This window comes from Tribolium castaneum, chromosome 2 (assembly GCF_031307605.1).
Source record: "Tribolium castaneum strain GA2 chromosome 2, icTriCast1.1, whole genome shotgun sequence".
Taxonomy (NCBI): Eukaryota; Metazoa; Arthropoda; class Insecta; order Coleoptera; family Tenebrionidae; genus Tribolium; species Tribolium castaneum.
The window spans coordinates 4,269,082-4,341,170 of record NC_087395.1 but is presented as its reverse complement, the minus strand read 5'-3'; the positions used below and the strand labels follow the sequence as shown (position 1 = coordinate 4,341,170).

General features: G+C 35.2%; 3 protein-coding genes and 2 long non-coding RNA genes across 7 annotated transcripts; 4 read left to right on the top strand and 1 right to left on the bottom strand.

Moving 5' to 3' along the window:
- The first annotated feature begins 5,328 nt into the window (after positions 1-5,328).
- On the top strand, positions 5,329-6,189 carry LOC135265384 (uncharacterized). Its single transcript, XR_010333025.1, has 3 exons — positions 5,329-5,417; positions 5,477-5,771; positions 5,829-6,189. It is a non-coding gene; the product is annotated as an uncharacterized LOC135265384 (long non-coding RNA).
- Positions 6,190-32,099: 25,910 nt separating this feature from the next.
- LOC135265438 (piggyBac transposable element-derived protein 4-like) lies at positions 32,100-34,329 on the top strand. Of its 2 annotated transcripts, XM_064354942.1 has the most exons (3): positions 32,100-32,310; positions 32,463-32,667; positions 32,726-34,329. In XM_064354942.1, exons 2-3 carry the CDS (start codon positions 32,472-32,474, stop codon positions 34,312-34,314), a joined length of 1,785 nt encoding a protein of 594 aa, XP_064211012.1. In that variant the 5' UTR covers positions 32,100-32,310; positions 32,463-32,471; the 3' UTR covers positions 34,315-34,329. The 2 variants fall into 2 exon arrangements, with proteins under 2 accessions (XP_064211012.1, XP_064211011.1); XM_064354941.1 differs by having other exon boundaries at positions 32,100-32,667.
- Positions 34,330-48,008: 13,679 nt separating this feature from the next.
- On the top strand, positions 48,009-50,384 carry LOC135265272 (uncharacterized). The gene is made up of 6 exons (XM_064354828.1): positions 48,009-48,237; positions 48,296-48,673; positions 48,726-48,858; positions 48,920-49,111; positions 49,165-49,808; positions 49,872-50,384. The coding sequence occupies exons 2-6, from the start codon at positions 48,334-48,336 to the stop codon at positions 50,303-50,305; spliced, it is 1,743 nt and encodes a 580-aa protein (XP_064210898.1). The 5' UTR covers positions 48,009-48,237; positions 48,296-48,333; the 3' UTR covers positions 50,306-50,384.
- Positions 50,329-52,056, bottom strand: LOC107397501 (uncharacterized). Of its 2 annotated transcripts, XM_015977823.2 has the most exons (5): positions 51,780-52,056; positions 51,711-51,727; positions 51,534-51,658; positions 50,774-51,483; positions 50,329-50,709 (listed from the first exon to the last, which is right to left on the bottom strand). In XM_015977823.2, the coding sequence occupies exons 3-5, from the start codon at positions 51,588-51,590 to the stop codon at positions 50,346-50,348; spliced, it is 1,131 nt and encodes a 376-aa protein (XP_015833309.1). In that variant the 5' UTR covers positions 51,591-51,658; positions 51,711-51,727; positions 51,780-52,056; the 3' UTR covers positions 50,329-50,345. The 2 variants fall into 2 exon arrangements, with proteins under 2 accessions (XP_015833309.1, XP_015833308.1); XM_015977822.2 differs by having other exon boundaries at positions 51,534-51,727.
- A 9,892-nt stretch (positions 52,057-61,948) lies between these two features.
- Positions 61,949-63,096, top strand: LOC135265484 (uncharacterized). The gene is made up of 3 exons (XR_010333174.1): positions 61,949-62,243; positions 62,303-62,401; positions 62,467-63,096. It is a non-coding gene; the product is annotated as an uncharacterized LOC135265484 (long non-coding RNA).
- The last annotated feature ends 8,993 nt before the right edge of the window (positions 63,097-72,089 follow it).

Sequence of the window (72,089 nt, the reverse complement as noted above, 5' to 3'; positions counted from 1 at the left end):
ACTAGAGGGCACCAGTATAAATTGCAAAAGCCTAATTTTAAAACAAGTGTCAGGCAGAATTTTATAACTAATAGGATTTTTAATTCCTGGAACGCCCTCCCCTACAGTGTTGTCACAAGCCCTTCTTCCATGGTCTTCAAAATTCGCTACGACGCTTATTATGCCTCATAACACTAGTATTTTCGTGCACCGAAGTTCTCGTTAGGGAAAAAGTAAGACGTTTGAATTTGTTTTCTTAGTTATAACCCCTTAATTGGCGCGGGCACAACAGGTTTCGACCTCTGCCCGATCGCAGAGCCATAATAATAATAATAATAATAATAATATTTTGTCATATGTGAACAACATGATATTTTTAATATGTTTTTGGAAAACACTGTTCACATGCATTGTTTTACATGGGTCAAAAATGTTAATAGAATTTTAAAAGGAAATATGTCGCTTGTTACTAACGACCCAATTAAAACAACAGGCAAAGAGTATTTTTTTCAAATATAGAAAAAAATACGATAAGGTTAAACGAACAAAGTGTTTACAGTAATTGTTTACTTTTATCGTTTAATATGATCAAATATTGTAATATAGACTGGTTGCAGCAACTTTATTTTATGGGCGATTTAAATAAATGGGTGGAATTGATAAAAATAAGTAAATGCTTATACTCGTACATCCTCTTTTTTTACACAATACGAAGTATTTAATTTTATCCCTTTTTATTATTATTATTAAGTATAAGCATTTACTACACGTTTATTAATACTTGACTTGTCAAATGGAAGAAGTTTCAAAGGGGTATTAATTCTCGTCTGATAATTTTTTTTAATGAAATTAGTGTATTCTGTGTGACATTACACTTTTTTATTTTAAATGGCAAGGTTTGTTTTTTTACATAGGTATTTTTAAAGGCACCATTTTTTAGAATATTATTCTGTAAATTTTTTTGAATTCGTAATTTTTTTAATAATTTGCAAAATGTTGGCAAGTTTTAAATTTGATATGTCATTTTTTAAAATCGGACAAAAAATGAAGATGCTACAGTGTTTTATGTATATATTATCTATATGTATATTATTATCTCGTATTTGTTGTGTACAAGTGTTTAAATATATTTTTTTCAAGCTAATAGTTGCATTTTACTTTTCAACAGCTTTAAATATGAAATCAGAGTCAATATTATTTTAAATTTCCCTCCACTGCTCGCTGCGTGTTAACAGCGCCACGCGCGACGTTAGGTTGACTCAAAACGAGTGAAACAAAATATTTGAGAGTCCCATCTATATAGTGTATAGTATCTTTTATCTATGTCTGTCACCATCAGCTGTTTTCTTTACACATTTATCTAATTATCTACTTGAAATCTGTGACTTGATACTTCATCTAGGTTCACGTAGACAGCGAGAAAAATCATGGTAAATTTTTCAATAGTTTATGAATTATACATACAAATGATATAATCCATTTTCAGGCGAAACATTTTGAAGACATTCTAGAGGCATTGACATTAGATGCTAAGAATCGTAAGAAATATGTCTGGATTGTTAATTTAAAACACATGAGCTATGATAATAAATCAAAATTAATTACAGATTATTTAACTTTTTTACCAGATAATCTATCACAAGTTTGGGTGTTCCTAATGGAAAGAAATGCAATATTTAGTACTTATTCTGGTCAAACTTATGTATTTTATGACAACACAATGTTTATACAATTTGATGAATCTCTATTTAGACCTAAGAAACATGGTATGATAGCTGAATTGTTTTCTAGTATTCCTTCTAATGTTGACAAAGCTTTTAGATATATTAATGGAAAAATTTATTTATTTATTTATTTAAAGACAATAATTACTACGAGTACCATGAATTTTTGCAAATGACAAAATCGTATAAATTTGATTTATCTATTTTTGGAATTAAATGTAGTATTATAGATAAAATTATGATTTTACTAAATAAACTTAAATAATTTTCAATATAAATGGATAACAAAATAACTTTAATTTTAAAAGAGAATAGCAAACCTTATCATTGTTGTCAAGTAAACGGAAAAGAAACTAAAACTACATCTAAAAATGATATTATACTCACAAAATTAGCTCCAGAAGTAGCATGTATGAATTCTTAAAATTTGTTTAAAGTAGGTATTGACCGATTTGGTCAACACCTCATTTTGATTTCATTTATTTGTAGCAACCGCTCAAGTCCACATGTATAAGAAGAATCATGAAGGATCATATAATAAAAAATCATTATAAATTACAAAATTAAAGTAAATTGAAAATAAAATCATTTGCATTAATTGACAAATATATATTTTCCAACACTTAATCAAAAGGATGGAACCCAAGCAGGACAAAATGACGAATTTTAAAGTGTTTTCAAAGGTGAATCAGTTTCGCCGAAATCGTATTCATGTGTACTGAAACGGCCCAATAAAAAAATAAAGTCAAAATGCTTAAAAAAACACAGTCTGGAGGTGCCTTATAAAGGATTATTTTTATCAAAATTTTGTTCAATGGGTGGATTTCCTGAATCATTAATTTTGAACTGTTGTGTTGAATAGACCCATCTACATGAGTTTGTGTTGCATGCTTTCTACCTTATGGAAACAGGGCAAATGTTCTCAGGGGGGCATTATAAATTTTGCACTTTTCGAAAATCAGGTTGTTTTCCTTAAAAAGAGAGATTTTCCAGATGCCCTAAAACAAAGCGTCAAGAAAATTGATGTCAAAACAGTATTTCTTAACGGACCGGGTTTGTATTTATTAATTATGAAATAACTAAATTACCACAAGCCACCGAGCTTCAAAAATGAATTTACGCTGGCTTAAAAACAGGAGTGTTTTCACGATTTTTTCTGCTTTTCTATTTACCATTGACAATCGGGGGTGTTTTACTTAAAAATGTTAACTTTAAAATATACCTTTAAAATGGGAAGTGATTTCACGATTTTTTCTGCTTTTCTGTTTACCACTGAAAATCGGGGTGTTTTACCTTAAAAAGTGCTGTGTGCTGAAGGGGCCCACTGCTTTTTAGTTTACCTTTGAAAATCGGGGTGTTTTACCTTAAAAAGTGCTGTGTGCTGAAGGGGCTCTTATAGTAGTAACGTTGTCCGTTATAGGTATGTATATTATGTAATTTATGTTAATTATGTCAAAAACAGATAGAATAAAAAATTACCAGAGAATAAAAAAATCACCAAAAGGCCACTTTATTCTATCGAGTAAGATAGTTAGTTATTAATTGTATAACTATTACGTCATAATCTAAAATCAGCCATGACAACATGGTCCAGAAAAATGGCAATGCCAGCAGGGTATTCCCATAATTTCCAATGTGGGATTCCCTAGGGTATTATCATCCTGATGTCATGTTCCAAAAATAACCATGACATCATTCTATAAAAATAGCACTGACATCAGGGGAATCACATAGTTTTCAATGTGGAATTCCCCAGAGTGACGCAAGCGCAGACAAAGACAAGCCACTTCACAAAAAACTACCAATGAAATTGGAGAAATGTATTTGACTGAAAATAAACAAAACGCCGAAAATCAAGAAGAAAGTTGGGATAACGAAACTTATCTATCTGAAATAAACAAATCGTTGTAGATCAATAAGAAAGTTGGGACAACGAAAGTTATCTGACTGAAAATAAAGGAAATGCCGAAGACTAAAGCCGGCTACAGACGGGCAGACTTGTATTAAGACATGTACGCGCGTTCGTGAATGTGCATACATGTAGGCTCGTGTGGATGCGAACAATATGTCCGCGCGGTGAAAAAAGTCCGTCGCTCAAGTCTTTCAACGTTCCTGAATATTTTAATGCGCGGAGACGACCGTACGATGATGAATCAGCGTCTGGAGGCAAATCTCAGCATGTACGTGCGCATTTTTGCAGTGGTGTAGAGCGAACAACGAAAACCAATGGTAATTTGTAGCGTCTGATGTGACTGGTAGTGATACAAAATGTGCGATTTGCGAAGTTATAACCGGGAATTTGTCCTAGAATTTATAGAATTATATAGAAGTTATCCATCCCTATGGAAAATAAAAAGCAAGGAGTATATGGACCGGCAAAAGAAAAACGATGCTTATGGAGTGCTAGTTAAAAAATTGCAAGAGGTAAAAGAAGGTGCAACAAAAGACACCGTTATTAAGAAGATAAATACACTACGGGGAGGGTTCCGCAGAGAATTTAAAAAGATGCGGGTGAAGATGAGGTGTACGTGCCACACTTGTGGTACTATGAAAATTTATTATTTCTGAAAGACCAAGATGAAGCACGTCCTTCTGTGTCCAACATTTGCCAAGATGAGTCTCAGGATGAATTACAGGAAGTACCATCTGATGATGAGGTAGGTACTGATTAGAAAAGGTTTGAATTAAAGCAACTTGCATTTTAATTGTAAAAACGGTTTAATAACATAATAACAGCATCTGTGATAAAAATGAAATAGAAATGACAGAAGTCTTACTTTCTCTTAAAAGTGTCAAAATTAAAAAAGACACAGAAGCAACAAAAACCTTTAAAGATAAAGGCGTCCAAGTCAACGTGGAAGATTTCAAACCGCTTCAAAAGTTTGATGTTTTTGACATCGTTATTGCTAAAAGGACCGCTACTATATGTTTACATTTTCGTCCAAGACCAGCTTTGCAGGAACAACCACAATTCCAATTATTGTATTTATTGACTGCGTCTAAATAATAGCTATTTATGTAATAAGTACATAATGCAGGTCTTTATTGGACGAGCCCTAAGTTTATGGACGAGCGAGCTTGCGAACGAGTCTCATAAATAGGACAAGTCCAAAAAGCCTAATTATGTACGAATTGCATACAAAGCTTTATGTTCGACTGCCGAAATTGGTTTATTAATGAATTTAATAAACTTCAATAAATTAATAAATTTTAAAGAAACGCACCAAGTGTGCTTTTTCGGTTGTTTGGTTACGGAATTGTTTATTATTTTTGTGATGTGAAAATTGTGTTTATAAGCAAAATGCAAACGTGCAGTTCAAATAAAGAAGAAACTTGCAGCGAAATATCAAATATTGCTGCTGATGCGAAAGATTCTCTGTTACCATCAAAATCCAAGCATTTGTACGAAGAAACATATAATGCGTATCGGAAATGGCGTTCTAATAAGAAAATTGATACAACTTGCGAAGATACCATTCTAGCGTACTTCAGCAGCGAGCTGTCCCGGTATAAAAGTTCATCATTATGGAGCAAATATTCTATGCTAAGATCAATCTACGAGAGGGAATTGACATTAGTAAATTTCCAAGCGTCATACCTTATTTGAAACGAAAAGGTGAAGGATACAAACCAAAAAAATCTCTTATATTGAGTAAAGACCATATAGACGAATTTTTGAGAAAAGCTGACACCAAGGAACATTTATTTAATAAGGTAAGACGTTTTTAAGGTTTTGTTTCGAGTATTTATTTTAAAAACATAATTTCTCGTAGGTTGTTCTCATATTTGGAGTAGCCGGTGCATGTAGACGTCAAGAGCTAGTGACATTAACGACAACATGTGTTCAAGACTGCAAAACCCATTTTTTAATTAAGCTGGAAGACACCAAAACCAAAGTGGATCGATGTTTTATAATAACAGCAGGTAAACTCGAAAATGTTAATCTACTTGAACTTGTCAGAAGATATATGGAAATTCGACCCACCAAGACACCGCACAACAGATTTTTTATCAACTACACCAAGGAAAAATGTACCATTCAACCAGTTGGAATCCACAAAATTGGGGGTGTGCCTGCTACAGTGGCCAAGTATTTGGGTCTTGAAAATGCTTCTTCATATACAGGTCACTGCTTCAGACGTAGCTCAGCTTCTCTTCTGGCAAATGCAGGGGCCACTATGGAAAGGACAAAAAGACACGGAGGTTGGCGTTCAACTACAGTGGCAGAAGGTTATATCGAAGAATGTGAAAATACTAAAATTAAGGTTGCAAACTTGATCTTGGGTGAAGAACCATTGGCCTGCAATAGCATCTCTTCGGAAAATCACGAAAAATTTACAAGTTTGCGTGGAACCGAGAGTGAAGCAAAAAACAACGAAGTTGTAGGAATGAATATTTGTGGCAACAATAATAGTGTTATAAATGTAAATCATTATTACAACAAGCAATAGTATGTTTATATGGTTACAATGTTACAAAGTTGATATGTATGTAATATATTATTATAACTTCAAATAAATTTTGACATTTCTGAAAATAAAGCTACTTTATTCTACTAGTACCATAAAGAAGTACTTTATGGCCGCATAATTATATTATAAACATTACTTTATAACTCAGTCGTACATAAAGTTACTTATATAATTTATGTATTAAACAACTTACCATTGGTGTCGTCACCAAACAATTACAAGTTTATGTGGGGGGCCGGACAATTTTGAGGACTGTAAACACTGTGCCTGAACCCGAAGTTTTTTAATATCACTTTGCACATTAGTCAAATTAACATGTCCCGCTTAAAACACTTCTTCCCCTTCTTTCAGGGGACGAACACCCTCGCCAATATAGGAAACAATATCAAACAATGATATTTCCATTATATATATATATATATATATATATATATATATATATATTTTTTTTTAACGAACTAGTGGTACCGACTTTTGACAACATTCAAACGTCATCCCGGCGTTATCGGCCATATTGGTTTTTTCGCAGCGCCCTCATCGGCGCTTTTCATTCGAAATTCCAAACGCATTTTCAGCCCTACACCTTCCCCGCGAAAGTCTGTAATTAAAAATTTTCTTATGGTGATTCAATTCTTTCTGGCTAAAGGGCTTCAAAAAAATCAGGCCTTAACGCAAAGGCTTCGTCTGCTATAAAAACATACGGCAATATTTGTTCACCATCATCTGGTGCTGAAGCTCGCGGTAAAGCTAATTTACCATTTTCAGTTTATCGTAGAATTGAGTATATTCAAGTACCCCTCCGTCTGATATTCTACCATTTACACACATAATAAATTCGTAATTGGCCATTCACTATAGCCATTAGTACTAAACTGTGTTTTCCTTTATAATTATAATAATAAGAACCACTACCAGGTGGAGGTACAATATTGATGTGTTTACCATCTACTGCGCCAACACAGTTAGGAAAATTGCAGTGCTTCTTAAAACCTTCCGCAATTTGCTTCCATTCGGCCTGTTAACGGAAACTGTAATAACAAAGATTATCCTTAATTCTTTTGCAGGATACCGAAAAACAAACAGATAGTCAGCAGGATGTTTCTTCCCCATATATATCTGCACCAAGCCCTTCAACAACGCGTACATATGGAGAGAAAAAAGCTACTGCGGCGCCAAAATTTCCCAAAGGCAAATCAAAATTAAAAAAAAAACACAACCAGCGTGGCGGATGACGTTCTGACTTTAATAGGGCGGAAGCTCCAGTGTAGTGAAGAAAATCGTTTCACTCTTTTTGGAAAACATGTAGCGCTAAAGATGATTCGATTTGGATTGGATTTTTTATCATTGGATTTTGGATAGTTGATGAGTGACATTGTTCAAGTGTACAGTAGTGAATTCCGTGCATAAGTGACAGATACACTCAAAAAATGACTGAAGACGAGGAAAATCGTCTTGTCATCAAACTCGACACGTTCAGTCCGGATCAACTCAGAAACATCATTGTAAAGGCATCGTTAGCCCTCAAACAAAAACAATCCGGCGAACTCAACCCAGATTCAGAAATGGACGACGTAAACGAAGCTCACTTTTTCAACAATTACGACAACTGCGACAATAACGAATTCACTCAGGTAAATAAGAACAAATCCAACAAGCGCAGAAGCTCAAGTCAATCTGAACCTTATCTAACCATATCAAATAAATACCAAATACTGGACACTATTGAGAACACACAAACCAGAGAAAATACGACCCAATTGCCGTCTCCCCAGTATCGCACTGTCCCAGCTCGTCGTAATAGCCTCTCTAGTAACCACTCTAATACAAGTCAAACTGACCCTAATCTCCTTAAAATTCCCCCAATTGTCCTAAGACAAAAGGACAAATGGTCTAAGGTTAGTGCAAAAATCAAAGAACTTCGTATTAACTACAATAAAGCCACTTCCTCCTCTGAAGGAATTAAAATCATGACAAACACTATTGACGATTTTCGTGCTCTCACAAGATACCTAGATACGAAGCAGTATGAATACCATACTTTTTCTCTACCCAGCGATCTCAATCTCAAAATAGTAATAAGAGGTGTAGATGAAAATATCCCCAACGAAGAAATTGAACATGACCTCATCGAACAAAAATTCGACCCCATAAAAATTACACGAATGATACGTCATGACAAAACCAAGATGCCCCTTGTTTTAGTTGAACTCCCGAAAAGCCAGTCATCAATTTATAATATCACACAATGCTGCGGTCTCTCGATAAGAATAGAACCACTTCGCAAAAACAACCTAATATCACAATGTTATAACTGCCAGAAATACGGACACACTCAACGCAACTGTCATGCCAAACCAAAATGTGTTAAGTGTGGACTCAACCACGCTTCCTATGAATGCACAAAGCCTCGTTGTACCGACGCCACATGTGCTAACTGCCAAGGCACCCATACTGCTAACTACAGAGGATGCCCTACTTATCAAAAAATTCAAAAGGCCAGCCCACAACCCTCTCCAAAAACCAACTCGTGGAACAGCTCTACGCAATCGACCTCTCCTACCACCCTCAATAATAATAACAACTTCCCTCCTCTCAAACCTAAACAACCAACCCAATTCTCACCAATAGCACCGGAAATAAAAACAGAAATTACCTCTGCTCTCTGCGACCTAATTTTGCAATTCAACACAAATGCCGCTGACGTAACGGAAATTAACAAATTTATCGCTAAAGTACAACATATCAAATTAATTAATGCCAATAATTAATTACAAATCCACTCCGGAACACCTAAAGATTGCCGCTTGGAACGCCAATGACCTTCAAAATAAAATCAATGAACTACGAGAATTTATCTATTTCCACAACATCGACGTAGCTCTAATAAATGAAACTCACGCTCGCCCTTCGGACATCTTTAAAATCGACAACTACAAACAGTACCGCACTGATCGTCTCACCCACAAAGGAGGAGGCACAGCCATAAACATCAAATCTTCTATTGAGCATCACGAAATACCTAATCCCGATACCCTAAATATAGAATCAACTGGAATTCTTGTCAAAACCAAACTTGGACCAATTCAAATAATCTCGGCATACAAACCTCCAAATAAACCTATTACTTCTGATGACCTAGACAAACTATTACAAAACAACAAAACAATAATAGCTGGCGACCTAAATTGCAAACACCCAGAATGGAACTCCAGGCACCCCAATCAGAACGGACACAAGCTCTTTCAATACATCTCAAAGAAGAACAACGCAATTATATTAGGCCCTTCCAAACCAACATACTTTGGAAGTAACCACCCCCCTGATGTTCTTGACATAGCGATACTCAACAACTTCACCAGCACAGCTGATATCTACTCTCTTAACGACCTATCATCAGATCACAACCCAATATATAGTCCAACTATAGCCATTAGTACTAAACTGTATCTTCCTTTATAATTATAATAATAAGAACCACTACCAGGTGGAGGTACAATATTGATGTGATTACCATCTACTGCGCCAACACAGTTAGGAAAATTGCAGTGCTTCTTAAAACCTTCCGCAATTTGCTTCCATTCAGCCTCTGTTAACGGAAACTGTAATAACAATATAAAGATTATTCTTAATTCTTTTGCAGGATACCGAAAAACAAACAGATAGTCAGAAGGCTGTTTCTTCCCCATATATTTCTGCACCAAGCCTTTCAACATCTACAACATCTCTTGAATCGCGTACATATGGAGAGAAAAAAGCTACTGCGGCGCCAAAATTTCCCAAAGGCAAATCAAAATTTAAAAAAAAACACAACCAGCGTGGCGGATGACGTTCTGACTTTAATAGGGCGGAAGCTCCAGTGTAGTGAAGAAAATCGTTTCACTCTTTTTGGAAAACATGTAGCGCTAAAGATACACGCCCTGCCCACAGAAACAAGAATTAATAACAGATAGTTACATCTGGTTATAGTTACATAGTTACATTACCGCATAATGACCAACAGCAGTATGGTCATTTTCAACCGGGATATGCCGGTGGTACTGAACAAAGCCCTAACCGTTACGGTGGAACCACATCTGAAAATCCCAATTTAGCGCCAACTTCTGATTTTAGAATTTCAGAGTTTTATCAGACTTACAGGCCAATATAAGGTTTTTTATTTTACTTTTCTACTTGTTTTAGTTTAGTATTCAGTTAATTCAGTTTCTTTTTTTTTTGTTAGTGTATATTCCAGATTTATATAGTTTTTGATTGTAATAGTTCTTTATATTATACTTTACATCGACTTGATTTTTATTACTTCAAATATTAATTCTTCAGCACGTCATAGATAGCTCCGCAAGTTTCGGGAATAAACTCTGAGGAGAAATGATGGTAGAATATTGCATATCTACATAGTTTCTTCCAGTTGTTAAAAAACTAGTGTAGCAGTCAGTCTTTCATGTGGTGTAATTGATTCTCTCATAATAGTGTCTTTCTTCTTAATGATAGGTGTTACTATTCAAGAAGTTGCAGATAACAGTCCTCACTTATTCTGAGATAATTCCTCCAGTCATCGGGTTGTAACCGCAATTCTTCTAACAGGTTAACATGTGAATATTGATGGCGCTTCAGCAACCAAGCTTTCACCCACTTTTTTCGTTTTGCCCTTTTTTTTCTACCTAACTTTTCTTTTTGCTTTGCAACACACGCGCACGCCACTGCTATTAAGCACAAATCGTCGTAGCTCAAATCTGATGACATCCTATTCTTGCAATAATTATTTTACAACTAGAGATGGGAAGTAACGCAAGTTTTTACGGAACGCTCCAGGCGCAACAGCGACAGAAAAATACCGCGACAAAGTCGCGGTATTTTGGAACATAGTTACTCAACCGTTGCAAAATAACACTAGTAAGTTGTAGCGACGTAGTTCGCACTACAACTACAAATTGCACGTCATCATATCGAGTTACTGAGTTTGGACTGCGATTATGCCGTTACAGTCGCTATCAGCTTGTTAGTAGCGCGCCGCAAAATAAAATCAGCACTTATAATTAAGTCCTTAACCCTAAATAGGTATTTGGTTGCGTTTTTACATACCTACTTCTTTTGAATAAATATCATCAACGATGAATGATTAAGTATATTGCTAGAAAAATGTAGTTCAGCGTTCAATAAATAAACGAAGGTATAAAACGGTAATAACTCAAAACGGCAAAAATTAGTACTGGTGCAGCCAAGGTCACCTTAGCAGCCTCTTCATCAAAAAAGAGTCAAAACTATTTGTTATTGCTAGGTACTGATAGTTGATAGACGCGTAGATAAAAGACAATAAAAAGCAACTTTTATCTTTTTATCCTAATATTTGCTGTAGAATAATTAGGGGAGTTTATTTCTTATTTTTACACGTAAAATTCCTACATTGAAAACTATTTATTATGTGTTTATTTAGTCGAAGCGACGTTCCAAAACTATGTTTTCGAAAGAAAACAAACAAAGCATTATTTTTCAAGTTGAAACGTTTAGACTACTCTATGAAAAAAATATGTTTCATTTTCTTAAGGGCTTAAATTTTAAATAGTTCAGAATTATCTTGAGTCAGAACAGTACGAGCTTGCATTCCGATTGTTTGAAAATAATGTACCGATACAATTAGTTTTCTAACATTGTGACTTTACCTTTTGAAAATTGAGTGCATTCGTAGAGCATAAGTAAGTTATATCAATAAACAATCGAACATGATTGTCATTAATTAGAATTATTGTAGAAATGCCTAAAAGAAAAGAAACTTCTTCGATTTGGAATTTTTTCAATAAGAAACCCAATTTAGATGCAATAGCAGAATGTAATTTGTGTAAACAGTCTCTCAGTTTTAAATCAACATCAAATAATTTAAAAAAACATATGAGAAGAAAGCACCCAATAGTTTCTCCCACTGATGATGAAGTACCACCATCTTCAAATAATTTGACTACCTCCAATAAAAATACAGAACGTATAAAACAAAATGATCAACAAGTTGCTGGACCGTCTACTGCTCCTGATTTGCCGCCAAATACGGTCAAAACAGCTTCTGCTTCATCTCAAAAAAATTCAGACAAATGTTGCCATGTTTATTAGAAAAAAAAATGCCAGTTTTCACAAAAAAAATATTGACCAAAATTTACTTCTAACAACTCTAACAGAAACAAGAAAAAGTCTAGCGGATGTTAAAGGAGTAACTTTAACTACTGATTCATGGACTTCGAGGAATACGGAAGGATTTTTGGCTATTACTGCACATTTTTAAGTGATGATAGTAGATATGCTGTGCCGGTTCAAATTCACTTCGTCTGCGCATGTGCTATTTCAGGGATTCCCCCGACGCAAAATATGGGAATCCCCTGATGTTGTAGCTATTTTTAGATCATGATGTCATGGCTATTTTTGGATCATGACGTCAGGATAAGAACTGCGCATGCGTCACTTTGGGGAATCCCACATTTAAAATTATGTGAATCCCCTGATGTTGTAGCTATTTTTAGATCATGATGTCATGGCTATTTTTGGATCATGACGTCAGGATAAGAACTGCGCATGCGTCACGTCATGGCTATTTTTGGATCATGACGTTAGGATAAGATCTGCGCATGCGACACTTTGGGGAATCCCACATTGAAAATTATGTGAATCCCCTGATGTTGTAGTTATTTTTAGATCATGATGTCATGGCTATTTTTGAATCATGACGTCAGGATAAGAATCTCCTGGGAAATCCCGCATTGAAAATTATGGGAATCCCTGCAGTCATTGCTATTTTTGGAACATGACATCATGACTAAGTTTAGATTATGATGTCATAGTTATTATTGAATCGATAAGTCATTGCTATTTTTAGATTGTGACTCAGTGAAACCCTGACGCCTCAGTCCCCTTAGATCTCATAATGATGTACCTATAAAACTGCGAACTTGCTGTATGCATAGATTATTCATTCATCTCACTGTTGTGCAAATTTAAGTCAAAATGAGTGATAATTCAAAGTGAAAGAAATAGGAGAGATATTAGATTTAAAGTGAAAAGTCAGCAACCCCAAAAAGTCAACACAACAACAACAACAATGAAGTCAGTAAAAAAGAAGACTTCCAACGTGATAAAGGATAGGAACTATAACAACTTAAAAAAAATATATAGTGATCGATTCAAGTTATATTTATTAAATCTAAAAAGATTAAAAGAAGATTTAGAAATGTATCAAGTACTTATAAATTTAAAAAAAGTTGCAGTCAAGTAAAGTAAAGTGTGCTGCATAGTGTTACTCTCCATCAGCGAACAAATAAACGCGGAGGTGGCGTACGCCCACGCTCGAATGATTGTATGTTTTATTGAAACCCCACGCTCTTTCCTTCCATTCCTTTCGATAAGAAACTTCAACGGCGGGCTTTTGTTCACTTATCGCATTTAAATAAATGTGTCTTCGCGCAGTAGAGTTGGATATATATATATATATATATATATATATATATATATATATATATATATATATATATATATATATATATATATATATATATATATATATAGCAAACAAAATCTTACTAAAAATGGTGTGCTCTTAGAAGGTGTTTTGTAGTGTTTATTTAGGTATACTACACTATCCTAACTTAAATAATTAGTTGAAAAAAGACTTATAACCCAATCTAACCCGATTTTGTTACTCAAAACTCAAAATGAAAAATTTAAAACAAGTATTCAACAAACAAGATTCAATGAAGCTGGAAGATTAGACATGTTTAAGATACAAACCGTGCTTACCATAATTAAGTTCGTATAACGAAATACTTGTTACCTATAATTATTTAATTCAATTTAAATTCAATTCAATTTAATTCAATTCAATTTAATTCAATTTAATTCAATCGACCATGGTGTATATTTAATTAGTGAAAATATAAATCCACCGGAACAGCGCCACCTATACATACGTTTGGGAACCACAAATGTCATTGATTCTATGCATTGATTGTTTTATACGCATTGATTCAACCAAACCAATTCGAAATTTTACACAAGTTTATCATTCGGCGTATTATTAAAATATTTGGATAAAATGTCTGTAACATGGTATGTGAGACCATCCCGGGGCTATAGACAGGCAACCAGTATCACAACCATAAATTGACTTATGAATTTAATTAGTTGATTGTTATATAAAACAAAAAGGAGGAAAAGAGAAAAATCTAAATAAAATTGTAACGGCTAAATGCGAGTTCGAGAAGCTTTTTGCAGCACTTTTCGACCCTCGAAGAGACGATATCACCCAGTCACCGGAAATGGAACAAAAGAGCAGGTAGCGAGGGCCTGAAAACACTCCACATTCCACGAATTCCAAGGGGAGAAAACTAACGCCAGATGTGCAATTAGTCTACTGTTTTATCCGCTAATTTCTTTAAATTTCAACCCAAGGAAGACAGCACTTTAATCAAACACACAGGAGACCATTTTAAATTCTTGACCACATAAATCCGAGCGTGGAAAATCAGTATATGAATCCATCCACATTCATATATCAAACATTGCCAATTTGAAATGGAATTACACACACAAACTTTTTGTAACAGATAATTCCAAGTCACGTCAATATAAGACACGGGCAGATTACCGAAAAACAATTAAAAGAACCCAATATTCCATCGGGAACTGTCGCGATTAATTGATTTACGATCAAGGGACAAAATTTAAGGTTTGGTCACAATGCCTACACAAATCACGGGCATTCGCAAACATTCGGTTACGGTATCGAAGAAATTAATGCAGTCTTATCGATAATAAACACAGATTCTCGTTAGTCACGTAGGCCATAGTCTCAGTGACGTCACAAACCCCCTATAAATAGTAGCCGCCGGGAATGAGAAAATCAGAGGGTGTTTTACACTTCTCTCTGCTGTAGTTGAGCTTCTTTGTCTTCGACGGGTCGAGCCAACTAGCTTTGCGTTCCAAACTCATTTTTTCCACCGACGGGCCGGAAAGACTGTTTGGAGTAACTCCTGGTGCTGAATGTAAATCCTTGGCAGCTTCTTAGTCTCCGACGGGTCGAGCGCCAACTCCAAATAAAGGATTAATTCAGTTACCAATTTAATTGAGGTGCAGCTTCTTTGTCTTCGACGGGTTGAGCGCACCAACCGCGAGTTTTTGTTGAGCTTCTTTGTCTGCGACGGGTTGAGCCAACTAACTCGCGAAGCCGATCAATTTCTCTCGCCGACGGGTTGGAGAAATTGGTTGTGAAAATTTCCTGGGGTTGAACGGAAATCTCTGGCAGCTTCTTTGTCTCCGACGGGTCGAGCGCCAGCTCCAAAAGACGCGATTGGTTCAGCTACTAGTGAGCATTAATTGGGGAACCTTCACCAACCGGCAGCTTCTTTGTCTTCGACGGGTTGAGCGCCAACCGGTGAATCTTCCCCGCAGGGTTTTATACTCCAGGTCTCTGGAGGCGAACCATTTTTATCACCTATCTCTTAGCGGAGGACGCCGGATTTCTTATTTTCGCCATGACAGACTCCCCGGGACCGTCACAACCGGACAACCCGTCCGGGGTGGAACCGGCATATCCAGGGGATTTTGATGCAGGTCGGTAACAGTTAGCCAACGGGGATCAGGAAATACGGAGCGGGTTCAGCATTGAAAGTAACGGGGGAGAAGCTAGAATTATTTTTGTCAAATAACCGTCGATTAGTTTAATAGGAAAATTTCGGGTAGTAAATTAGATGTAGGTCCGAAAATCATTTATTTTAGGCAGTTAGAAACGCGATCAACTGTGAGTGTCAAACTCGACGTGAGCTGGTTTACTTCCTTAAATCACGTGTTGATTACCAGGACTTATCGCGGGCAACTTGCTTGTTTAATCACTATCTTTCCGTCTCCCTTTGGAACTTACCATCACACTAGGGAAAAAGACCTCGGCAGTCCCAGTGAGTGCAATGGCCCAACTACAAAACATGCCAAATTAAAAAAGAGAGCCTAGCTTTTACCTTGAGGCTTGGGGAGAGATGTATACCCAAGGTTAGGGAATGGAGAGCACGCGGTGGTCGGAACCTCTGGGAGTCCCTCTTGCAACCGTCTTTTTAAATTTCCCGGGGCGGGTCCGCGTAATCAATTTGTTTAAATTCTCACACCCCAGCTTACATCCGTTTGATGCCGGAGATAGATAGTAGAGATACCTATGCGTAGTACGGGTCCTCTACCCACTTGACTGTTAAATGAGTTGCCTACCTGCAGATTATGTGTGTAGTATGTTGAATAAATAATTCTAATGAAGTCCGTAGAGTTTCTTTTCCCCAGACACACAGTACTTGAAATAACGAATTTTGAACTACAAAGTAGTGTCCTCCAAACAATCTCTAGACGATCACCTCAAAACTAAATATACGGACAAGGCCAGACCCCCGAATGGTTACATATGTGAGCCTTGCTAGGATATTTAAGCTTCGTTCAGTCATAAAATTTATGAAATTTAATTCGTATGTTCGTGGGTAAGTCAACGTTAACCTCAATATTAACATTGGTCATTTATTTCCAGGATAACCTGTCTTGACATCCCAGCCCATTCCCAGCCTAGAAACTTTCCAATTTCAATCCCTGAGCCATACCTACTTAATGATTAAAACAATATGTTTGAGTTTTTATTTATTTTATAAAGAATAATATTAAAAGCTTGTCGGCCAAAAAGTTTTATACAAATCTCATGCGTTAAGTCATTTTACAGCGCTTCAACTAATAAGGCACTCGCCTTTCAGGCTCGTGCCTCAAACAAAGTTGTCGCGCTGTAAAATGTGACTTACCGCATTCAAGTGTAAATAGCTATTTAAATAAACCGTCAATATTGTCAACCGTTTTACAAAACTGCGCATGCTAATTGTGCTTTATGCCTTATATGGGTTGACATTGTTGACAGTCCAGGGTGAGCACATAGCGCGAAATTTAAATCATGTTTCCTCTTTCTCTATACAAGCGACACCCCCATGATCTCTCTTTACAATTTTTACAAAGTACCTACGGTACCCTCATGGGCACCCCCACCCCGTTGTCGGGGTAGCGTAAAGGAAGGGGAATTCTTAACAGTTACTTTTCCTGAATTCCTACTCAACGTAACTAATTATCATTCGTTGCTATCTGACTATTTTCTGCGGCAAAAGCTATTTGAATTTCTTTGACGAATTCCACAAAAGTATATTCTACTTTCTTTGAATTCCCCGTAAAATGTTGTTAATTGGGAAGTGTCGCTGTTCGTATTAATTTATATGCGGCCACATTTCCCTGCGGACTAATTAATAAGCTGTATTTTATTACTTGGACCAAGGCAATTACTATACTTTTAAATAGCTCTCGGGGATGCATTGATAATTTGCGATTCCGTCTTTGGACTATGTGTATCTGGTACATATTATTGCTAATGCAATTACCCTATTGTTTAATGCCAACGATAAATACAAATGGTAACACATTGGATTTTGTGCTATTTGCATTTTAAATTAGTTGACTCTCGTCGTTGGGGCTTTACCCATCCCCTAACGTTTTTGCACCCACTAAACGATTTCGGATGTTAACTTTTAGAAGTCATCTTTTGGCTGATTGGTTGTCCGGAATCTTTCACCCCTCTATTAAAAATTTTAGACCTAACTTGGAATTTTCGTAAAACTGTGATTTCATTTGTGTTTTAATCATCGTTACAACAATGTCTTCAAGTAAGTACCCATATTTCATTACTCTTTTATAAGTAGAACCTTTGTTGCTACTGTTCAAATTTTAAATGTGCCAGGACCCCATTGCTAACTTTAACCAAATTTTGATTGCCTAGTAATTCTGCATTGAACTTTACATTTTGGTACTGATTCGGTCGAGTTTCTTTTACATTACCAAAAGTCAATATTATTAGAAATTCTAGTCTTTGCAATTTGAACACTTTATTGTCAGTCCTTTCCTGCAAAAATGTTTTCATTTAAAAAAAAATTTTGTTTTTATGTTATCACAAAATTTTTCGTTATTCATTATTTAATTTATAATTTTTTAGTTATTTATTTTTCCTGTTTGTTTAACAATGAGTTTATATATTTTTTTTATAGTTGCGCCTGCTGGATATATGGAGGATTATGACCCCCAACTGGTATTCATACATGGGTCTATCCCAGACATTATTGTGGACAGGGTACTGTCCGAGATCCCGGTAGGGACTTTTGAATATGTCAGGCGGATTGATGAATTCTGGCTTACGACGCCCCCCCCCCGTCACTCCAGGGCTACCTTGCTAATTTGCAAGTGGGGAATATAGCCGCCGCGTACATCGGGACGGCGATGGGATTTCAAGTTGACATTTGGCAACTTATATAATTTTAAAAATAAATATAAAATTTTTTATACTATCTGGCGTTTTTCTTTGAACTTACGTTGATCCCATTCTTTCTAATGAGTGACCAAAGCAAGATTCTGACGTATTACATGAGCTTTTTAACCAATGAATGTTATACGAATTCGATTACAACAAAAATTTTGATCCGCTTTTTGCCGCTGAATACGCAGTGCTACCTTAGTTTGCGTAAAACGTACCGCGAACTATTTAGCTCAGTGTGGAATTATCAAAACTCGTTTTGTAATAATCAACTTTCTGTCTTTCCACCATAATTGTAGATCCTACCGACTGCGCCATTTCGTCTGTGGCGGGTAATTAAACTATGATTAAGTTTAACAATTCGGGGCCGAGTGGTAGCCGCCACCAGAGCGAAAAACATTTATTTTAGGTAGGTCTTCCTACCAGGCCATGCAGCGTATACTTTAAACAGGGAGAGTGCCTTTTAATGATAGACGATACGCGATTATCGGTGTGTAGTGGAAAACGTGCAAATCGATGGTTATTTGAGACTGTTACCTCATCGACAACAGTTAGATCTAAACAAGATAATCAGGTCTATAGAGTGTTCACGGTAAACTACGATGTCGACCCCTTTGTGGAAAAAGAAAAAGTAGAATTTGAGGGAATGGAAGATGAGTTCGAAGTACTTGACGACGCAGAAGTTGATGAACTATATGACAAGGGAGAAATTATAAGTGTAAATCTAAAGCAAGAAGTTTACGATTGGGGACAAGGCTGACGCCGTTGCTATTTACAAAAGCAGTCCTCGAACTTATAGGCTCCTTTCTAAGATCTTTATAATACTATCAGAACGCACACTGAAGGTAACTCTCGGTAAAGTTTCTATTCGACCGGGCATTTCAAATCATATGATCAAACTTCTCAGTCGACGAGTAGGCTCAAAAGAGAAAGACCGTATTTGTGTTCTCAAACTGAACTATTTGAAGACAGAGTAAATATAAATATTATATTTTATATTTTTACATATCTCAAAAAGATACACTGGAGAACTTTTTTACCCAAATAAGACAATATGGAGTTCGTTACACGAATCCAACTTGCAAGGCATTTGTTCCCTTTTATAAATTCTTGCTAATTAGAAATTTTTACGCGTACCATTCTCGTGGTTCTAATTGTGAAGGAGATGATGACATCCTTAGAGATTTTCTTTCTGAGCCTCCAGAAATAGTTTATCGCGACGGTAGCAGGGATCAGTGGCATCCACCACCACCAGTAGATGAGAATAGTGATGATCTTGACAGATATGCTGTGGGTTATATTGGAGTGGTGTGGGTTATTTACAAACTCTCTTTGGAAGAATATGAATGTGACATCTGTCAACGTAATGTACAGCGTGCTGGCGATCCAAATCCCCGTCATCACCGGCTGATGAAAATGCTGGAATATAATTGTGAAGAGCACAGAAGGCTGAAGTATATAAATGTGAATGTAATTCTGGTGGTACTTCACATTTATAGTCAGCTAAAGGTACTCGTACCGGCAGTGCTTTTTCACAATCAAATTCTGGCGAGGATAGTCAGCCAGCTAAGACAGTCTTTGGATTTTGATTTCGACAGCTGCCCACATTCTGAAGCAATTAAAACTCAGCTTTTTGAGAAATTCGTAAACTAATTATAAATGTTTTTCGCGACATTGAAAACACCGAGTCCGAGGAGGCTAGGCCTATAAAAACTCAAAAAGATAAGTAACAACAATGTCAGCTCTTAGTTATTACATTGTTTTCGTGTTCGTTACAGAATTTTTCCTCCTTAGAAAAAGGAAGAATAAACGTAAGTTTAAGTCGTAAGTGACTCGTAATCGTTTCACAAAATGTATTCTTCCAGCAATCTTATCCCAACTGGGAATTAAGAAAAAAAGTGGCTTTTAGCGAAGAGGAAAAGAAGTTGTACAGTTTGGTCAGATCATGCGCAACCGCCTAAGAAAGTTGGAAAACGTACGAAATCAATTAAAGGCGGCAAGAAATATGGCAAAAAATTAAGCAGTGCGCTATTTGATTGAGGAACTTACTCCTGTTCAGCAACGATATTTAGAAAGTCAATTGAGAAATTATAAGGCAATCTAATCTAAGGCAAGAAGTTTAACGTTTGAGGACCAGGCTGACGCCATTGCAATTTACAAAGTAGTCCTCGAACTTATAAGCTCCTTTATAAGATATTTATAATAGCATCAGAATACACACTGAAGACAACTCTCGGTAAAGTTCCTATTCGACCGGGCATTTCAAATCATATGATCAAACTTCTCAGTCGACGAGTAGGCTCAAAAGAGAAAGACCGTATTTGTGTTCTCATACTGAACTATTTGAAGACAGAGTAAATATAAATATTATATTTTATATTTGTACATATCTCAAAAAGATACACTGGAGAACTTTTTTAGCCAAATAAGTCAATATGGAGTTCGTTACACGAATACAACTTGCAAGGCATTTGTTCCCTTTTATAAATTCTTGCTAATTAGAAATTTTTACGCGTACCATTCTCGTGGTTCTAATTGTGAAGGAGACGATGACAACCTGCAGGTCACAATTAGATATTTTCTTTCTGAGCCTCTAGAACCACTTGATCGCGACGGTAGTACGGATCTGTGGCATCCACCACCACCAGTAGATGATGATAGTGGTGATCTTGACAGATATGATGTGGGTTATATTGAAGAATTTCTTGTTTACAAACTCTCTTTGGAAGAATATGAATGTGACATCTGTCAACGTAATGTACAGCGTGCTGGCGATCCAAATCCCCGTCATCACCGGCTGATGAAAATGCTGGAATATGATTATGAAGAGCACAGAATGCGAATGTAATTGTGGTGGTACTTCACATTTATAGTGATACCAGCCAGCCAATCCGCGAGCCGCGTGCTCAGCATTTTCAACCAAATTTCGGGTTTTCCCAAAAATCCCCTCTCTACGCTTCATGGCTCCGCCTACACTCGCCCTCGCTTACCCCATTGGCTCTTAGCTAAGGGTTGATCTGCATAAAAGCGCACAACCCTTAGCTATCAAGTAATTAATAAAATATTTTAAGAAATCATTGTACTTGCTGAAAAGCCTTAAGCCTCAGCAGGCAAAGCCTTAAGTTTTGTAAAACATCCATCGAAAATAAAGAGAATTGGAATTGGAGCTATCAAAGTATTCCTTACTCAAATCTCGACACCACAACTCTTAACGCTGGTCTCTGCGAGTGGCATTATCAACCCTCCACCAGTGCTCCTTTCACCCCATCTAAGTTAAATTCAATGTTTAGCTCAAACCCTACAAGAACCTTTCGGTTCATTCTAAAATGAAAATTCACAAGTAATAAACCAATGTTAACCGCTACAACGACGAAGCTGCGCAGAAGCCCCGGCAACGCTTCGCGATAACAGTAGTCAACTAAACGTACTTGTACCGATAGTGCTTTTTCAGTCAAATTCTGGCAAGGATAGTCAGCCACCTAAGACAGTCTTTGGATTTTGATTTCGACAGTTGTCCACATTCTGAAGCAATTAAAACTCACGCTTTTTGAGAAATTCGTAAAATATTATATTTTAAAGGCGAATGACTTCGAGATCGATAATCAAGATCAAAGAGAAATCCAAGATATATTGGCGTTACAGGAGTCGCCATAGGCGTTCTTGAAATATATAAAACTTATTTATTAACGTGTGTATAACAAGTGCCCTTAGGAACCAGTGTAAAGGATCGGTTTGTATTTATTTTCAAATTAAATCTTATTCCCAAGGGTCCACTACAGAGCCACTACTCACTGTTACGTTTCGCACTCAATGCGAAATAATGTTCAAAGAGCACCAATTTTTTCTTCAGTTTCAAGATTTTAAAATAAAACACTGATTGCATTTTAAAATCTTTCTCCTTTAAAAATGCATCCAATAAATAAGATTCAAAAATGCCACTTTAAACGGCTGTAATTAATTCAAGGAAACTGGCTGAAATTCGACTGTTTTAGCGTGGATATTCTCCATCATAAGATTAATTTGAGATGAATTCAAACTGATACTTTTAAGGTCACTAACACTAGAGGTCTGATTTTTTAGGTCTTTGGAAAACTATTTTTTATACATAATAATTTGCCTTATCGTTTACTGTATTTTTAACTTTAAAATAATCCGGCCAATAGTTATTATCAGGATCTTACAAATTTATAACTACAAATTGCTTGTTTTTTATTGGAAATCATGTTTTTGGGCTTGCAATCACAAACCTGAAGTACTTGTAGTTTTAGTAATCTTTCATAGTTTTTATACATGCAAGTAGTAGTAATTATGCACTTCTGTTTCTTAAATTTCTGTACAATTAGTAGAAACATTAATCTTGTTATGGTTTTGGCACTTCTATCTCTTTGAATTGTATTTCTATGTTAATATGCTTGTAGAAATTCGAGTAGTGTGTTGTAAAGTGTCTATGTGTCAATAACAATTTATAATGTTTATAGGTGTTGGTTTTGATCAACAGCCTGGACCATCCTGGCTTGAAACATCACCATCGCAAACGACAGAGGTTCTTTTGCAATGTATGTAAATATTAGTAATCATTTGTATGATTTATACTAAATATTTTTCATAAAAATATTGTTAATTTAAAAATTAATACAATCATCTAAAGAGTCATATAATAATTATTAACATTTTACAGGCGATATTATTGACCCGCCAGTGGAAACCATCTTGTGCTGACAGCACACCTTTAGAAACCACCAAGGTTATTCTACAATGTATGTACTTTTGAAACTTTAGCAGTTTTTTTAATTAAAAAAAAATAAATTTAACAAAAAAACTCATTTCGTAGATGTACCAACACTGAGAAGTATTTTTTAAGAAAACGTTTAGAAGTTTATATTTCTTAAGAAAACGTTAGACAACGTTGCCACATATAATTTATTTATCAATAACTTTATTACAAAGAATTTTTTTACCTTTATATGTTAGCAATTGTCTGCCACACTCCACTAAGTTGGTGCGCCGGTTTTTGAGCACCCGGTATAAGGTGTATTATATAATTAATTTATAATGTTTCTTACAAATGTCTTTGAAAAACGGCAGGCGCCGAAAAATAAAAAAAATCGGAACGTAAGTTAAACTTAAAATACTGTGATTGATATTATTTACATTTTTTACAGCTTCAATACAACGCGCAGGCATATCTCCGGGAACAGTGTCAATGGATGTGAGAAGAAATTTTAAAAATTTGCGAAAATTTTAAACTCCAGAATAAGACACATGGAAAAAAAATTTGCAAAACACAGAGGCTGCTCATAAGTTGTACAAAGAGGAAAATATCATTGAAAGTCTAACTCCTGTGCAGCAAAGATTTATTTTAAGTCAATTCAGAAATGTAGAGAGCGCACCTCAGGGCAGAAATTTAGCCTTCGAGGAGATGCCGTTGCTTTTTACAAAAGCAGTCATCGGGGGTTACAAATTTCTGTCCTCCATTTGGGCGCTCCTTTCAGTACGTACATTGCAGGTAACTCTCAACAAAGTTCCGATCAGGCCCGGCATTTTCAAACATACATTTAAAATCCTCAGCTAGCAAAAGTGGAAAGCTGAGAGGGACCGAATGTGTACTCCCATCTTCAAATTCAAATTCAACCTCATCTCGACTACTTGCCTGAGGAGGATAAAGCAACCTGTAGCTTTTGCCTTTTGTAAATCTGCGATGAAAGCTAGCAGTATTGTTAGTTTCTTCAAACAAATTATTGTTGAAGCTACTGAAGCCGGTTTATACGTTATTGCCTCTGTATGTGATATGGGACGTAATAACATTAAGGCAATTGCGGATCTAATAGACATCTCCAAACAAGTTCGATCTTCGGAAGATGAGGTGGCATTAAACAATGTAATCAGGGTTCCACTTCTTGATGAAAAATATCAGGAAGTGATTCCATTGAAGACACATAGAAATCGTTTACTATAACGTGATATAACTATAACTATAGAACGTGACTGCCGGTTTAGCTGCCATGTAGAGAGAAAGCAAGTAACTGGTTTTGCTAAGTGGGAGTATATAGAAAGGTTGGTAAAGATAGACTTGGAGAAAGTCCGAATGTTACCACAGCTTTCTCTTTATCATTCCAAAGATGAATGTTTCGGTAGCAGCCAAGGTCTTAAGCCAAAAAGTAGCTTCAATAATGTATGAGTTTGCTAGTTCTGGAAGAGGTTGGAGAATGTAGAATGGTAGGACCAAATAGTCCTCATTATAGAGTGTGGCTTTAAGGTAAACAAATGTTTAGCAGTATGGAGTTCCTCCCTAAAAATGAAGCCGACCGCCATCAACCGCGTCCAAAGTGTTTAAAGGGATGGCAGCAAACTCTGGAAGGGTTTTGTTTGATACGAGATACCTATCACCGCTTCCAGATGATGAAACTGCCGATTTGATTGAAACATTACATTGTCGAATTTTTTAATCGGAACATTCTTTCTGAGATGTCTGAATGTGAAATTTGTCAAATGGATTTACAGCATAGTGGCGATCCAGATCCGTTTCATCATCAACTGGTGCAGACGTTACAATATGAGCATAATAAACAAAAATTGATGTATGTGAACGTTAACATGATTAAAGTTCTACTCCGCACTTGTTGTCAATTGACAACAAGCTTTTGTTGTACAAATCAGTTATCCGACCCACCGTGACCTATGCTTCTGTAGCTTGGGCGTTCGCGCCCTGTAAGACTCGGCTGCAAAGTTACAAACCTTCCAGAACAAATTTCTCCGACAAGCATACAACAATGTTCGCAACAAACAATTGCACCGAGAGGCGAAGATGCCGACGACGGAGGAATTCTTCCGTCATACCCCTAAGCGAGCCTTTTCAAAGGCGGAAGCCCATCCGAACCCCCTGGTCAAAGAGGCCGTTGACGATAACGAAAACGGTTCGTTTAAATGCAAGAGACCAAAGATGGCCCTCTTGAGATCGAAAATGTCCTCTAATTCAGATCTTTGGAATCTAGTAAGCATCAAATGCCACATTTATCTGTCGCAGCTCTTTTCAGATTCCATCACATGGATCACTTCGTGGGAATCCCCGGAACGCCTTCTTTTTTTCTTCTGGCGCCATGCAACTCGGCATGTCATTTCCCCTCTCCAAAAGAATGGATATCCCAGAATTCGAGACCAGATATGCCAGTGCATCGCCTCCCCACAATGGGAGGAAGTATTGAGCCCAGTTTCACTCCGTGCTTCGTGCGGAAAGCATTTTTAAGTCAGTGATTTTTAAACAACCTCATAATGTAAACAGTGTTAATTAACTGTGCAAACAAACATTACAATCCCAGTGCTACAAGCGTGCAGCAGAAACTCCCGTGTATAAGTGGCAGAGCCAATTTGAAAATGGTTGAAGACGAAGAAAATTGCCTTATCATTAAACTCGACACTTCTACCACTGACCAACTAAGAAACCTCATCGTCAAGGCACCAACGCCTCTTGAACAAAAACAAAACAACGAACAGTACTTAGACACAGATATGAATAACGGAATGAAGCTCATTTCTTCAACAACTACATCGATCCATCCCAACAAACAGTACTAAACAACGAATTCACCCAGATAACCAGGCAAAAATCGTGCAAACGCAAAAGTCAACCAGACTTAAGCACGCCATATAAATACCAAATACTAGATACAATTAAAAACGCGGAAGCCACTGAAAATACCACCCAATTTCAAACTCCCAGCCTCAACACGTCGTAACAGCGTTTCTAGTAGTCACTCGAGAGCTAGTCAAAATAACCCAAAACCTCCCAAAATCCCCACAATTGTCTTGAAGCAGAATGACAAATGGTGAAAGGTTAGCGTTAAAATTAGGAAATTACGTATTAATTACAAGTCTCTTCTTGTGAAGGAATTAAAATCTTAACCAACACACTTGATGACTACCGTGCGCTCACTAGATACCTGGACACCAAACAATACGAATACCACACTTTCTCACTACCCAGTGATCTTAACCAAAGTAGTAATCAGGGGAGTAGACGAAACTATTCCCCATGAAGAAAAAAAAAATATATAAAAAAAACAAAACCCGTGTGGAGTGTGGAGTTCAACTGGTCTTCCATCGGGCGCCTCCTCCAGGTGGCGGATAGGGGAACGCCTCCCAGATATGGGGGGTACCGGGGATACCCGGGGCGGACCAAAACCAGTGAAGATCATACCGTAACTCCAGACGTGGTCTGGAAACAGGGGCCGCGAGGGTTGGGGACCCTTTATAAAATCTCTCCAGCTTAACAATTAAACGACAATGGCAGACGGTAAAAAGGCACAACGGTCTACGGTGCAGGGGAGGGACACCCCAGTACCCGTCGGAGAGGGAGTGCTCGAGCGGGCTTTCACCGACGGTCAGCAAGCGACCGCTCAGATATCATTGGTAGGCAACCAGGCCGAGATGTCCAGGAATGCAACTGGAAGCATGGAGAGCACAGATGATGTGGTTTTCATAGGGACTGAGCAGAATACTGGGGAGACGACGCCTATGCGATCTTCTGGCACTGGTACCACTTCCGGCACCACTAAAGCAAGGAAGGAATTGACGGGTAAGAAAGATCTGGTGACGAGAATGGAGGATATCTTCAAGCAAAGGAGACAAGAGACCTTGGGAAGACCTAGAAGATCAGGTTCTCTTTCAGAGGCGACGAACAAAAAGCGAAAGGCAAGCGACGTCTCCCCAATGGGAACGGGTTACCAGGGTGCGTACAAGCTAAGAGAAAGTCCAGAGGTATTTACGTTGATGGGGGCTATATCGGCGGCGACGAGGACAACGGACAAGCTACAGTCACTGGTGAAGGGTACGTACCAACCGAAGACGGACTTGGTTTCTTTGGTGGAAACGCTGAAGAAAAACACAAAAATTTTCGGAAGGACCATAATTACGGAGTGGTCGGAGAAACACCGATACGAACCTGCCGAAAAGGTGACCTACGATGTGGACACACAGGTCAACATGGTAGATGGGGAGAGCAGAGGTGCGCTCCAGTGCGAGCTTGACTATGCAAATAGTCGAGTAAGGGATCTGGAGGCGCTCATTGCTGCAAATACATATAGCCAAGATACGAACGAAGACAAGGAGGAAATGATGCATCTAAAAGACGAGCTGGAAAGACTGCGAATGGAAAACAAAAGACTCGCAGAGGAGAACGAGAGTCAGAGCACAGATGGCCCAAACGTCGGAGATAACGATAAAGGAAAGAACATCAATAGGGGATATTGAGACATTCGACAACTTCAAATTGGCGGCGCTGGAAAGCTGGAACGATTCACTGTTTAGGAATGTGGAAGTTAAGGTTGGAAATCCGCTCGCCTCAGAAGATTATGTGGTGAAGGTGATCTAGGTGGAACACGATGATCGTGAAATAAGTAGGAGCATTCAGAGGTTGTATCGGGATCGCTACCCGCAGCTCAAGGAAATGGAGGGCGATTTTGAGACGTTAGAGCAGGTATCCCGCCTTAAAATCAAAGGAGAGACCAAGACATTCCAAAGGAAGGTAATCAAGATTAACATCGGTACGGATGAGAAGAGCGTTTGGGATAGTCTAACACGACTAAGGGAAGAGACGAAGGACGATGAGAGAGTTGCCATACACCACGTTAACTGTATGGGGAACCACAACCTGAGGAACATGGTAGCATGCATTTTTCACGAGGGCAAGACTAAGGTGTACATCTACACAACACAAAGTAGAGAGCAAGAAGAGAGGGGGACAGAGGACAGAACAACAAGGAAAAGAAATACATATGCTCTTATCATCGATTCAAAGAAGGAAGAGTATAGAGAAACAGTCCGGAAGATCAAAGCTACGATAGCAAACGAAGGAGCAAAGAACGCCATTAGGGAAATTAGGAGCACACGGGAGGGGAAGGTTATCATTAAATTGGATAAGGATGAGGCAGCACTGAAGAGCCTAAAGGATAAACTGAACGGAGTCACTAATGACCAGGACAAGAAATTGTTCAGAATTCGAAGTGTAGGTGAAAAACTGGAAATGGAAACAATCCATATTAGAGGGATTGACGAGGCAACGGACATAGAAGAGTTAAGATCTGCCATCGAAGAGAAGGTGGGAAGACTGGATCAAAACGAAATTCAACTAGGCCAGTTAAGACAAAACCGCGGAGAAACACAAGCGGCGACAATTAGAATGATTAAAAAGAAAGCTGAAGAGATTCTAAAGGAAAAAGCGATCCAAGTAGGGATGGTAAGGGCGCAAGTGGAAAGAAGGGTGGAGGTTCTTAGATGCTACAACTGCCTAGGCTATAACCATAAGGCATCAGAAAGCACGGAAGAAAGACGCAATAAATCATGCTATAGGTGTGGTGGTGAAGACCACATGGCTAAAGACTGCAAAAGCACGGAAGAGTTTTGTGTTGTGTGTCGAAGCGCAGGCCATAGAGCTGGCAGCGGAAAGTACAGGTTGTTCAAGCAGGCGCTAGCAGCAGCAAAGAAAGAACATAAGTCCAGGGGAGGACAGAAAATCAGCAGATGTCAAACCTGTAAAGTGGATGGCCATAAGGAAGAAACAATGGCATGCCCAAAACACAGAGATGCCCTGCGGGATAAAACAGAGAAGAGGAAAAGGATTTCGAGTGAAAGGATGGAGGAGGAGTCAAATCCGACATCATCATGAACTGTATACAACTGAACATGAACCGCAGTCAGACCGCTCATGACTGCCTATACTGCCTCGCGAGGAAACTTGACGCTCACATTCTCATAGTGAGTGAACCAAACAAAAAGCACATACGTAAAGGAGGGTGGTATGTTGACGAGCTGGAGAACGCGGCTATTAAAATCATATCACGGGACATCAAAGTGCTTAGTTGTTCTTATTCTTATTGAACAAAAATTTGAGCCTATAAAAGTTACACGTATGTTACGTATGTACCGAACTCGCTCTCTACCCCGAGTAGCACCGAGCAACCCTTAATAAATGGCAACCACCCACGCTCAAGATGCCAGTTGCTTACGCCCGGTATTTCAGTGCTTGGGTAAAATCTTTGGTAACTAACCGATGGTAAATCTTACCCAAGATTTTAACTCTGTATGCGTGTTTCAGTGCTTTAGTGGAAATTGGGTTAAATTGGTAATCAGAATATTTTTAGTTTAACCATCAATTGAAATACCGGGCAACAACCGGGCATCCTTGCGGTCCCAAATGGTCTCGAAGGCTATCTTCTGCATATACCCTTTAGTGTAATTTAATATTAACCCATTTGGAACTACGGTCCTTTTAAAAGGACGGGTAACATTCGCTTAAAGATTTCTGTATTTATCGGTTCCGGCTATTCTCACATTGGTGTTACCACTTTACTTGACATTACAGATGTCCATATTGACATATGTCATATGTCAATTTAAACTTTAGAGTATTTTGGAAAAACCAGCATTTTTTGAAAATGAGTTAGATTTGTTTAGTGAGAAAATCGGAGACTACCAAGACTGGAGGTAAGTTTTTCCTATCATGTTATTTTCTTATTTCAATAATTCTCAAAACACACTTTTATAAAGGTCAAAGAAAGACAACACAAAATATTCTAATATGCCCCCAAATTTTAGCGTCCGTTTAAAAGGACGGTAGTTTTATTCAGTACTATATTGTGTTTTACACTCAATTATGTTTTAACTTTTAGTCGATGGAAAAAACCTCTTACGCTAAACGAGTTACTTGAGGAAGTAGAAAATCTAGAAGAGGAAACCGTTATACCAGATGAAATAATCCTTTTTCCTCCGGAAAATGCCAACGAATGTAACACCGACGAAGATTAGGGTGAAGAAGATAATGTTGTACTCAACAATTTACCTGGGTCGCAGTTGCGAGGTAATGTGGAAGTTGCTTTAAATCATGAGGATGAAGAAATAAATGATGAAATTGAAAATTGGGATAGTGAAGATGAGATACCCTTGCCTTTATTGCACAGAAAAAATTAAAAAAATTCAAAAATTTTCACTTTACAATTGGCGTTGATCTGCAAGATCATTTTCCCAAATGGAATCAAGTCTATATAACAAAAAATAACCTTTCACCAGCTGAATCTTTTAAGTTGTTTTTTGATGAAAACCTCATGAAAGATCTTGTTGGATTCAGTAATCAATATGCTCTTCAAAAAAATCGGCCGGGTGACATTACAACTGACGACATGTTTTGTTTTTTTGCTATTCTAATGTTGAGTGGCTATTGCTCTGTTTCTCGGAAAAAGATGTACTGGCAAAATTCAGACGACACGAATAATAAACTTGTTTCTTCCTCAATTTCAAGAGATCGGTTTCAACATGTCATGAGCAATTTTCATTGTGTCGACAACAATAATTTGAACAAAAGCGATCGGTTTGCTAAAGTACGGCCACTGTTTTACGGAAGAAAATCATTCGGTTGATGAAGCCATGGTTGATGAAGTTATGGTGCCCTATTTTGGACGCCATGGTTGCAAGCAATTCATAAGAGGAAAGTCTAAGGTATATAAGATGGGGGTATAAATTTTGGGTTGGAGCCACTCGTCTCGGATATATTGTTTACTTTGAACCATATCAGGGCTCCTCCATCAATTCGCCAGAAAAATACAAGGACCTGGGTCTCGGTGCTACTGTCGTTTTGCAGTACACAGATATTTTGACTTCAACCGGATTTGACAATTTTCATCTATATTTTAACAATTTGTTTACATCGTCGCTGCGAAAAATAAGAGCTACCGGTACCATCAGAAAAAATAGAATTACAAACTGTCCTCTAACTAAAGTAAAAGAATTCAAGAAAAAAAACAGAGTGGCGTTTGAATATGCATTGGTGGAAAATGATCTGACTGTATGTCGTTGGAATGACAATAGTGTCCTAACTATTGTTTCAAATGCTTGCTCTGTACTGCCTCCAAACAAAGCAAAAAGATATTCTCAAGCTCAAAAAACACATACATATTCAGGTAGACCAGCCTAAGCTAATAAAGGGATATAACGAAAATATAGGCGAAGTTGATCGAAGCGATCAAAATATCGGACAATACCGCATTTCAATTCGGAGGAAGAAATGGTATTTTCCACTAGTAACTCATTGTATTAATATGGCGGTACAAAATGCATGATATTTGCATCGGTTCAATGGAGGCAAACTGGACCAACTTGCTTTTAGAAGAGCCATTGTTTTAGAGTTACTAGAAACTCACAAAGTTTTAAGCAAAAAAGGACCTGCAAGGAAGGCTAGTTCTTATAAAGAACATTCACGTTTTGACAAAATTAATCATCTTGTAATCTATCAAGAAAGCCAGACGAAGTGCGCTGTGTGTCACAAGAAAACAAACTTCCGTTGCGAAAAGTGCGATATCGGATTACACCTAAAAACTGCTTTCGCCAATACCACACCAATTAATAACAATTAATAATTAACAACCATTTTTTGTTCGTAAACTTTTTTAGTTGATATAATATACAGCAAAATAAATATTAACCAAAATTGTTTATTTTTAATCAATGTTTAACCCTACCGTCCTTTTAAAAGGACGCCCTTTATTTAACCCTTTGAAGCACAGTGGTTACTCAGTAAAACCACCTTTTTAAATTTATTTTACTCCTATTCAGCATTCTGGTATCTCGCTGAAACCACATAAGGCATGCGTACTAAGATGCCTGTTTTAGAAATTGCCTAACTTATACTTTTTTCAACCTCGAAATTAAAGTTGTGTCGATGTTTGTATTGGGACTTGCTCCTGCTGTATCAGTGTCGTGATAGTGACTCATTTTATTATTATTATCGTTTATTCACAGTTAAATAAGGGTAAGTAAATTCTGTAAATTGTTGCTATAAATATTTTACTTGTTGTAACGACAGGCGCATGTTCAATTTTTGTTTACATTTTGAGGTAAATAGTAATATGCAGGTGGTTGTACAGTGATACCACTATGCAGTAAATGTTTTATTTTTTACAGACATGAGTAATGCCTTTCTTTGAGGAAGAGCAAGCTCGTCTTCAAAGACTTGTTGACGTTCTAGATGAAATACCATCCGACCCAGAGTCTATTGATGAAGAAGAAGATGACGTGGATGAAGATATTGAAGGCACGTATGTAATTGGTACAGACAATGTATTACAGCGTGTAGATAACATTTTGCAACCAGAAGAACATGTTCCAGGTGAGTTTATATTGCTCTGATTTTTTGTATACTAAGCCAAATGATGATTACTGATTAGACATTAATGGCATTGAAGAAAATGATGACAACCAGTCTCAGAATGATGATCACGACGTTTCTGACGACGATACTCCCATTGCTGTTAGACTTTACAGGAAAGGAATTACTTGGTCTGATGATTATCCAAACATAGCAAGAAAAAATGAGTTTAGGGAACATACAGGTCCAAACATAGAAGCAGAAGAACCTATTGATGTATTTCTGTCACTATTTACTGAGGAACTTATAGATACACTGGTTTATGAAACTAATCTTTATAACACGCAGAATAATGGTGGCATAATTACTAATCCTACAAACAAGGAAGAAATAAAAAAGTTCTTAGGAGTTAATATCCTTATGGGAATAAAAAAATTACCCTCTTATCGGGATTACTGGTCGTCGTCATTGGAACTTAGAGATTCTTACATAGCATCTACTATGTCTGTGAACAGATTTGGTTGGCTTCTTTCAAACTTGCATATAAATGACAATTCTAAAATGCCAACCAGAGACTCTCCAAATTACGATAAATTATACAAAGTCAGACCCCTGTTAGAAAAGTTAACAGAGACGTACAAAACCTGCTACGCTCCAAGTGAATTTCAGGCAATAGATGAATCGATGATTCCGTTCAAGGGCAGAAGCTGTCTCAAACAATATATGCCCGATAAACCCACTAAGCGAGGTTATAAGGTGTGGGTACGTGCAGATAGTTATGGTTACGTTGTACAATTTCAAATTTACGAAGGAAAAAGAAAAGATATCGTAGAAAAAAATCTTGGACTTCGAGTAGTCAAAGAATTGACAATAGACTTAGTTGGCAAAAATTACTCAGTATATTTCGATAATTTTTTCAGTTCAGTAGAACTACTTATTTATCTCCAACAAAATAAAATCAATGCAGCTGCTACTACCAGACCAAATAGAAAGAATTTTCCAAAAGATTTTCCAACTGACAAAGAAATGATTCGTGGCAATTTTGCTTGGAGATCAACACGTACTGGTATAACGGCTACAAAATGGAAAGACAGAAAAGGAATACATTTTCTTTCAAACATGCACAGTCCATTGACAGAAACTTCAGTGAGGAGAAAAGAACACGACGGTTCAACGAAACAAATCGCTTGTCCAGCAGTTGTTCAGGACTACAACAAACACATGGGTTGTGTGGACAAAGCAGACATGTTAAAAACAATATATTGTATTGATAGAAAGTCGCGCAAATGGTGGCACCGTATATTTTTCCACATGTTGGACACGACGGTGGTAAATACATTTATCATCTACTCACAACTTACGGAAGGAAAAAAGCTTACACTCAAGCAATTGCGCCTTGCTATTGCAATATCTCTTATCGGCATTCCACAGAGAGAAAAAGTTGGACGTAAATCATCAACCCCTGTTCACCATTTTAAAACTTACGTCTCACAAGAAGTAAGATACAACAAGTCGGAACATTTGCCTGTCAGAACAACATCTCGAAGATGTGGACATTGTTCCACAGTAGCAGAAGTTCATAGGACAAAATGGGCTTGCTCCGTATGCAAAGTTGCCCTATGCCTCTCTGATAACAGGAACTGTTTTCTTGGATTTCATACAAAATAAATAATATTTAGATTTTTTGCTAATTAATTAATTTCCTTTTCGTTGCATAGTGGTTTTTACGGTAAACCACCCCTCAAAAAAATTCAAAATTTTGAAAAAAAAATTTTTTTTGGCAAGCACTGTTTTTTGCTATCTAACAACTAAAGAAAAATGCTATTAAAAATGTTCATACCTCACTTTCTGGAAATGTGTGCTTTAAAGGGTTAAAAAACTGCCATTGCAATTTTCTATAGTTTTGTGATCAATAATTAAACTTTTAACTTTTTCCTCTTCCTTTGCTTCTGCCCCCTTTTTTTTCTTATCTATTTACCTTAATTTAATCTACGTTAATTTTCGTTTTGACATTTTGATCTTACGGTTTTGTTATTCGAATTGATCGTCCATGTTAGTTATTTTTTTTAAACTGAACCTTTAAAACCTATTGAATTGGTGTTATATATTTTTCTTAATTTGTAATTTTTTTTAATACACAGAGATATATATGGTCGCTACCGTCAACCTTCGGTAGGTTATCGCGCCCCAGAGTGTGCTAATCCCAAAGTTCAGGATGTGGCGCCCTTTTTCATCTTTTGACTGGACACGATAAACTGAAATCGAAAAGTGGAGAGGAAAAAAAAGCATCTTAACACAAGCATCCAACCTCGACGTCGACCAATGGTTAATACCGAAATCTTGGACATCACGGGAACCGTTTTGTAGGACAGCGCTGCCAGCAATAGTGGGGCAAGTATAAGCCTTTACCAACACCTCCTCCATCAAGGTTGCTCTCCACGTCGAGAAAAAGTGGAAGCAACTCTTGCTAATAATGGAGGTTCCCACGGTAACGACTGGCTAGCAGGCAAAACCACAAAAACTACTTTTATCGTGCTCTCAACATCAGAGGATACGAAAATAGGTTGGGTAGAAAAATATTGCCAACGATTACAATATCCATACCAACATAATCTTAAAGTCGAGAATTTGTTGTGGAATAATTTAAAACTGCACATAATTAAAACTTCTGTATTTTTGTAGATTTGGGATATGAGAGTGCGGTGTTTCACCATCGCAAATATTTTTACAAAAGGTAAGTTTATTACTTATCTGCCGAATGGAAAAACAAATGTGCATCGAAACTGGGAAACCCACGACAGACAATGTTGTTACCATCTTCACAGTTTTGTTTAACTGAACTGACATTATAATGGATATTATGGTTCGTCAGTGGAAAGATGTAGAAGAGCATCAGTACACGTATTAGAACAGTGCATGATCTTATTACTTATCTGCCGAATGGAAAAACAAATGTGCATCGAAACTGGGAAACCCACGACAGACAATGTTGTTACCATCTTCACAGTTTTGTTTAACTGAACTGACATTATAATGGATATTATGGTTCGTCAGTGGAAAGATGTAGAAGAGCATCAGTACACGTATTAGAACAGTGCATGATCTCCATAAACATGCACTTCATGTGTGAGTTTAGATTAAGAGATCATGATACTTTGTCAACGTCTTACGCATTCAATCCCAAGAAGGTCGTAATAAACTATTGATACAAATTTATAGAATAATTATATAGATTGTAAATAAAATATCACAAACTGGTGATATACTTGGTAATTTAATTTAACTTACCGTCAAAGATTAGAAAAAACGTTGCAATGAGAGGTCACTGCCATTGAGAAAGAATGCATATCAGAAGAAGTAATGTTCAAACAATGGTTTTCAACAGAAAATTTAAAAAATTTTAAAAATACTGTAGTCACATAAGCTCGTTTGGTGCATGATGCTACAAAACTCGTATTTAATAAACAATAATTATTTAAGACATAAGGTCTTTTCGATTTATATCGTTTTAGCTCTTATTTTCTACCACCGTCGTTTGTCTTAACCTTTGTCATGCGAGCTTAGGGTGATAGCAATAATCGTGAAGAAAAAATTCAATGAGGTGACTTGTCCAGATGCTAAATGATTACACCGGTTCTAATTAAGAAAAGTCCACCTCTTGAAACTTGTCCTAGATACATAAAAAACGATGGAGTTATGTAATGGTTCAAGAACAAGTCCAAATGTAACAAATGTTGCATGTTACGGTAATCCTTTTTTCATGGTACTATTCAAAATCTCTCCCTTCAGATTTAAACTTTCTTTTTGTACCAGGATGAAACAACCATCGGTGTTGTTTCAAATGAAAGACCCTCGAAGGTTTTTTAGCAAGGATTCAAAAATAATACCACTACTACGTTGTGATGGTGATAAAAATTGTACATTTTCTGCACAGAATGGAACATGGTAAAAAAAATCTCTACTAGGACACGGTCTTTGGTGTGGTTAGCGAATACAAAGACGACTCATTTTAATAGAAAAAATCTTTAAACTGAAATAAGCTAATTACTAAAAGAAACTCCACTATTTTATGAAGTGGTAAGAATTATAATTAATTAATTTACATTTTTCCTTGATACAATGCACAATTTCAGTTTCAGGTGCCAAAAACTCAACAAAAAACATATGATTTTTTTCAAAGACACCTTTTTCAATTATTCTTACTTAACCTTACAAGTGGCAAAATTGGTGCGCTTGTTCCTGATTCAAAATTCGTTTCGTTGCAATTCACATAAGATCGATTACTTACTCATACGTAATTGTTTGTGTTATAGAAAGAATACGGTGGCATGTCCATATAACTATGAAATAATTTCATAGTAATTTTTAGAAAAACTCTTATGTCGCACATGTTTTTAAATTGATAGAAGTACTGAAAGATTTGCAAAAAATAATTAGCACTAGTTTGTCTGTATCAAGTAACAGATTTAACTTTGGGAAACGTATTAGTTACCAAAATATTAAGAAGTTTCGTGGTGTAAAATGTTTGGATAAACACACAAAAACAAAGTTGTGTACAAAATGTAAACGTATACAAAAACGGCTTTAAATATTGTTACGTTTGCGATAGCATGAAACTACAAAGACAACTTTGCCATACAGGGTGTTTACAGTCTAGGAACTTTACCGGGTACTAATAAAGTAAAGAGAAAAGGTAACGGCGAAAACTTTGGGAATTGTAATTTTTTATTCCACTTCGAAGTATTGGTACAGGGTTTGAAGGTCATTGGCAAAATTTCTCTGTTAAAATAAAATTTAATTCTTGCAACAAATAAGAATATTGTAACCACGACAGTGAAAAACGTCACTTCATAGTTTTGACACTGTCACCATTTTATTTGGCTTTACTTCAGATTTCATCAAACTTTAAATCCGCTGGTCCTCTATCTGATCACTTAAATCGAAATCGTTTCCAGCAACTTTAGTTTGTGTTTTGTGGAGATTTTTCATCAAATTTACGTCTCTGGACTATAATTATTAAAATAATGAATTCGTTGTCATGATTAGGACTTACGGTGACGCACAAGGTAATAGTAATTGTTGTAGTCGAAGCAGCAGTTCACAAACAAATGATGTAAATTTAACGATTTTGTTAAAATGTGAATTTTTATTTTATATGACGTTTTGGGGTTCTTTCATCACTCATATGATCCCCTATAAGTCTCAACTCCACGACCGTAAACACCCTGTATTCACCCAAAGAAGTTAACTCCGAAAATTCTAGACGATAATGTAACGTTTTTGATAGTGTTTTACGATTTCGAAGCAACACAGGAAACAACTATTGGCGATAATTTGTTTTTACATGTTTCAAATTTATGTGAGGTCCACCAAGTTTGTCATGTTTGTATATTAAACGAGAAGATTTTAGAAAATCGTGAATTTTGTGGCGTTAACAGCCATAACCCATAATATGAAACATTTTGATGTTTGTTTTATTCTATATTCAATTGAACATCATCAGCATGAGAGTACCACCAGATAAAATAAAATATCCTGAACTCAGTCAATTAGGGAACGAAGATCAATTTCATCAACGTCATCTATGAAAAAGTATTCAAGCTGAAAACATTACAATCAATACAGCCATTACTTTTAGAAAAAATCGAAATGTTGGAACGATCATCTCGGTGTTGCGAAACTTTAAATATTCAAATATTTCGTCATAGGAAGAGACTTTTCATTAGACTGTCTAACTGCATGACGATCAACCAGTCACAATGTCAAACATTTGAACCGGTTAGAATCTACTTGTTCACACACGAACAACTGTACGTAGCTTTCTCACGAGCGCAAACTACAGCTAATTCCGTGTTAAAGTATAGAATATTCAACAGGAAAAGGCATTTGAAGAATTAATATCGATCAGTTGTTAGCTTATACTACAAACAAGGTGTTCATTCAATTTCTACTTTAATTATCAACAACTAATAATATTATCTAATAATAATAATTATTATTATTATTATTATTATAATAATAATTATAATAACAATAATAATAATTATCTAACTAATAATAACACTACGTTCTTCCGTATTCTATATATTTCAAAAGTTACACAATATCATCATTTTCTTGTAAGACATTGTAACGACTCCCAAGTACCCCCAACACTTTAAATAGAAATTAGATTATAACACTGGATACTCAATGTATTACAATTAAGGAAATGGTATGAGTAATCAAAAGGTGTGTCTGCAAAATAACATTTGGGAAAACGTAGGCCGATGACGCAAGTTAGAACAATTAAATTAAACAATTTAACAATTAAATGACAAATAAAACTTTCAATTTTTTTTGTATTTTAGGCACACCATAAGCCTCACCTGGAAATGCAACAAAAAATTCAGTTAAAATAAATCTGTTAATTTGTGCAAGAAACACCCTTATTTCTAGGAATACAAGAGCTTTTGTTTCATTATTTTTAAGTGCAAGCTGTGAAAATGGAATAGGGCTAGGCAGATTATCACATGCGAAAACCATGTTTGGAACAACACCCATAAACGTAAAGTAACAAATAGATGTAAGTTTGTTAGTGAGTTTGACATTCCGTATCGGATTTAAATGGGTGTTGTGTCAGGCAAAATTAGAGTGTAAAAACAAATAATTAGCCAAAATAAGTAAAAGGCTGAGACCAACGGTCAATAATGTCCCCAAATCCTCAAATCAACCAAAATGTAATACACACCCCTAAAATAAAATGTCTAGTATTTATTGAAAGAATAGGTTTAGACTCCTCTAACTCCTCCGAGTTAAAATTTGTCAGAAAAATTAGTATATAATATCAGAGAAGGATATCCAAAAAACTTGAAAGACGTGAAATCCTCGGAAGATACACGTAAAATATTAATGTTCAAGTCTCCTAAGGATTTTGGAATAAAAGTTAACAAAATTGTACCCATCAAAAACAATGCAATTCTCGTTGAATCACATTGCTCCTCAATTTAGAATTTAACGGAAAATTCAGTTTTGAAATTTCTAAATTTGTGCACAGAAAGGATTAATAAAATTTGACACAAAATTCAAATTCTTGATGTCCCAAAGGAACTAGATAGAAACTGAAGAACTTGTAAATAAAATTTTAAAACAAGAGGGTTTCCGAAAAAACTTGTAAAATCTGCATATATTAGGAAACAAAGACGGGAAAACAAATCACTGGGTAGTTGAAGTGCATCCGGCTGCACGGAATTATTTTATCAAAACAGGCTGTAGATTATATATCAGTTGGAAGTCCTTACATATTTAGAGAATATCTCAGGATCACGCGCTGTTTCAAATGCCAAAAATTCGGCCATGTTTCGAAATTTTGCAATTCAGAAGAGCAATGTGGTTACTGTGCCGGTAATGACCACGAATCAATGGCACGTAAATTTAAAAATGAAAAGACAAAACATAAATGTAACAACTGTGAAAGAGCCGGCCAACAAAATTTAAATTACTCGGCAGGGTCAACAGTCTGTCCAATTTACAATCATCGGCTGCAAGAGGCCATTAAGAATATTGACTTTGATGGATAATACAATCAGTATTATTCAGTTAAATTGCAATGGCGGGAAATTGGCAACGGCAGAATTGGTAAAATTTGCACTTGATAATAAACTTCAATTCATAGGGTTAAATACGGACAAAATTACAAATTGTCAGGAATCTCGACCGCAATTAGCTGCTTTGCAACCCAAAAACTTTTTCCTTTGATCATATTTCAAGTGTGACTTTTTTATTTTAGTTTTTATTTTCATAGTTTTTACTATTTGATTACTTTGATTCCCACCTATTACAACATTGCAACTTCAAACTACTATGTAGTATTATACAATGTGTTTTTAAATGATTCTCATCTAGTCGTGTGTGAATTTCTCATGTAAAATCAGAAAATGCCGTTTCATAGAACTAATGATAGGCATTTAGACATCGAATTTTACCATTCTTCATTTATTAAGTCTTGAATTCGGAAATAATCTTCAATAATAGAAGTGATTTCTTTTACAGTATAACAATTTAAGTGCATTTTAACGAAATTTTTGAAAGAAATTAATTGTATTTTAAAACTGACAGATTTTTTATTGACTTTATTGATTTTATTTTATTATCAATTCAATTGAGTAGAGCGCCACAATTTTTTTACATGTAGTATGAAGATCCATGGTTAATGGAGGTCATCAAAACCTTCGACATTATTTTTCCTCCTGTAAACGAAAACTTACCACAATAACAAGTTTTATAATTGTGAAACCCCAGTGTATAAATTGAGCCTTGACTTAAGCTATTTTTAACAATATTTGCTTATAAAATTTTTGGTGAAAGGCTTGTTTGTTTGATCATTTTATTAGGATATCCCAAGAGAAACAAATTGTTGGTTCGGGAGTTATATTAGAGCCTTAGTCATCCTAATACACAAAATAAATAATAAACTAGTACATTCCATATTCATTATGCTTATCATAATTCAAACTCATTTCAAATATAAAAACCCTTATAGCATAGTAATTTTAAGCAACTGTATCCAGAATATCTGCCCGTCAAAATAAAATTAAGTTTTTAAAAATTCGTTTCACTATCCGAATTATTTAACTGGCGCAGTCAGTAGGATAGTACAATCGCGTTTTATATCGTGCATCGTGCAGAGATTTGGAATCTCAATTCCTTAAGTACTATCTCAAGAAGAACCTGAAGCACCCAGAAGAGTACCTGCATCGTGCCAGATCTCCAAGGTGTCCTTCAGTCCAAACAATCATCTACAGGACAATAGAACATCGATACCAGGTTAGTGAGTCTGAGTATCCTGTCAATTTTCATCCTAAAAATCTCAAATTCCCGGCATAGGAAATAATCATATCTTAGTTATTAATGAATTTAATAAAATACAAATATATGATAGTATATTAGTTTATTAATTCTTAATAATTTTACTTTATGAAAGATAATAGTTTAGTAACTGATTTGATAAAGAATTTAAAAAATTCTTTAAACATCAGCAATATGAATGGACAAAATAAACAAAATCAAAATAATGGTCCTAATTTAACTTTATTAAAACTGTATATTGATACCATTCCAAACTATAACGGAGACCCTACCTAATACACTTGAAATTTTTATAAACGCTTGCGACTACTTATTTACCGAATATCGTCACAATAATGTCTTCAAGTAAGTACCCATATTTTATTACTCTTTTATAAGTAGAACCTTTGTTGCTCCTGTTCAAATTTTAAATGTGCCATATTGCTAACTTTAACCAAATTTTGATTGCCTAGTAATTCTACATTGAAATTTACATTTTGGTACTGATTCGGTCGAGTTTCTTTTACATTACCAAAAGCAATATTATTAGAAATTATGTAAACGGTTAAAGTGTATTTTCTTGTTTTCTTTTCTTTCTTGGTGACGTATGTAAGATACTTTGTATTTATAACATCAATAAACATTATTATTATTATTATTATTATAGTCTTTGCAGTTTTGAACACTTTATTGTCAGACCTTTTCTGCAAAAAAAAAAAATTTGTTTTTATGTTATCACAAAAAAATTTTTTGTTACTCATTATTTAATTTATAATTTTTTTTATAGTTGCACCTGCTGGATATATGGGGGATTATGACCCCCAACTGGTATTCATACATGGGTCTATCCCAGACATTATTGTGGACAGGGTACTGTCCGAGATCCCGGTAGGGACTTTTGAATATGTCAGGCGGATTGATGTATTCTGGCTTACGACGCCCCCCCCGTCATTCCAGGGCTACCTTGCTAATTTGCAAGTGGGGAATATAGCCGCCGCGTACATCGAGACGGCGATGGGATTTCAAGTTGACATTTGGCAACTTATATAATTTTAAAAATAAATATAAAAATTTTTATACTATCTGGCGTTTTTCTTTGAACTTACGTTGATCCCATTCTTTCTAATGAGTGACCAAAGCAAGATTCTGACGTATTACATGAGCTTTTTAACCAATGAATGTTATACGAATTCGATTACAACAAAACTTTTGATCCGCTTTTTGCCGCTGAATACGCCAGTGCTACCTTAGTTTGCGTAAAACGTACCGCGAACTATTTAGCTCAGTGTGGAATTATCAAAACTCGTTTTGTAATGATCAACTTTCTGTCTTTCCACCATAATTGTAAATCCTACCGACTGCGCCATTTCGTCTGTGGCGGGTAATTACACTATGATTAAGTTTAATAATTCGGGGCCGAGTGGTAGCCGCCACCAGAGCGAAAAAACACTTATTTGAGGTAGGTCTTCCGGCTATGTTGCGGAAACAATTATTTGGGAAAGATTGAGGCAGTCAAATTAAAGAAGTACTCACTAATAAATAGTTTAATTAACATATTTGAGAAGTACAAAAGTTAACAAGTATGCTTGCATCAGTGAAGCAAGTACTAAATCTATTGGGAATCGCCGTCTCTCATGGAAACGGTTCTGGATTGATTCACCAAATACCCGTCACCGAATTAAGTACATGAAATTACCGAGTACCACACTTAAACCTAATTTGATGCTAGTTCTAACAAATGCAGTACTTAAAGTTTATTTAATATTAAAAATCCAACAAAGTTTCGTTCATTTATCACTCGCATCGGCATTCGAATCGTTCAAATAAACAGGTAGCGTCCGCCGCCTATGTTATGTAATTTACAACCCCGAAACGCTCGGCAGGTACTGATGATAATTTTTACAACAAAGTCCATGTCAAACAACGTGAGAAACTCTGGCCACCTTGAGCAAAGAAACAGTTTACCTATCTTTAACATCTATTATTTCGCAAGCCACCCGCTAGTGTTCACCGTATTTTTTTCTGACTTGGCATTATTACTGAGTCAGTTCTGTCTCATAAACATGGAAAAATATCACAACAAAGTCCGACAAAGCATAAACCAAAATACGAAAGAGCTGATAACGATCCATGCTCGGAGTAAAGAGAATTCAAATTGACCAAAACTCACAATGCATCATGCGAAGTTGCCTCGATGAAATAATTCCAAAATCAGGGCACTTAGGGCTTTTCTCCACAATGCAACACAATTGTCACTTAAAACAGTTGATCACCGTAGGATTTTTTTTTTGAGAACGGTAAGGCAGTAACGCAACCGCTCGGTACTTCTTACTTCGAAAAAACTCGGCGTAAGACTCCTTTGATTTTTGTTTTTAATTTTACTCGTTACTTCGGTCCCCTACTCAACCCCCATTGATTGTAAATTTGGTCAACCCCGAGGTTAAGTAAGTTGGTGAATTTCCTGTTGGTGTTGCCCTGTGCTTCCTTTCTCGTGCCCCAGACGGATTTTTATTCGGCATTGTTTTTAACTTTTGGAGGGTGCATTTTAATGCATTTTAGTTATCTACCATTCAATTTACTTGGCCTGGATGTGCCCCAGACGTTTGACTTTGCGTACTTATTTTGTTGGGCTTTGTTTTAATTTCCCGTGATTTTTAGTAATCTCGCACGTGTTCATAAATGTTACATTGCCTGTCTGTTCCTTTTCCGTTGGTACCCCGGGAGGGTCGTGACCCGCGGTAATTAAGGAGGGCCAATTTGGCCCGTCACAATAGTTTAGTAACTGATTTGATAGAGAATTTTAAAAATTCTTTAAACATCAGCAATATGAATGGACAAAATAAACAAAATCAAAATAATGGTCCTAATTTAACTTTATTAAAACTGTATATTGATACCATTCCAAACTATAACGGAGACCCTACCTAATACACTTGAAATTTTTATAAACGCTTGCGACTACTTATTTACCGAATATGAACACTTTCAAGAACTTATTTCGTATTTGACAAGAATAATAATTAGTAAACTTACTGATCGCGCATTAATTTTAATTGGTTCGAAAACTGAACTAAACACATGGAATTTAATAAAACAGTCTTTAAGATCAAGCTTTGGGGATCAAAGAAATTTGGATTGTTTAGAACAAGATCTATTAACTTTGATTCCTTTTAAAAATGAAGATCCTTTAGAATTTGGAAAAAGGATTCAATTAATCAGGAGTAGATTTATTTTCCAAATTAAATACAATTAATAATGCCGAAATGACTCAAATTACAAAAAATGTATATTCTAAACAATATGATCAACTCGCGCTAAAAACCTTTATTCGTGGACTACCTCGCCACATCCAAAGCATTATTAAATTAAGTAATCCAGTTTCTTTAAAATCGACTATGCAATATGTAACAGAAGAATACAATTTTCGATACACACAAAATTTTACTTCCAATAATAAATCCAATTATACTAAACCACATAACAAACTTTTAAGAAAACCTCCAAATTAAATAGCAGTGCAATGACACGAAGGTGGGATTTGCAATCATCAACAGACCGAGCCTTATCACAATTCCACAACACTGTGAAATTGAAAATGAAGATTTCCTGTTTCGCAATGAAGAAAATATAACAAGAGGAGAAGCCTTTTTATTGCCGAAGATCTCAATGAAAAACGATGACATAAAAACAAACGTAAAACAACAAATGCTTCATCACGTGGACTTGAATGAAATCCCTAAATTGAAACAACAGTTGATCCTCAATCACAATTGATTATCTGAAGACACAAACAGTTTTCCACTAATACATGTTTTCGGAATCTTAAGCTCAACGACCCTCATTTGTTTAATCATCCTGTTCATTATTAGATGGAAATCCCAATTCATCCAAGAAGAAGTGCAAAATAATACTTCCGTATTATTTTCCAACTTGAGGAGGGAGGAGTTATATTAGAACCTTGGTCATCCTAAATACACAAAATAAATAATAAACAATTCCATATCCATTATGCTTATCATAATTCAAACTCATTTCGAATATAAAAACCCTTGTAGCATAGTAATTTAAAGCAATTGTATCCAGAATCTCTGCCCGTCAAAATAAAATTAGGTTTTTAATTCGTTTGTGCTTGGACCAAAATACTCATCAATTTGAACATCTGATGTAATTTTTTAATAAAAACATTTTTAACACGTTAGTGTGCTTATTCGGGTCCTGGCTTTAAAACCACCCGATGGAACCGTGCCGCTAGTTGTAAAATTTCTGCAGTCATTACTGTTATTGGGGTAGGTAGAGTGGGTCCTTTTGTAGCGGAGATTCATCACTATTCAATCTTGTCCCTCATAAATTAGACTGAAATATCCGATGAATATTATCAAAATGGCTTTTATTCCATTTCTAACGATTTTTTTGCAGAATAATTTTATTTCGCATTTTCGATCCATTGATGTAAAAAACAGCCAATGTGATTTTTTGGTTAAATGGTTTTTTCTTTTATATTGGACAAATAAACTAATAGAAAAGTTTTTTTCCCTAGCGGGATTGGATATCAGTGCAGTGAAAAATATTTATTTAATTTTTTTTTGCTCTCTTCTATGAGGTGTAAAGTGCCTGAGTGTAAAACTTGACGAACCCGGTATAAATTCTGTGAAACTAATAAGGTTAATAAAAAGCCGTTGCTCAATGATAAATTGAAAAAAGATTAAGTATTTAGATTTTTTTAATGAAAATTAAAAAATCCTTAGATTTTTGGTGAATTTAAAAAATGCCCTTTTTCCCTTTTTGTTAAAAAAATCCCTAGAACTAGGGAAAAATTCTCTAATCTGATCTGGCATCACTGTACTCTCGGTCCTCTGACTATACTACCCCTGGCAAAAATGTCAAAGAGGGGGTAAGTTCCGACTATACTTTTGGGATACATTCCCGGTTTACACTTACAGTGTCAAGATATCTCTTGATGTTATTACATCTAAATACTAGTTCAAAGTTTAGAGTACTAACAGCAGTGTGTATCATGGTAAGTAATAAAAAATTTTCCTTAGTACCAAACTTTTCTGTTTAAATTTTATGTGTTTATATTATTATAGTTTATCCGTTTATTATTATTATAGTTTAATATTATTTAAATGCGTATTATCAGTTAAATTTTACACGCTGGCAGGGTTCTACGAAGGAAATAGAGATGGAGTTAGAACTGCTGGGCGACGGCAGCAGTGGCAGTGGTAGTGGCAGGGGCGGCACCGGCGAGGGCGGCAGCGGCGAGGGCGGCAGCGGCGAGGGCGGCAGCGGTGGCACCAGCAGGGGTGGCACCAGCAAGGGTGGCACCAGCAAGGGTGGCACCGACAGGGGTGAAAAAAACGGGAAAGAAAGGAGTAGAAGAACACAAAAGTTTGTCTTCAATTTTACCAGTTTAAAGTTTTCAAATTATCAAATAAATTGTTTGTTGCAGTAGACTTCAGGAGAAACAGGGGCGGACGAGGAAACAGGCGCGGTCGAGGAAACAGGGGTGGCAGTGGTGGAATACACTACTACGGAAATGTAACCATTGATTATTATAGGAAGTAAACGTTCACTGCCTATAATAATTAATGGTTACATTATTATTATTATTAATATTATTATGATTTATAATCTTTTAATAAATGTTTAAATTAACAGGTTGTTTTTTTTACTACAAATAAAAATTCAGTTTTGCTTTCCTTGCATTTATTCCATTCAAAACAAAATGTGCGATTTCAACTTTCCCAGAACTGGCGACGCAGCTTATCAACATAAAGTACGAGGGCCACTAGAAAAGTAATCCACCAAACCATGAAAGAAACTATTGAAACGCACAAGCATTATTTTATCAAGTAGCGGCATCTTTATTTACCATACCTCCAAAATGTCGCTAATTCTGATAATTGCTTCTCAATTTTAAAAATTATTTATGAGGGAAAACAAGCAAAAATTGTGCATGTTGAAAATTTCGAAAAGTGTTTTACGCTATTACCATAAACAGAATCAAAACAGTCTGCTCAAATAAGGTTTCCACCCTCTGAAAAGCCTGTAATAATTAGCTGGATGCGAAATGGGACAAATTTTACATGATGTAAAATTAAATTAACAAAAAATCTAAATCGTTTGATTCATAGCTAAGTAGGTTATTTTTCTAGTATACCTCGTATTATATAATGATGTACCTGATCAGCGCTTATTTTAATAAATATTTATTTATATATTAATATTTATTTATTTATTGTTTTAATAGGTATAGTAATAATTTATCCCAAAATGGATTTGGAAATAATAATTCATCAAAAATGTGGTTACTGGTTCTTAGTTTCAAGTCGTTTTACTTTTACGGGTTACATTCTTATATTTGGGCTGTATTCCTTTGGAAAACAAATCACAGCTTTATTTCATTAAGAAAAAAACTCTGAACATGCCCGACATCTCGACTCGGTCCAAACGACTTCTTGCTGCGTCAGCGTAGGGGAATCCCGCTCGTAATTGAATCGCTGTCGCTGACATTCAATACATTCATATCGCCAAATCGCCATATGCAGCCAATACGCGCTATCAGTGTGACGTAGACATTTGAGGTAGGTCAGCACCTTAAAGCTAAACAATCGCCATTTTCAATGCTTTTCTTATGGGCATTTAAAAGTTTTTCGTATTTCTTTAATGCTAGAAGTGTAGGAACATTACTTTTACAGAGAAATGATAGCTATGAAAAATGCAATGTCGTTTCTTAAAGATTTTAGCAACTGAGCTAATATTTCTGTAAGTTGAACACATAAATCCTTTTCTAACCTAACTTTTTTCAAACTTCAAAATTCAGTTTTTCTTAATTTGGACATCATATTGATGTAAATTATTATGTGGCCTTTTAAAACTGAGGGAAAAATGGTTTGCCACACTAATGACATTGGATTTCTTCTGAATGACGAATTCATGGGGTGCAACCGGCGCAACCCCAATAAACGGGTTGTTTTCTGTCCCCCTCCCCCATCACGAGGGATGAATAGCAGGTATACGAGGGTAGAGGGTTCAGGCACATACATGGTTGAAAGTAGTACGGGTTGTGAGTTCTGTGCTTCTTTCGTGAGTGTCTTTTGTTATCGTGTTTTTTCCGATCGTTCTCCATATCTTCGTGTTCTTGAATTTTTAAAATTCTGTTTTTCCAAGACATTATCTCATTTTTGTGGTACATCATTAGGTATGATTTGTGAATAATATTTTGTTGCGATACTTTGATAGTTCATGTGTAGTAGGTTTTTACATCACAACTATGGGAATGTGTTGGGCTCCAGATTGCAAACACTATAGTACTCGCGATAAATGCCATTTTTTTAGTTTTCCTAAGTCGGGAAAAGAACGAGCACTATGGAAAAAATTGTTGAGGTAATTTTTAATAGATGTTTTGATATTAATTTTTAATTGCTTGTTTCATTGTTAAATGTAGAAGAGATGTAGAACCCGGACCAGGAGCCTACGTTTGCAGCTGCCATTTTCGGGATGGAAGAAAGGAAAATGGTCCTGAATTATTTTTGCACAATATCGCAAAAAGAGCCTATTTTCAAGTGGAATCTCCAGAAAAAAAAAAGATGAAAAAACAAGGACTCCCTTCTTGTTCTAGTTCCGCTGAATCATTAAGGTAAAAAGTGAATCCTAGTTTTAAATTGATTTACAATTTGATCATTTGAATAGTGTTGATATACCGGAAGAAACAGTACCATCGACAATGAATTTAGAGGAAGTGCCATCGACGTCTACAGCCGTAGTTGCAGCACCAGCAGATATAATTCAAGATGCTCCGTTAGAATCTATGGGTGTGCAAGCACCCTTGGTGTCACATGCGGCTCTTGAAGCAGAAATGTATTTTCTCAAAAAGGAAAATGCTGAACTTAAAGCAAAAATACAATATCTGACAGTACGATTTTGCTATGAAAATGTTCAAGGAAATGACAAACTCATTGTTTTATATACCGGTCTTCCCAATAGCCAGATTTTCGAAGCATTGTTTCACTTAATCGAAAAGTTGGACATAAAATATTACCACAAATGGACAGTCCAAAAGTTAACTAGAATTGACCAACTCTTTTTAACCCTAGTAAAATTACGACTCAATTTCCCTCAACTTGATTTGGCGCAACGCTTTGGGGTTGCCCAAAGCACAGTTTCTAATATTATTTTAACATTTGTCCATGTAATATATGAAATTTTATATAAACAGTTTATGACGACAATGCCTTCGCGCGAAAAAAATAAATCTTGCTTGCCAACATGTTTTAGCAATTTTACTAATTGTAGAGCAGTTCTAGATTGTACCGAAATTTTCACTGTGGTATCACGTAAGTCTATGTCAACACAGAAATTAACATATAGTACTTACAAACATCATAATACTTTCAAAGGGCTAATTGGAGTTGCACCCAATGGTGTCATCACATTTGTAAGTGATTTATACGTGGGATCAACTTCTGATCAAAAAGTTGTTTTAAATTGTGGAATAATCGACATGTTAAAAACTGGAGATATGATTTTAGCCGATAAGGGATTTTTGATCCAAAATATTCTGCCACCAGGGGTCACTTTGAATATTCCACCTTTTTTATCAAATGTCCAATTTACACCAGAGCAAGTTAAGTGTACCGAAAATATTGCACGTGCAAGAATACACGTCGAAAGGGCAATACGCCGATTAAAATGTTATCATATTTTAAATTTTTTGCCAGAGTCTTTGTGCCACTATGGAGATATTGTTTTTAAAGCGACTGCCGCTTTAACAAACCTCCAATTTCCATTAATTAAAGAGGTAGCAGAATTGTTTCAGGATTGTGATGATTAAAATAATGTAAAATAAAAACCATCTATTTATATACAGTTTATTATTGTGAAATAAAGGAAATATATTGGTCAAGATAAAATTCTTTTAAAATATTGATATTTTCTGACCACCCCGGATCTTTTTCAATTTGAAATATCTCTGTGCACTTTGGTGTCCACACGACAAAGTAGCAGATACTTCGACCAGTGATGTGCATTTGCCCCTGTACTTGGTGGTAATAATTGTGATTGCTGTTAAGATTAATGTCCTCATTTTCATCCCTCCAATAAAAATATTTTTTATCCTTCAGGGCTTCAGACAAACTGTCAGTGTCCCTATATTTATATGGGCATTTAATTTCGAGAATCCCATCTTCTTCCACTAATCCATCAGGACTTGCTCCCAAAAAGCCTGATTCTTCCAACCTACAAAAAAAAGTAATATTACATTATTCATCTAAGTTATACGTGTTAATTATTTTCGACCTACCAAAATCCCGTCTCTTGGACTTTAAGATTCGTCGCTTCTTCAAATTCTCTGAGCGCTGTCTTCTCGTGGGTCTTACCCCACTGCACAGCAGCAACCCTGTCAAGCGAATAGCCTTCCGCCAAATTTTTAAATAAAGAGGGTGGGAATCTTCGTCTACTGCAAGCAGATAGTACCATGCCAAACCTGCTGGCCGTTAAACGATGTTTCCTTGCTACATGCCAATTTTCGTTAACATGTTGGCCCCGAGTGCACGCCTCAACCAGTTTAATGCGTGCCTCATCTATTCTGCACTTCTCCAAAAGAAACTTTTGTTTGTCTATGGCCTGCACGTATTCTAAGCTTTGTAGAATTTCTTCGATATCTGCAATAATTTTTCTGGCTTCTTCACTTGCTTCTGGTCTTAGGAGCCAAGTGAAGCCCACCACATTCGTGACGCCTATTTCGGCACGGAACTGAATAATTTCGTCCTCAGTAGAGGACCTAGACAGTGCCGTATAGTTTGATAATTTCGGCTTGTAAACATCAGCTAACTTAATGACTTCTGTTTGTGGTGTTGTTTTTGATGGGGCACTCCACTGACACTCAATGTCAGTAGCACTTACATTATAATGAGCATAATATAATGCTGCAGCCATATGATGGCAAGCCACGTTGCCCCTTGGGCAGGTACAATGTGCCGTCTTAACCCCTTCTTCTAGGTCATATGAAATCTAAAACACACTTTGTAGAAGAAATGTCTAACAGTTAAATAAATACAAACCTCCACAGTATAATTTAGCTTTTTCATGCTCGGTAGAACTTCTGCAGAAATTCTCATCGGTTGTACTGTGCCATCAAACCTAAATTTGGTGACGTGACCGCTGGTAAAAGCATTTTCTCCCCGAACTAAAAAGCGATTACCGTCCCCAAAAAATTTCGCAATAAAGTGAAACTTAACAATGTGCTTTTCTGCCACTAAAATGCATAAATATAATAGTTTCTCAAAGTATAATTAAAGCTTACTCACTTTCTCACCGACAACGTGGTTCCCTGTATTCTTTTATAAAGTTCGTATTTTCACAAAAAGTCACTTCTAAATTAAATTAAAGTCTCTAGTGGCACAAATTACACCCGCTGCAGCTATTTGACACGTTATTAACGCACAAACACAACCAAAAAACCGAAAAACGTATTACACCACATGTAAAAGACTGGTTGTTTAGCTTTGAGCAACTGACCTACCGTAATAAGAGTGGGGAGGTGACGTCACGACTGATAGCGCGTATTTTACTATCGACTTCGTAGTGGTTAGAACGGGTAGAAGTAAATTAATTAATAATTAGTGGTAAATTTAAATAAATAAATTAGTGCCGCCAAGCGATAACCGAAATGGAACAGCCCCATTATTTTTCAACATTAGTTAAAAAGTTCTACGAGATTGGAGTTACAAACTTCGATCAATTGAAAAGTTATCCGCGCACTCATGAAATATATAATAAAGTAACAAAAAATAAAAAGAGTTTGTCAGAACGGCGCAATGAGAAAGAAAAATTATTTAAAATAATTCAGAGAAATACGGGAAACATTAGAGACATTTTTCAAAATTTGTTATTGTCATCTTCAATTAATGATCGTAAAAATCAACAGGCCAATGAAACACCAAACAAATCTAATTTATCCTTAGTTTTGACACCTATGACATCTCCAATTTATTCAGATGAAAGTGTCGTGCAAACAGCTACGCGATATTACGCTTCAACACCGGCAAAAGCGAATTTATCAATGTCTTTTACTCCTTTAAATGTAGATCCAATTTCATCAATCAAATGTAGTCCTGTTGATGATGTTCCTTTAAGCGAAGACACTCCATATTTTGAATTGAATAAAACACTAGATGTTACACGTGAAGACATTGAAGTTCCTTTAGGACTTTCGGATCTTTCTTTTGTAAAAGCCGATGAAAAGTGCCGCCTATTACCATTGGGTACTAAAAATGTTGAGTCAATTTTGCACACTCCTGTCAGTCGGAGGAAATACGATTGCTGCAATTTTTTAGAAGGAAAATTTGCAATCACAAAAGTTGTTTGGAAATTAATTTTTGAAGATGGTCAATTTCATCCTAGACATTATCCATATAACTTTCGCAATAGAATAGCTAAATACGTTAATAACACGTGTAATATTGCTTTTTATAAATGGCGCAGTCGTAAAAATGACACTTTTGTTTTATATGCCTACTGCAGCCATAACAACTCAAAATGCAAAAATTTTAAAATTGAAATAAAAAAAAAATTAAATTAGATCAATACATGGAAGCCGTCGTGTATTCATCTTCTCTTAACTTTTGCCATCCATACAAAATTACAAGTTTTGTTAAGGGTGTTGAAAGAGATTTAACACGAAACAAGCTCATGAAAACGCGACCGCTTATTTTTCGAAAAGATTTAATTCGTTCAGCTAATATGGAACTTCTGACAGTAGCTGGTAATTATGAGCAAATAAAATCTGAGTCGGTGATTAGAAAAGCAAGGTCAGAAGCTTTAAATTTAAGAAAACGTTTCAACGATGATAACACAGGTCTACAAAATAAAATAAAAAAATGGTGCCGCCGAATTTTACACATAATATGAAAGTATGATATCTAACAACACTTTCAGTAAGACTAAATTACAAAAACTACGTGTAGTTTTTTATCTACTCATATTGATAATTTCTTTTCTCTGTAGCCTTTTATCTTGTTTAGTTGTGTTTGCTGTTCGATTGAAAACGTTTGTAAATTAGACCTGAAAGAATGTCATCGTCTAGACGATCGTGTTTAAACAACCCAAACAGTTTTTGTTATGTTTGTGGCGAGTATACGCTGAAAAAGTTTCGAAAACCTATATCTGAATTTGTGCAAAATGCGTATTTTGCTTATTTTAATTTAGAAATCAAAGACATTGATAAAACATGGACTCCAAACAATGTTTGCAAAATGTGTACTGAACATTTAAGGCAATGGATAAATGGTCAAAGAAGTCATTTGAAGTGTAGTGTGCCTATGATTTGGAAGGAACCAAAAAATCACTATAATGACTGCTATTTTTGTTTAGTTAAGGTACATGGTATTAACCCAAAAAAAATGACCTATCCCGATCTGGTATCTGCTAGAAGACCTATTCCTCATTCAGAAGATATCGATGCTACAAGTTTTTGTGACCTGTCTGATTGTGAAGATATAGAATGTAGTACATCCGACGATAGTGACAGTAATGATAATTTTGAAGGTCCCTCATCAAAACCCGTACTTTTTACTCAAGCAGCTTTAAATGACCTTATTAAAGACCTTGACCTTTCAAAAGAAAGATCAGAACTGTTGGCATCCAGACTAAAAGAGAGGAATTTACTTTCTACAGATACCAAAATTACATATTACCGTAGTCGAGAAAAAGAACTACTTCCGCTGTTCAGCTCAGAAAATGATCTAGTTTTTTGCAATAATGTTGGTGGTCTTTTGACCAAAATGGGTATCTCAAACTACCAGGCAAATGAATGGAGACTTTTTATAGACAGTTCTAAGCGAAGCTTAAAATGTGTTTTGCTACTTAATGGCAACAAGCATGGTGCGGTCCCCATTGCTCATTCCACCAAATTAAAAGAGGAGTACGAAAACATATCTCTCGTATTGTCAAAACTCAAGTACCACGATCATCAGTGGGTTATATGCGTCGACTTAAAAATGGTAAACTTTTTATTGGGTCAACAAAGCGGCTACACGAAATTTCCATGTTTTATCTGTTTGTGGGACAGTAGAGCTAAAAGCGAGCATTGGACTAAAAAAAACTGGCCTGAAAGAAAAGGCTTGACAGTTGGAAAGGAAAATATCATAAATGCAGCGTTAGTCAGTAGGGAGAAGATAATTTTGCCTCCATTGCACATTAAATTAGGACTAATGAAGCAGTACGTCAAGGCATTAGATAAAAATGGTTCCTGTTTCAATTACATATCACAAAAATTTCCTGGTTTAAGCAAGGAGAAAATTAACGCTGGCATTTTCGATGTACCGCAAATTAGGCTTTTGATGAAAGACAACAATTTCGTGCAATCAATGAACGATATAGAATCATCAACCTGGATTTCTTTCGTCAACGTTGTAAAAAACTTTCTAGGGAATTATAAGTCCGAAAATTATGTCGAATTGGTTAAAAACATGCTGGAAAATTTTAAAAAGCTTGGATGTAACATGAGCATCAAAGTTCACTACCTCCACAATCATTTAGACAAATTTCCGGACAACCTTGGCTCTTACAGTGAGGAACATGGAGAGCGATTTCATCAGGATCTAAAAAACATGGAAGAAAGATACCAGGGTCGTTGGGATGAACACATGATGGCTGATTACTGCTGGAGTATCATGCGTGAATGCTCGGAACAAACTCACGCAAAGAAATCACGAAAAAGAAGCTTTCTTCATGTTCAGTGATGTAATGAAAGGTATTAAATGCGAAATAAATGTATTTTTCCATATCTCGAAAACTACACGTACATTTAAAAAAGTATACATACCGTTAGAACCAGTACAATGAGCTTATTAAAAAACAGTTTTAGTTTTTCCGGCACCAAAACCACTGTAGACCTGTGTAATTTGGATTTAACTTGGATGCAGAAATCACACGCTGAATACATTAAACAGGTCTCATTTCCATTAAATATAAAAATTTTTAGTAATGAACAATTGCTAGTATTACAAAATTCGATAGACTTCAATTTATACTTCAATGCTACAGGTTCAGTTGTCCGAAATCAGTCTGATCCTAAGAGTACAGTTTATTATTACGCTGGTGTCGTTGTTACTAAAAATCATCGAGTGTGTCCAGTTCTAGAAATTGTATCGTCGGAACACGCAACAAATAATATTCAGGACCTCTTCGTGAGGTTTATAAACTGCTGTAAAGAAAGTAGCATGTCAAAGATACCCTTCGAAACTGTTGTTACTGATTTCAGTTTCGCAAATATTCACGCGGTATGTCTGTCTTTTAATGAAATGACGCTCAATCAATATTTGTCCACGTGTTTTGATCTAGCCATTCACCATAAGTCCGTCCCAAAAAAAATTAAAATAATCCGTTTATGTGCAGCTCATTTTATGAAAAATATTTGCACGCATTTAAATGAATTTGTTGGTCAATCTAAGAAGTCTCATCATAAATCGTTCATCAAGGAATTAATTGCATGTGCTTTCAACTTAACTACCTTCGAAGATGTTAAGTTTTGGTTTGAAAATGCTTGCATTATTGTAATGTATGAAACTTATAACGATGCCGTACAAATCGCATTGCATAACATTTCAAGTATTGCTAACTCTCTTTCTACGAATTTTACAAAAAATATTGGTGACAAAGATTTTGGTATTGACCACAGCGTTTCTGTTTCGGAAGATTTTATATCTCATACAAAATTAAGAAAAAATAGTCCATTTTACAAAGAATTTTTAAAAATTTTCAATGCTGTTGTTGCCAAGGAAGAAAAACATAATAATTCAAACATCTACTGTTGTAAGGAATTTATAAATTATATTCTAGATAGGTATATTCCTTTTTTACCAATGTGGACGCTTATAATCCATACAAAACATTCAGAAAGAGTGACAAATAATGCAATTGAAAGATATTTTGGAATTTTGAAGAATGAAGTATTGGAAAGACAAACATACTTGGCACCCTCTTTATTTATTCGACATTCGAGGGATTACGTACTTAGTATTTATCGTGAAGTTAAGTATAATATTGGAAAAGAGGGTTTGGCCAGAGCTCCAAAAACAAAAAAAGATTTAAGTAATGGTACTATACAATCCAAAAGGCTGAAAAAATCACCATCATCAATGGTGACTGATGATAAAGTCTTTATATTGAGTGAAAATGATAAAATCAGTGTCGCTTCTTCATTTGGAAGTGCTGGTACTATTGAAAGTCAATCAGACCAACTCACAAGGAAACTTGGAAAAGTAAACCTGTAAATAAACGGGCATCTTACTTTCGAGGAACTCATTTAAAGAGACAATTATTTGCTGATAAATTGGATACTATCCAAGAAGTCTCAGAAGTACCCAAAATAATTGATGTGGATAAAGTTCCCGACATAAATGTAATGACAACTGTCGCCGAAAAATCGTTTCAAATAAATTTCTTGCCCAATGGCTTAATAAACTCCATCGAGTATTATTTAAATAATTTTTTGGCCTCCAGTACTGTAAAACGTGAATGACAGTTGCTCATTCATGAAAGGTAACTTGACCTTTAAACACGATGCTGTAAACTGGTAGCAAACAATTAGGTAAAGTAACCACAAAACACTGGACGATTAGACATGTTAAAGATACAAACCGTGCTTACCATAATTAAGTTCGTATAACGAAATACTTGTTACCTATAATTATTTAATTCAATCGACCATGGTGTATATTTAATTAGTGAAAATATAAATCCCCCCGGAACAGCGCCACCTATACATACGTTTGGGAACCACAAATGTCATTGATTCTATGCATAATATTTTATAAAGAATAATATTAAAAGCTTGTCGGCCAAAAAGTTTTATACAAATCTCATGCGTTAAGTCATTTTACAGCGCTTCAACTAATAAGGCACTCGCCTTTCAGGCTCGTGCCTCAAACAAAGTTGTCGCGCTGTAAAATGTGACTTACCGCATTCGAGTGTAAATAGCTATTACTGTCGGCTACAGGGACTGTAACAGTGGCACGGTTTGACAATGCTTTGGGAGACAAATGTTTAAATAATACGGAATTCAAAAAAATTTCAAAACATTCTCTCACTAATAAAGTTGCTAATATTTTAAATTCAGTTTTAATAAAAAAAATATCAGCTACACGCGGCCACTATATGGTCTGTTCAAAGGAGTCGAATGGCTATAGTGCTGCAAAAATTTTCTGAAAAAATGCCTATCTTACGTAATATTACATACATGATATTAAACGAAGTGGAAGACAAATGGGTTTTACTTAAAATTGTCATTAAAGAAAGATAAGTAGGAGTTTTTAAACCATTTGGTTTAAAAGAAATTGAATTGCAAAGTTATCTTACGCAGTTTGTAAATTTTGTAAAGCAATATAACACTAAAAAAAGGAATTTAAGCACATTTAAAATGATTCCTGAAGATGGATGGCGTATGTCGGCAATGATGAGCGAATACACTTTGGATCCTTTGTGCTCAACTGCAAACGGTTTAATGGTATATTGGATTTTAACAAAATTGGTTTCAAAACAATCAAAACCGTTAGATGATTCAAGGTCATTTGATCACGAAAAATTTATCAAAGAAATTCAAACACTTCTTATTCACTTTTCTGACGATATGACAAGTAACTGTTTGATTTGTGGAAAAATAGAATTGGATCATACAGTAAATTGGATCCGTTGTAACACTTGTGGCAGATGGTTTCATACTCATCATGACGACATCAACACAAGTCAAAATTTAGATTCGTCTAAAGCCACATTCGCCTGCTTGTTGTGTCAAAAAATTTTTAATATTGAATCATCCACTCATGAAATCGTAAAATCTCATCTTCGCGAAAATGCTCTAATGAAAAACTTTGATTATTATGTTGAATGTAAAGCAATGGGTAAAACATATACCGTTGCCAAGTATTATAACTTCGGTATAATTAATGTTTTATCAGTAGAAGATTACCAGGATCTTCATGGTAGCATGCTAATTGATCAATATTTAAATTTGTATTATAAGGTTAATTACTTAACCAAGGAATGGTTCATAGACTATTTGATTTTGGAGTCAAAAAAAGTGAATTATTTTTTTTAATGAGGAACTACAAAAGTTACCAAGAAGTTTTTTCAACGAGCTACCTAGGCTGGCGGGAAAAAAGTAATTTTAATTCCAATTCTCAGAAGTTCCCATTTTACACTGGCAGTAGTGGATTTTGAAAATAAAACATTCCACTATTTGAATCTAATGAAATCCAATACAGATCACACATCTCGAATGTTTATTCGATTTAAAAAGTTTATATCAGAATATAAAAAATTTGCTGATCTAGAATGTTCTCAATTAAAGACGGTTGAACATGACTACCAAACTGATACAAACAATTGTGGTATTTTTGTTCTCTTTTATATTGAGGCAATTTTAAATAAAAACTCATTAAAACAAATGCCATGTACACCACAACAATATAGAACAAACGTGAAGGAGTTTTTGTTGGAAAATTCAGATAACATGCAACATGTTTGTATGGGATGCGCCAAAGAAGTTGTAACTTCTGAAGAAAATTTTCTAAAATGTACATTTTGTTTGAGACTAACTCATACATACTGTCTTTATGCTCCTTGGACAATTCAAAATGTGTGTCATTTATGTGTAAGAAATTATAATCTAAAAACATCTCAAAGTGCTGTTGGCACTTAAAAATTTACAACACATACATAAAATTGAGAAATTTAAAAGTAACATAATTTTGTTATGTACTTAAAAAAATCCGGTCCACAGCAGGAGGATTCTATAGAAAATATAGGATCCGAATGTTTCTAAAATATACCTACCGAACCTAGGGCTTATTTATAGAAACTTTTTGTTTAAATGAAACCTTTACATCATGACTACACATTTTTAGTGTAATATTCCCGTTAAATGGACCCACTGTCCATTTAAATGGACAATCAGTTTTTCAATCTTAATATTCTTAATATATATTTTAGCGACTTAAAACCCACAAAACATTATATTGGACATGTAAGTGCTGCCATCTACACATACTTTGCGTGAACTGAGCGCGAACACCTGTTCTTAAATTTGGTTTTTATAGTGGTGCAATGGCGGCGTTTCGCAATCTAACTTACGATGGTAAGTACGCCGTTTATAATCACTTAAATTGATTTTTTGTAAACAATTTATAACAAGTAGTGTGTAATTGATAGTTTAAATTAATTTTAGATCCAAAAATATTATTTTTATGCTTGTAGAATGAATGGTCCATTTTAATGAACACTAGGTTGTTCTTCTCTAATTAAGCATGTTATTTGATAACCTATTATTCCAATTAAATGGACGCTAGGTCATGCTCGTAAGATATTTAAATTTTCTTATTTTTTATTTTCAGCAATATTTGGCAATAAGAAATCCCTTAGACCTGGAGTTGATGACGAGAAACTTCTTGAGCTACTAAATGCCGATTGTTCCGACATAGACATATCAGATGAAGAAAACGAATTGGATCCTGAACCTGAAGAAATATTTAACGACAAACTCCAAAATGAGCAAACGGAGGAGGAGGCGGCAATTGATCAAAGAGAAGAAAGGGAAGACAGCGAGGAAGATGATGATGAAGATGATCTACTTCCGTTGAGTGTTGTTCGAGACAATTTACTTGTAGCTCAAGCTCAAAATAGCACCAGCAAGGCAAAGCGGACATCTTGGAAAAGAAAATCCACGTTTACACCTCCTAATTTTGACTGGACCGAACCTGAAAATGACTTTGAAAGACGTCTCGCTTGGACGGCAAAGAATTATTTGTCCATGTATTTCACGGATGAAGATTTCCAAAAAATTTGCGATTGTACAAATGCCCGATATGTTGAAGTCAAGGGAGTGTCACTAAATTTAACACTACTTGAGATTAAAAAATTTCTTGGGATGATAACCTTGATGTCTTGTTTAAAATACCCACGTATTCGAATGTATTGGGCTAAAACTACTAGGGTTGAAGCTATTGCAAGAAATATGACACGTGATAGGTTTTTTCAATTAGGAGTAATCTAAAGGTAGTGGTTGATGGCGATGTTACTGCGGCTGAAAGGAATTTAGATAAATTTTGGAAGGTCCGTCCTTTAATGAATAAAGTAAAAAATGCTTGTTTAAGTTTACCTAGAGAAAAAATTGTAGCCGTGGATGAACAAATGATTCCATTTACTGGTGTCTGTGCGATGAAACAGTTTGTAAGAGGAAAACCAAATCCAAAAGGTTTAAAAAATTTTGTTTGTGCTGCCCCAGATGGACTGGTAATTGATTTTGAATTGTACCAAGGAAAAAATACATTTTTGGAAGACAATTATAAGAATTTGGGAATTGGTCCATCAGCTGTAATTCGACTAACACAAACATTGCTACCTGGTACACACCTATACTTCGATAGATATTTTTCCACTTTACCTCTACTTGAACATCTACACCAACAAAAAATGTATGGCACAGGAACTATAATGAAGTCGCGCATTCCTTCAGCTGTTCATTTAACCAGCGACAAAATGATGAGCAAAATGGGACGTGGAGCATCGGAACAGTTATTGCGTGAAGACGAAAAAATTATCATTGTTAAATGGTACGATATGAAGCCAGTTCTTCTAGCGTCCACGGGACAGGGAAGTCAACCATACGACGAATGCAAAAAGTGGTCGAAGAAAGAAGCAAAGTACATTCAAGTACCCAGACCTAACATAGTTTCTAAATACAATGAATGCATGGGGGGTATAGATTTGATCGATCGAATGATAAGTTATTACAGAATACAAGCAAGATGCAAAAAATGGACCGTTAGAGTTATTCTACACTTCTTTGATTTAGCAATGGCCAATTCTTGGATTCTTTACAGACGCGACAAAAAGTGGCTGAACACCACTAACCGAAATATTCAGCAATACCTCGATTTTAAAATTGAGTTTGCTACATATTTGCTGTCAGATCAAAACGATTTCTTTTTGGACTTGCCAAGATCTTTGAGTACCAGAGCCAATTCTAAGGGCAGAGTTGACTCACCAAAAGTATGCGATTCTCCAACTTTAAAGAGAAATCGTCATCATTTTCCGGCAATAGCTTCAATAAAAAATTCCGTAAGGTGTAAAAATCAAGATTGCAAAAAGAAAACAAAGTTCTTTTGTGAAGCTTGCAACTTTTTTTTTGTGCATTACCAGTGAAAGAAGTTGTTTTAAAGACTTTCACAAGTAGATTTAGGACTTTTAAAACTGTTTTTATACTTTTTTAGAATCTTTGTTTCTTTGTGCATATTTAATTTTTTGGTAGGAAAGCAACCTTATGTCCACTAAAATGGACAGTTTTTTTTGAAAACCAAAAGAAAAAATAAAAAAAACTTATTAAGAAAAGTTGTTTCATTTTGCCTTTTAAAATCACCCATAAAGTTTCATGGTGATCTAATAAAAATAACCTCTCTGGGTCCCAGGAGGATATGATCAGTACTTTATATTATTAGATATTTTTTTCGATAAATAGCTCTATTAGTATTGTACGAGTAAGTATCAGCACTGAAATATTTGCTGGGTGTTATCAGCACTGAACTACTTTTTCGGTGTTCGCTGCACTGAAAAGTGTTCTGGGTGTTTTTTGGACCGGATTATAAAGTGCATAATTTTGAGAATTATGAAAAAAGCTGTAAATATCTAAATTCTAATATTACAAAGATGTTTCTTTGATCCTTGATGTCTGTAATGGTTTAACATGTAACAAAAATGGTTGTAACGAATACAAGGTATGTTGAAATAAACGCAATAAACTTCCAATTATAAATACAATCTTTTTGTTTTACAGTATTTATGTTCCACTTCGGATTAACTCAATCGACAGCCAGGCTCCAAAGGTTTACCACGAAAAATGAGAAAAAACAAAAGTGGTTATCACGAATACAAGGTACTCGTATGTTGAAATAAACGCAATAAACTTCCAATTATAAATACAATCTTTTTGTTTTACAGTATTTATGTTCCACTCCGAATCAACTCAACCGATAGTCAGTAATTCGACAACTTCAAGGTTCTCCAAGATTCTCGAAGTTTAATCGTCTTAAATTTGGTGCAAATTTTTAAATTTGTTGTTAAAGCTATAATTTCGTTATTCAGAATTAGTATTTAGTAGTCCTTATCCTCTAAGATATAATTAGTCTATTGTGTTTGTATATCTTGTGGTAACTGATATCTACTGAGAAGAAACCCGAATTTATTCGAACAAATTTTTACCCGCACATTATAACTTTATATTTAATTATGATTATGTTTTTTTGATATTCGCTATTCCGCTTGTAAGATTCGAAAAAAGTTAAATTATCTGCAAAAAATCTAAGCACAGTTGTTTTCTGTCCTAAGATCTTACCTGGTCGGCAGAGACAGCCAATCTTTTATGTTTTATTGAAAGGGCGCTTGAGTCTTAACACTTTTACAAAAAGCGTCATAATTTCACAGATAAGGTTTATGAAGGTTGCATAATCTTAGACGGTAAGGTTTACTAATTACTACACTATTTTTGTTTTGAAAGAAGGCGTTGTGTAAAACATTCTGTATTTATGTTTAAATTTGAAAGGAAATGTGCAATATAAGTTTGTTACTTGATTTGTTACTTTATTTAATTGGATAGTAAATTTTGTGTTGTAGTCGACAATACTTAAAAAATATAGTTTTACTTGGATTATAATTGCCTTAAATTTTTCTTTTAAGAAAGACGTATTTGTTGGATGAATATTATAAATATTACAAATAAGTAACTAAATAAGGGCTAATATTCACAGTTTGTAGAAAACACAAAAAAGACAATTTCTTAGTGTTAACGGCCTCTTGGACACTAAAATTAAAAACAATAAAGAGAAAGAAATTAACTGTGTCTATACAAAATCAAAATTGAAGTCATTCATTATGCACAAAAAATATAAAAGGGCATTGTGTGACAAAACCGATTTCTGGGTGAAATGGGACGAAAACTGCAATAGTGCATTTGCGGAGCTGGACAAGATAAATTTTTTTAACATTGTTCCGACAACTAAAAGGTCATAATTTTCTTTTTGAAAAACGTCTTTTTAATTATAAATTCTGTGAAACTATTAAAAGACAAGCGACGATTTCCAACAACTTCTATTATTCATTGCGTACCCCAAGCGCTAAACGTGATGTCACATTGTTCTGGCAATAGCAAAAATTTACAACAATAGAATTAATTAGCTCTTGATAATAATTCCAGCTGCCAGTAAATGTTTCCATTTGACAAAATCCACATAGTATGGCACAGAGTGGAGAAGCATATCGCGCGGTAAAAGAGAGAAAAAAAAAGAAGAAACTAATAACACACTATAAGAGAAACATTGGAATAAATGGAACATATAATGAAAACGAAAAAAAGAATAAAGTAGAGGCAAAAACCACATTCCAGAATTTCAGAAAAATACAAATTGCCAGGAATCACTACCGTAACAGCTGCTTTGCAACTAACCCTAGTATAAACCCATTATTTTACCCTTAGCTTTCAAAAAAATTCTTAACAATTGTATTTTCTATGTCGGGTAACAATGTACTCGTATTGTGTAAGCTTCTACCTGGGCTTGAGCACAAACCCAACCGACAAAACAGCCCACCACTAATACTTAAAAAGGTAATAGTATGGACTAAAATAAAAAAATAAGTCAAAGTATTTAGACAAACGATTAGACCTGGTAGTGTTTCTTGGCATATTCACAGCCGGCTGTGAATATTGTCAAATATGTATGAAATACAAAAAAGTGCTTAGAGTCTGCCCTATAATTGTTTATCATTATTTAAAAATGTTTCAAACTTTTGAATCATTGTGATTACGAACAATTTTTATAAACGTCATTATCAAAATTGTAAATTTTAGTTATTATTTGATTACGTAATAGAATTGAATTTTCATTCAACTATTTTTTTTATCTATTTGAAATTTTGACTTACTTTTTGCTGTTTCAAAACTATATAAACGCCAGCGTCGCATTTTATCAAATTATTTTTTTAAATAAGATTAATAAAAAAGTAAAATAGTTAGTAATGATTATTCATTAAATACTATAAATTAGGTAATTAGTTAATTTTTTGAAATGCATAAATAATTTAAAACAACTAATTTTGAGAGAAACTGCGACGTTGGCGTTTACATAGTTTGGAAACAGCTAATAAGAACAACTACAAATTTTTGTCTTTTTTTGTTTTTAATTTATTTGTTTCCACCACATAAAATTTAGAACAATTTTTTTAGTCGGTTTATTGATCGTATAATTTTTTATGCGATGAACGTCCAACTGTAGTTAGAATGAGCTATTTTATTAATGTACTTTTTTGTCGGGGGCTTTTGTGTCGGTGGGCTATTTTGCGCGGGCTCTTTTGTCGGCTCACTGTTGAAAATACATACGCATGATTTAACAGCGGCCGCCGTGTATCACGGAGAAAGATTATAATCAAAATGCAGCAACACATGCCACTAGAAGAGGATGATGTCCGCGAAAAGGCAATCGTGTGCTATTTGCGCAATTACATGGTCAAGAAGATGCCAAAAAAAATTAAATTAGTATCAAGAAAACGACGTGAGATGTGCAAGCCTTTATGTATAGCTAGTAACACAATACGTACGGTATTAAACTAATTTTTTTTAACATTTTTTAGAATAAAAAAATATATACTAATTATTATTAGTCAAAAACCTTACAACTTTGCAATAATTAAAACTATAAATTCAGGATAAGAAATACGCATTTCAGTCTTGAGTTTTGTAGTCTGAGTGTAGTGTAATTGTAATTGTAAAAAGTGAAGTAAATAAAATACTAAAAATAAATATTTTTTTAATAAATTTGTTAACGCTTGTTAACAACCCTATAAAATATAGCCAACCAGGCGTGGACTTACCGGCTTCGAAGCTTCAACATGCTCGTCACATTTTTCACAAATATAACTACTTGCTGCTTGCTTACTTGTTCGCACAAATATTTGAAAACGTTTCACATTTAGATAAATTTATTTTAATTTCAAGCACACGAATAACCTGGTACATGTCGCGTACATGAGAGTTTGGGGTGCACTGCTGCAGATAGCAGGCAATAGGGGAGACCGGCAATAGTTCCCCTCCTTTTGACTAAATGTGAATTCTGCGCAGCAGACAGGGATACTTTCATTTTTTTTTCTAACTTTGCAAATTACTTAAAATGCCCGATAAACAACTAAGAAATGTAGTTAACATATAAGAACCACAAATATTTTAGATTCATTCTTATTTCCTTCTTACAGCCATTCCAGGAAAAATGCAGTCTGACACTGAAATTTCGAACTGATTTTAGTAATGTTAAGTTTCTTTCAAAATACATGATTCAGATTATTTGTAATGTGTTTTGCGCCAAACAGTTTTTGAGACAGTATAATCATTTAAATTAAAGTAATTTAATAGATCCTAAAATTTACATACATTGCCTTCTAGGCGATAACATAAAATCGAGCATAAAATACTGTCGTACAGTTGAGATAAAAAAAAATTATACCCCGGGCCAACCGGACCGGATAGCAAAAGTCCAACTAAAATTTTTTAGGTCATAAGATTCAACAAACAGGTTAGTTTACAAATTGTCCAACTAGTTTACTTAATATCCAGCTAGTTTAGGATTTAAGAGCGTCATTCTTTTTGATCGTGACCTCATCGTGACTGTACTACAACTGTTGAATAAATCTTGAAGAAATTTGCTAGTTTCTGGAAGTTATCTATAATGATAATAATATCTTTACAACTTTTGCTGTCCCTTTCGTTATCGCAAACATAAAACGTTATTTATTTTTTCTTAAATAAAACCAAGACTTTTTAATCTCTACTGTTCAATTGTAATATTGTTAAAAGTCTAATACATTCAAGAATTTTTTGTCCCATCCGTCATCTGTAAACAAAAAGTAAATTAATCAGAATTTTATCACAATTGTTTAGCGGTACAAATAAGAGATCTTTTTTGCGTCCCGTCCGTCATCAATTTGTATTTCTTTTTCCTGTTCGTATTCAAATTTTAAAAATGTGGCTCAAATTGTAGGTTGCAAACAATTTGGCTATAAAGAAAAATTCACTTCTACTGATACTGTTGATAAAAACTTAAAACAAAATCTAAAAATTTGTGCAGTGTCCCGTCCGTTAAAATGGAATGACTGCTTAGTATCTTTCCTGAGCTCTCCAGTGTTAGGCTACCATACAGTTTTCATTTGACAAGAAACAACAATGGCTACAATAAATTAAAATGATTGAGTAGCTGCAACAAGAAAATTTAATTTGGTCAAAAATAAAAAAGCGAAGATCCATATAATAGTAATTAAAAAAATAAATGAAAAACAAAGTATGATTGTAATTTATGGTATTACGTACAAGTTTTGTTTCGCTCGAAAACAGTTTTTTTACGTTATTATTGAAAAAGCCAACGGTAATAATATGAATGTTCAATTTTTTTTTTAATTCGTTGAACGAAAAGTTTAAGAGAAACTAAAGCTTTGACGTATACTTTTACCTGAAGTAAACAAAGGGACCAAAAGCCAGGTAAAATAAATTCCAATGTAACATAAAATGGTTGTCTACCTTACTTTCCATACAATTTTCTATTTACACTTTACTTGGAAACTTACACAGATAAGTACAGGTAGACACTTTTTATTATATTTGGCAAAATTGATTAATACAGCCGCCGTAGAAAAACTCCTACAACAGTTTTTGCGTTTTATATATTCCTGATGAAACAAAAGAAATATGCCCTTGATGATATAACTATTAAAACAATGAGTTTGAAATTTAAAATCAAACTGAACCTGACCTTAAAAAAATGTTCGGAAATACAACCCATCTGAAGCAAATCACAGGTTTGAAGGTCGACTCATGTGGCTTTACTCTTGATAAAAATAATTTTTCAACTATATTATCAGAAACACATCTGCTCTTTTGATGTTGTTTTTTTCTTCCTAATTCTAATTTTTTTAAACCACATTAAGTTTGGCGCTTCAACGCTACCTTTTGGCAATTCCTTAACAATAGATCTGGTCACCCTGATTGTTATACCTGAAGATGGTTTCATTAAAGAGACATCACGGTTAACAAAAGTTTCTAAGACAACTGTATGGCGGATTGGCAATCAAGGAATTTTTTAAAGAAAACCATGAAAAGACTCTGGGTTTGCCCGAAAATTAAAAGAAGATGAACACGCTCATCTGATAAGATCAATTTTATATGAGTGTTATGACAAGAAGTTTATTGCTACCTTAAGAACACTACGGACGGAAGTTTGGTCACGTACAGGACAAACCTTTTGCTTGGAGACACTGTGAAAATTTTTCATCCGCATCGCATTTAATTTTAAAACTATTAATAAGAGACAAGTTTTTATGGAATTAAAACAAATTAGAGAATGGCGCTTCAATTACCTAATAAAAATTAAGAAATTTCGAGAAAAGGGCAGACCGATAATATTTCTTGATGAAACTTGGTTTCATTCATACGACACAGTGCGAAAAGGATGGGTAGACAAAAAGAAAGTGTGTGTTACGTGTACACGTAAGTCTGATAGCAAATTTCTTTCGGTCGGAGTTAAGCCGTTTGCTGATGACGCCCCCATGTGTTGAACACAAAGATACTTTTGACTTCACACTAGGAGACTCAATATAAATATTATCCTTGTTACCAAAATTTTATAAATCAAGTAGCATTAGATGGATCAAGTGATGGAGAAAGAGTGAGGATTTTAATCAAAAATTGTTTAAAGTAATTAAAAATAATTTTAAAGAAAATAATACACTCCATGAAATTGTACTAATATTACTTGTAAATATTAAACACGATGGCGATGCTAGGGTTAAGTATTATAAGGAGCACAACGATTATGATTGTATGTAATAAATAAATAAATAAATAAATGAAATAATACACTTAACAGACCTTTTTCTTATTCCTAGACGTTTCCTATATGTGAAAGAAAAACCAAAAGAAATACCAGTTTTTATTAAATTAAGCAATTGTAAATTGTGAAAAAACATTAGGATTGCAAAAGCTAATAAGTCTCGACTCAAAAAAATTTCTATTTGTTAAATCTGTGTATCTAAAGATGAGACGAAAAGTCGCTACTTTAAAATTGTGAAAATGGCTTGGGTTGCATTAGAGAGAATAAGGGCCGGTTTACAGAAAGCGAAATTAGGATTTAATTCAACATTAAACTAATTCGAATTAAGTTGCCATTTAAAATGCGTTGACAAATATCAAGTTAATCGCGATTAAAATTTAATTGCAATTAAAATTTTCTGTAAACTGGCTCTTAATGTCTAGACATAAAATCGTGTATAAAAGATATTTATTCGTTCGCTTAATAAATTTATATCTACAAGACTTCTTACATAAAATACGATTACCATTTCGCGGAGAATATATTTTAAGTTAGTACTGGACGTACAGATTGTGCGTTTTAGAGATTCTACCTGTTTTGACGTCACTTCGAGCGTCATCACAAACAGCAAAATTTGGTAGTGCGAGCTCGTTCGTCGACCCTTCAGAAAATATAATTGCACCTTGCCCCTGCAGGTTTTTTTAAGTTATAACTACCACCATGTTTACGTCTTACAAAGTTATAAATTTTTTAGAATCACAAAATTCTAAAAAAATCAGGAACCAGATGCTGAGAAAATACTTAAGCTATTTTATAAATTTGAAGGTTGGCATAGTTTTCATTAAAGAAATAAAACTTATAAAATTTTATACCCTCTGCAAAATACATCCGGTATGTAACTGTACATACTTTTATTCTTTTGAAGTGTTGGCGGCACTCTGTGAACTATTTGCCCAACATCTGGCTTTTGTGAGAAGAGCCGAGGGTAGAGCATTTCGGAATGTTCCAATATAACTAATAAAATTCAAATTTAAAAATCTTGTGTAATGTCACTCTTGCACTACCAATAAACCCTCTATAAAAGCATTCGTCTTTTTAAGGCCCGTCCGGAGCAAGCTCGACGTTCAGAATTTTACGATACTGGTTCAACTGTCAAGCTGGAATCGGCAACAATCTTGAAGGACACCCTATTACGAGTGCATAATTTACAACACCCTAACCGCCGGTACCCCAGCCTCTTCATTCTTCGAATTTCAGAATTTTACGTAGGCGACTGACTTGCCGCATTTTCAACTCTCAAACGTAATTTTTCAAGTTTGTAACCAATCATGTATTAGCAATATTAGCAATATTATCTTGTAGTTCTATTATTTATAATAGATACTCATTCCAATTTTAATTTAGTTTAAAATTAAACTAACAACACTCTAAAACTAATTAAAAAATATAGACAGAAGAAAAATTAAATTCCGAAACTCGAAATGTCATAGAGAAATCTACGGAACAATGTTTCAAACGCAAATGATATTCACTCACTTGTACCTGTATTTATATACCAGTGGCCTGTTGGGTGTATTTGCTTATCCCATATAACAGACCAAACCAACATTAATTTCCCAAAAATAGGAGTTTAGGAAGTTTACCAAAATCAGTTCTTTACTGAAAACTTGATGAAATGCTCTAAAAACGTAAAAGTAACAACATTTCCAATTTTTCTCAAAACATGGTAAATTTAACTAAATAGAACAAAGTGACATCATATTTGAAAAAAAAATACATCAAATCACAGCTTAAAATAATATAATTTTCCACGTAATTAGGTCGCAATATCATGGAAGCGATGTACTTTTCTAATTGCGCGGCCTAAGTTTTGAACCCAAGGGCTGCCAGTGACTCAAATTCGAGACAAATGATCGTTTTTTCCAGAAAAAAGGTGACAAAAAAGTGTTTACAGGGAAGTGGCTGGATTATATACCTGGTTTGTTACTCCGTTCCCCAAATATTTAAATTTTTATTTACCACCGGAGTAATTAATAACCGACCAATATTATTTCAAATGCATTCTCATAAATAAACTTTCGTCCTTCGTACCAGAAATAAAAGCAAAACATTAATTTAGGTACCTTGTATTTTTAATAAATTCACAATTCTCATTTATTCAAAAGAATGTTTATCCCAAAGAAATTTTCAAATCTCTGAAATCTTCTCTTATAAATATAGCCATGTATTGGACATCTGTTTGCATCGTCAGGGGGTGATCATAAATTATGTTTGAAGTCCGGGTCTACTTGTTTACGGTTACTTTTTATGGGAGAGTTGTAAATTATCTCTTGCTCACTCGATTTTCGATTGCAAATAAGACTACCTCTGTGGAGGTGTTATTTACAAACATTTTTTCATTGGACTTGAAATTATCGGGTTAAACAACAAGAATAAATTTGTTAGCCATTTAAAAAATTCGAAAAAACCTCTTAAAATGCGTTTTCTAGAAATCCTTAACTTTAGTCAAACTTTCTCTACCTTTATTAGAGTCTGGCCGATAAACAGGAAAAAAAATCTCTTTTACATGATACCAAGTTTATGAAAATATGTTTAATATTTGATATTTAACATACCATTCGTGCTGATTTAGGAAGTACTGACAGTGCAACTAAAATTATTCCTGTGGTATACGCGTTACTTCCTAACCGTCAAGAAGCAACCTACAACAGATTGTTTACTTTGATTAAAAAAATATTCCATTGTGGTCAACAAAAACTTTCAAAATTGTCTTTGAAAATGAAGCGATACAAAGTGTTAAGACATTCTTTTCCCAATCCAACTTTAAAAGCATGCAATTTCCACTTTAACCAGTGCATTTGGCGGAAGATTTAACAACTGGGTATGACCTTTTTGTTCCGGAACGACGAAGAAATCCGTACACACGTGCGAAAATGTGCGGCATTAGCACACTTGCCTCCAGATGCAATTGACGAAGGTTGGTTGTACGAGATAAATTGAAAAGTCTCCGGCCTAGCCTAGATAGGATGCAAATTTGGCAGATTTTATTATGGCATTATATTCTTTCATATTTTATCAGTCGTGCCTTGGAATATCAAAAACATCTGTCAAATAATAATTATTTGACAGTTGTTTGAATTCGATGTAGTTTGGTGTTTGTACGCAATGGAGCAAACTGAGATTCGTGCAGTGATCAAATATTTTTTTATTAAAGGGCTATCCTCAAAGGATATAAAATCTGAACTGGACAATACATTGGGCGACTCTTCTCCTTCTTACACGACAATTAAAACTTGGGTCGCGGACTTTAAACGTGGTCGTAAAAGCACGGAAGATGCACCACGTTCAGGACGACCAAAAACCGCTACGTGCAAAGAAATTGTAGAAAAAGTCCATAAAATTGTCTTGAATGATCGCCGGTCAAAATTGGTAGAGATAGCAGAAGCTGTGGGCATTTCAACGGAGCGGGTACATTACATCCTAACTGAAGTGTTGGATATGAGAAAGTTATCTGCGCGATGGGTGCCGCGACTGCTCACACCAGAGCAAAAATTGATTAGAAAAATGATTTCTGAGGAGTGTTTGGCCCGCTTACAACACAAGAAGACAAATGACGGGCGTGGTAATAATAGGAAAAAATATGGAGATTTCGATTTTAAAAAAGATTTGCAAAGAAAAATTTGGGACTTTCAAAAAGCAAAAATATATTTTACAGTTAGT

Excerpts from the sequence above, each read along its gene's own strand:
- LOC135265272 (XM_064354828.1), top strand. The coding sequence starts at position 48,334 with ATGTGGCCTTTTAAAACTGAGGGAAAAATGGTTTGCCACACTAATGAC. Across the intron at positions 48,674-48,725 it reads TTTTTGTGGTACATCATTAG|TAGGTTTTTACATCACAACT; the intron begins GTATGATTTGTG and ends GTTCATGTGTAG. Across the intron at positions 49,809-49,871 it reads AATTTTCACTGTGGTATCAC|GGCTAATTGGAGTTGCACCC; the intron begins GTAAGTCTATGT and ends ATACTTTCAAAG.
- LOC135265438 (XM_064354942.1), top strand. The coding sequence starts at position 32,472 with ATGCCTTTCTTTGAGGAAGAGCAAGCTCGTCTTCAAAGACTTGTTGAC. Across the intron at positions 32,668-32,725 it reads ACCAGAAGAACATGTTCCAG|ACATTAATGGCATTGAAGAA; the intron begins GTGAGTTTATAT and ends ATTACTGATTAG.
- LOC107397501 (XM_015977822.2), bottom strand. Across the intron at positions 51,484-51,533 it reads AGCTAAATTATACTGTGGAG|ATTTCATATGACCTAGAAGA; the intron begins GTTTGTATTTAT and ends AGTGTGTTTTAG. Across the intron at positions 50,710-50,773 it reads GTCCAAGAGACGGGATTTTG|GTTGGAAGAATCAGGCTTTT; the intron begins GTAGGTCGAAAA and ends TTTTTTTTGTAG.